We start from the raw sequence: 63,114 nt of genomic DNA on the forward strand, positions 1-63,114 counted from the left end.
CAGAGGATCAAGTAGAACAAATGTATTGTTGCTGAACACTAGGGGTTTGGCCTAGGTGTGGTTGCTCACTACACAGAAAGCCAGTCACTAAGACGAGTATTGCCAGGGAAGAGTTTTATTGTGGATGCTGTCAATCTAACCGTCAAATCTGTCTCTCTCCCAACTAAAATTAGGAGTTTATATAGGCAGGAATTAAGGGGAATAAGGAAGATGATCAACAGGCAGCAGGTGGTTAGATGAGAGGTCTAGCATCTCATTGTAACCACCTGTGGGAAAACAGGAATGAGAGAGAAGGAACAGAAGTTAGTCAACTGGCAACAGTTCTCATTGTCCAGTTGTGGTTCTCTGTAAAGTTTCAGGTCCATGAAACTATGTGGGAGTCCTAACGATTGGTTTATTGAGAAAGAAATTCAGATGACAAATGTTAAACTTCTCAACCTTTAAGACTGGGAGGTCAATCCCATGCTTCGAATATTTTTGCCTGCCTAAATCTGATGTTGAACGTAATTCCCAGTGCTGGAGGTAGGTCCTGGTGGGAGGTGATCATGGGGATGGAACCCTCATATGGCTTAGTGCTGTCTTCCTGATACTGAATTCTCCCAAGATCTGGTCATCTAAAAGTATGTGGCACTTGCCCCAACTCCCTCTCTCTTGCTCCTGTTTTGCCTTCTGCTGTGACTGAAAGCTGAGGCTTCACCAGAAGCCAAGTAGATCCCAGCACCATGCTTCCTGTAAAGCCTGCAGAACCTGAGCCAATTAAACCTCTTCCCTTTATAAGCTCTTTTCTTTATATTACCCAGTCTCAGGTATTTCTTTATAGCAATGCAAGGATGGTCTAACAGTCAATTTCTGTTTATTCCCCAAAAAAGCCCCCATAAACATCAATTGTATAGGAAAACTGAGCTGGTTTCAAGATCAGAAATTTGGCCCATATTAAGAATAGTGGAATTATTGTATTGTGCTCCTACCGAGTGGTGTTGTAAATTGACAGCTACACATTTTATTCTGTTCTGTGGAAAATTATGATCCATTGAGATTTTATGTTTACAATTATTACTTCTGTTCATTTTACCATCTCCTCTCCCTCCATGCAGTAGGGGCATGTTGCAAATCACAAACTCCAAAAAATTAAACACAGGACATTTTAAAAATTAGCATTGGTATTGAACACTCTCCCCCAAATCAGGATAATTTGCCATTCATTTTTCTGTAATGAACTTTCCACACCAATATTTCACCAATTTTCTTATTGGGATTTTTCTTCTATTCTTACCCAAAGCTGTTTTACAGGTATGTTTTTTTAGTCCATAACTCACCTTTCCATTTCCTTAACTGTGTGCTTTGAAGAACACAAGCTTTTGAATTTAACAAAATCTAATTTAGCAAAGTTTAAAATGAGTAAATCATTTGTATTATTTTAAATTAAGTGCATTAAATTTATTTTTGTATGTTCCATATTATTATTGTCCTATATAGAAATCATCATCTAACTCAAACCTACAAAAATTTTCTCATGTTTTCTTCTACAAGTTTTAAGTTTGAGCTCTTATATTTAGATCTATGATGAGTTGAGGCTTTATATATGCTTTGGGGAGTCAAAGGTAACATCACTTTTTGAAGACGTGTCTTTCCCCTTGGATTTCATTGGCATATTTTCTGAAAATCTCCCAAGCACGTAATAGTTTGTGGCTGTGATTCTGGACTCATGTATCCACAATTGTTTTGAATGTCCACATAAATTTATAATCCACTTGTCAAATTTTAGTTCAAGTGATGTTTAATTAATAGAACAATTTGAGGAAAACTGACATCTCGAAAATAGTTTTCTTGCCTATTTTGGCCCTATTTCTGCCATACACATTTTGGAAAACTTTTTCCAGTACTAAGAATAAATATTGGGAGCTTTATTGAAATTGTATTAAATTTACAGAAACACTTAAAGAAAACTGTTATTAACTAATCATTGAAATTTTACTTTAACTTTTGTGGGTACATACCAGGTGTATATATCTATGGGGTATGTGATATATTTTGATATAGGCATGCAATGTCTAATAATCACATCAGGGTAAATGGGGTATCCATAACCTCAAGCATTTATCCTTTGTGTTACAAACAATTCAATTATACCTTTAAAATGCACAGTTATTACTGACTGTAGTAACCTTGTGCTATCAAATACTAGGTCTTAGTCATTCTACATTTTGTGCCTATTAACATTCCCCACTTCCCCCTCACCATCCCCCCACTACCTTTCCCAGCCTCTGGTATCCATCCTTCTACTCTCTATAAGTTCAGTTGTTTTCATCTTTAGCTCCAACAAATACGTCAGAACATATGATGTCTGTCTTGCTGTGCCTGGCTTATTTCACTTAATGATCTCTAGTTCCATCTATAATGTTGCAAATGACAGGATCTCATTCTTTTTTATGGCTGAATAGTACTCCATTGTGTATATGTACCATATTTTATTTATCCATTCATCTGCTGATAGACACTTAGGTTGCTTCCAAATCTTGGCTATTGTGAGTAGTGCTACAGTAAACATGGTGCAGATATATCTTCAATATACCGATTTCCTTTCTTTGGGGTACATAACTACCAGTGGAACTGTGGGATTGTATGGTAGCTCTATTTTTAGTTTTTGAGGTACCTCCAAATTGTTCTCCATAGTGGTTGTACTAATATACATTTCCACAGTGCACGAGGGTTCCCTTTTCCCCACATCCTCTTCAGCATTTATTATCTGTCTTTTGGAGAGAAGACATTTTAACTGGGGTGAGATGATATCTCATTGTAGTTTTGATTTGCATTTCTCTAATGGATCAATGATATTGATTAACTTTTCATATGCCTGTTTGCCATTTGTATGTCTTCTTTTGAGAAATGTCTATTCAGATTTTTGCCCAGTTTTAACTCAGATTAGATTTTTTTCTAAAGAATTGTTATAGCTCCTTATATATTCTGGTTGTGAACACCTTGTCAGATGTTGATACAGTTTGGATATTAGTCCCTGCCCAAATCTCATTTTGAGAGGTAATGCTCAGCGTTAAAGGTGGGTCTTGGTGGAAGGTGTTTTGGTCAAGGGAGAGGATCCCTCATTAATTGATGCTGCCCTCACATCAAGGCCCATATTTCTGCCATATATGTTTTGGAAAACTTTTTCCAGTGTTAAGAATAAATATTGGGAGTTTTATTGAAATATTAAATTTATAGAAACTGCTATTATTTTAATAACAAGTCTTTAAACATTGAAATTAACTTTATTTTTAAATTTTTGTGGGTACAAAGTAGGTATATATGTTTATGGGGTACATGAGATATTTTAATACAGGTATGAAATGTGTATAAACACATCAGGGTAAATGGAGTATCCATGACCTCAGGCACCCCTCACAAAATCTGAGTACTCACAAGATCTGTTTGTGTGGCACTTCCCTTCCCCCCACTCTTTGCCCCTGCTCCTGCCATGTGAGATATTTACTCCCCTTTTGCCTTCCACCATGGTTGGAAACTTCCTGACGCCTCCCTACAAGCTGATCAGATGTTAGCACCATGCTTCCTGTACAGCCTGCAAAACCGTGAGCCAATTAAACCTCTTCTTTATAAATTATTCAGTCTCAAGTATTTCTTTACAGTACTTCAAGAATGGCCTAATACAGATGGATATTTTGCAAATATTCTCTCACATTCTATGGGTTGTCTCTTCACTGTGTTGTTTCCTTTGCAGTGCAGAAGCTTTTTAACTTGATGTGATCCCATTTGTCCACTTTTGCTTTGGTTGCCTGTTTGTCAGGTATTACACAAGAAATCTTTGCCCACTCCAATGTCCTGGAGAGATTCCCCAATGTTTTCTTTTTGCTGTTTCATAGTTTGAGGTCTTAGATTAAACTTTTTAGTTCATTTTGATTTTTGTATATGCTAAGAGATGGGGGTCTAGCTTCATTCTGCATATGGATATCCAGTTTTCCCAGCACCATTTATTAAAGACATTATCTTTTCCCCAATGTATGTTCTTCATTCCTTTGTCAAAAGTGAATTCACCGTAGATGTATGAATTTGTTTCTGGGTTGTCTATTCTGTTCCTATGTGTCTGTTTTTATGCCAGTATCATGCTGTTTTGGTTCCTGTAGCTCTGTTGAATAATTGGAAGTCAGGTAATATGATTCTTCCAGTTTGATTCCTTTTGCTCAGGATAGCTCTATTCTAGGTCTTTTGTGGTTCCCATATAAATTTTAGGATTGTGTTTTCTATTTCTTTGAAGAATGTTAAAGTTTTCTGGATGTTCCACAGTTTATCCATTAACCTGCTGAATGACATCTTTTTTCTTTTCTTTTTTCCTGAGATGGGGTCTCACTCTGTCTTCCAGGCTAGAGTATAGTGGCATGATCACAGCTCAATGCACCTTCAATCTGCCAGGCTCAAGTGATCCTCCCACGTCTCTGCCTCCTGAGTACCTCAGACTACAGGTGCATGCCACCATGCCTGGCTAATTTTTGTATTTTTTGTAGAGACAGTTGTGCCATGTTGCCCAGGCTAGTCTCAAACTCCTGGGCTCAAGCAACCCACCCACCTCGACCTTCTAATATGCTAGAATTACAGGTATGAGCCACTTAGACCAGCCAGAGTATTTTCTTACTGTTAGGTACATGAGATGATCCAGGCTCATCTTCTATTTCTCCCAATCTCTGACTAGGAATCATCCCTGGTCCCCTTTTTTGTGGATAGTATTTAGGAACTAATAACTTGGCAGTTGGTCTGCTTACTATTTCTGAGGTGTCATTGTGTTTAGGTCCTCTCAGTAGAATGAACACAAAATATATGCATATGTGCACACACAACAATTTCTCTATTTGTTCCTATATATTTAAAAGATATGAGTTCTATTCTAATGCCACACTCCAGGTTTTCTAGCTCTCCTCATTCCTATTTTTTTTATTTTTTTATTTTTTATTTTTTTTTATTATACTTTAGGTTTTAGGGTACAGGTGCACAATGTGCAGGTTTGTTACATATGTATCCATGTGCCATGTTGATTTCCTGCACCCATTAACTCATCATTTAGCATTAGGTATATCTCCTAATGCTGTCCCTCCCCCCTCCCCCCACCCCACAACAGTCCCTGGAATGTGATGTTCCCCTTCCTGTGTCCATGAGTTCTCATTGTTCAATTCCCACCTATGAGTGAGAACATGTGGTGTTTGGTTTTTTGTCCTTGCGATAGTTTACTGAGAATGATGTTTTCCAGTTTCATCCATGTCCCTACAAAGGACACGAACTCATCATTTTTTATGGCTGCATAGTATTCCATGGTGTATATGTGCCACCTTTTCTTAATCCAGTCCATCGTTGTTGGACATTTGGGTTGGTTCCAACTCTGCTATTGTGAATAGTGCCGCAATAAACATACGTGTGCATGTGTCTTTATAGCAGCATGATTTATAGTCCTTTGGGTATATACCCAGTAATGGGATGGCTGGGTCAAATGGTATTTCTAGTTCTAGATCCATGAGGAATCGCCACACTGACTTCCACAATGGTTGAACTAGTTTACAGTCCCACCAACAGTGTAAAAGTGTTCCTATTTCTCCACATCCTCTCCAGCACCTGTTGTTTCCTGTTTTTTTAATGATGGCCATTCTAACTGGTGTGAGAGGGTATCTCACTGTGGTTTTGATTTGCATTTCTTTGATGGCTAGTGATGATGAGCATTTCTTCATGTGTTTTTTGGCTGCATAAATGTCTTCTTTTGAGAAGTGTCTGTTCATGTCCTTTGCCCACCTTTTGATGGGGTTGTTTGTTTTTTTCTTGTAAATTTGTTTGAGTTCATTGTAGATTCTGGATATTAGCCCTTTGTCAGATGAGTAGGTTGCAAAAATTTTCTCCCATTCTATAGGTTGCCTGTTCACTCTGATGGTAGTTTCTTTTGCTGTGCAGAAGCTCTTTAGTTTAATTAGATCCCATTTGTCAATTTTGGCTTTTGTTGCCATTGCTTTTGGTGTTTTAGATATGAAGTCCTTGCCCACGCCTATGTCCTGAATGGTATTGCCTAGGTTTTCTTGTAGGATTTTAATGGTTTTAGGTCTAACATTTAAGCCTTTAATCCATTTTGAATTAATTTTTGTATAAGGTGTAAGGAAGGGATCCAGTTTCAGCTTTCTACATATGGCTAGCCAGTTTTCCCAGCACCATTTATTAAATAGGGAATCCTTTCCCCATTTCTTGTTTTTGTCAGGTTTGTCAAAGATCAGATAGTTGTAGATATGCGGCATCATTTCTGAGGGCTCTGTTCTGTTCCATTGATCTATATCTCTGTTGTGGTACCAGTACCATGCTGTTTTGGTTACTGTAGCCTTGTAGTATAGTTTGAAGTCAGGTAGCATGATGCCTCCAGCTTTGTTCTTTTGGCTTAGGATTGACTTGGCGATGTGGGCTCTTTTTTGGTTCCATATGAACTTTAAAGTAGTTTTTTCCAATTCTGTGAAGAAAGTCATTGGTAGCTTGATGGGGATGGCATTGAATCTATAAATTACTTTGGGCAGTATGGCCATTTTCACGATATTGATTCTTCCAACCCATGAGCATGGAATGTTCTTCCATTTGTTTGTATCCTCTTTTATTTCATTGAGCAGTGGTTTGTAGTTCTCCTTGAAGAGGTCCTTCACATCCCTTGTAAGTTGGATTCCTAGGTATTTTATTCTTTGAAGCAATTGTGAATGGGAGTTCACGCATGATTTGGCTGTTTGTCTGTGATTGGTGTACAAGAATGCTTGTGATTTTTGTACACTGATTTTGTATCCTGAGACTTTGCTGAAGTTGCTAATCAGCTTAAGGAGATTTGGGGCTGAGACAATGGGATTTTCTAGATATACAATCATGTCATCTGCAAACAGGGACAGTTTGACTTCCTCTTTTCCTAATTGAATACCCTTTATTTCCTTCTCCTGCCTGATTGCTCTGGCCAGAACTTCCAGCACTGTGTTGAATAGGAGCGGTGAGAGAGGGCATCCCTGTCTTGTGCCAGGTTTCAGAGGGAATGCTTCCAGTTTTTGCACATTCAGCATGATATTGGCTGTGGGTTTGTCATATATAGCTCTTATTATTTTGAGATACGTCCCATCAATACCTAACTTATTGAGAGTTTTTAGCATGAAGGGTTGTTGAATTTTATCAAAGGCCTTTTCTGCATCTATTGAGATAATCATGTGGTTTTTGTCTTTGGTTCTGTTTATATGCTGGATTACATTTATTGATTTGCGTATGTTGAACCAGCCTTGCATCCCAGGGATGAAGCCCACTTGATCATGGTGGATAAGCTTTTTGATGTGCTGCTGGATTCGGTTTGCCAGTATTTTATTGAGGATTTTTGCATCAATGTTCATCAAGGATATTGGTCTGAAATTCTCTTTTTTGGTTGTGTCTCTGCCTGGCTTTGGTATCAGGACCATGCTGGCTTCATAAAATGTGTTAGGGAGGATTCCCTCTTTTTCTACTGATTGGAATAGTTTCAGAAGGAATGGTACCAGTTCCTCCTTGTACCTCTGGTAGAATTCAGCTGTGAATCCATCAGGTCCTGGACTCTTTTTGGTTGGTAAGCTATTGATTATTGCCACAATTTCAGAACCTGTTATTGGTCTATTCAGAGATTCGACTTCTTCCTGATTTAGTCTTGGGAGGGTGTATTTGTCGAGGAATTTATCCATCTCTTCTAGATTTTCTAGTTTATTTGCATAGAGGTGTTTGTAGTATTCTCTGATGGTAGATTGTATTTCTGTGGGATCGGTGGTGATATCCCCTTTTTCATTTTTTATTGCATCTATTTGATTCTTCTCTCTTTTCTTCTTTGTCTTGCTAGCAGTCTATCAATTTTGTTGATCTTCTCAAAAAACCAGCTCCTGGATTCATTAGTTTTTTGAAGGGTTTTTTTGTGTCTCTATTTCCTTCAGTTCTGCTCTGATTTTAGTTATTTCTAACCTTCTGCTAGCTTTTGAATGTGTTTGCTCTTGCTTTTCTAGTTCTTTTAATTGTGATGTTAGGGTGTCAATTTTGGATCTTTCCTGCTTTCTCTTGTGGGCATTTAGTGCTATAAATTTCCCTCTACACACTGCTTTGAATGTGTCCCAGAGATTCTGGTATGTTGTGTCTCTGTTCTTGTTGGTTTCAAAGAACATCTTTATTTCTGCCTTCATTTCATTATGTACCCAATAGTCATTCAGGAGCAGGTTGTTCAGTTTCCATGTAGTTGAGCAGTTTTGAGTGAGTTTTTTAATCCTGAGTTCTAGTTTGATTGCACTGTGGTCTGAGAGACAGTTTGTTATAATTTCTGTTCTTTTACATTTGCTGAGGAGAGCTTTACTTCCAACTATGTGGTCAATTTTGGAATAGGTGTGGTGTGGTGCTGAAAAAAATGTATATTCTGTTGATTTGGGGTGGAGAGTTCTGTAGATGTCTATTAGGTCCACTTTGTTTACAGCTGAGTTCAATTCCTGGATATCCTTGTTAACTTTCTGTCTCGATGATCTGTCTAATGTTGACAGTGGGGTGTTAAAATCTCCCATTATTATTGTGTGGGAGTTTAAGTCCCTTTGTAGGTCACTCAGGACTTGCTTTATGAATCTGGGTGCTCCTGTGTTGGGTGCATATATATTTAGGATAGTTAGCTCTTCTTGTTGAATTGATCCCTTTACCATTATGTAATGGCCTTCTTTGTCTCTTTTGATCTTTGTTGGTTTAAAGTCTATTTTATCAGAGACTAGGATTGCAACCCCTGCCTTTTTTTGTTTTCCATTTGCTTGATAGATCTTCCTCCATCCCTTTATTTTGAGTCTATGTGTGTCTCTGCACGTGAGATGGGTTTCCTGAATACCGCACACTGATGGGTCCTGACTCCTTATCCAGTTTGCCAGTCTGTGTCTTTTAATTGGAGCATTTTGCCCATTTACATTTAACGTTAATATTGTTATGTGTGAATCTGATCCTGTCATTATGATGTTAGTTGGTTATTTTGCTCATTAGTTGATGCAGTTTCCTCCTAGCCTCGATGGTCTTTACAATTTGGCATGTTTTTGCAGTGGCTGGTACCGGTTGTTCCTTTCCATGTTTAGTGCTTCCTTCAGGAGCTCTTTTAGGGCAGGCCTGGTGGTGACAAAATCACTCAGCGTTTGCTTGTCTGTAAAGTATTTTATTTCTCCTTCACTTATGAAGCTTAGTTTGGCTGGATAGGAAATTCTGGGTTGAAAATTCTTTTCTTTAAGAATGTTGAATATCGGCCCCCACTCTCTTCTGGCTTGTAGAGTTTCTGCCGAGAGATCAGCTGTTAGTCTGATGGGCTTCCCTTTGTGGGTAACCCGACCTTTCTCTCTGGCTGCCCTTAACATTTTTTCCTTCATTTCAACTTTGGTGAATCTGACAATTATGTGTCTTGGAGTTGCTCTTCTCGAGGAGTATCTTTGTGGCGTTCTCTGTATTTCCTGAATCTGAATGTTGGCCTGCTTTGCTAGATTGGGGAAGTTCTCCTGGATAATATCTTGCAGAGATATTATTTTCCAACTTGGTTCCATTCTCCCCATCATTTTCAGGTACACCAATCAGACGTAGGTTTGGTCGTTTCACGTAGTCCCAAATTTCTTGGAGGCTTTGTTCATTTCTTTTTATTCTTTTTTCTCTAGACTTCCCTTCTCACTTCATTTCATGCATTTCATCTTCCATCGGCGATACCCTTTCTTCCAGTTGATCGCATCTGCTACTGAGGCTTCTGCAATCTTCATGTAGTTCTCGAAACTTGGCTTTCAGCTCCATCATCTCCTTTAAGCCCTTCTCTCCATTGGTTATTCTAGTTATCCATTCTTCTAATTTTTTTTCAAAGTTTTTAACTTCTTTGCTATTGTTTTGAATTTCCTCCCGTAGCTCATAGTAGTTTGACCGTCTGACGCCTTCTTCTCTCAACTCGTCAAAGTCATCCTCCATCCAGCTTTGTTCCATTGCTGGTGAGGAACTGCGTTCCTTTGGAGGAGGAGAGGTGCTCTGCTTTTTAGAGTTTCCAGTTTTTCTGCTCTGTTTTTTCCCCATCTTTGCGGTTTTATCTACTTTTGGTCTTTGATGATGGTGATGTACAGATGGGTTTTTGGTGTGGATGTCCTTTCTGTTTGTTAGTTTTCCTTCTACCAGACAGGACCCTCAGCTGCAGGTCTGTTGGAGTTTACTAGAGGTCCACTCCAGACCCTGTTTGGCTGGGTGTCAGCAGCGGTGGCTGCAGAACAGCAGATTTTCGTGAGACCACAAATTCAGCTGTCTGATAGTTCCTCTGGAAGTTTTGTCTCAGAGGAGTACCCGGCCGAGTGAGGTGTCAGTCTGTCCCTACTGAGGGGGTGCCTCCCAGTTAGGCTGCTCAGGGGTGAGGGACCCACTTTAGGAGGCAGTCTGTCCGTTCTCAGATCTCCAGCTGCGTGCTGGGAGAACCACTACTCTCTTCAAAGCTGTCAGTCCGACAGGGACATTTAAGTCTCTGGAATTTCCTGCTGACTTTTTGTTTGTCTGTGCCCTGCCCCCAGAGGTGGAGCCTACAGAGGCAGACAGGCCTCCTTGAGCTGTGGTGGGCTCCACCCAGTTCGAGCTTCCTGGCTGCCCTGTTTACCTAAGCAAGCCTGGGCAATGGCGGGCGCCCCTCCCCCAGTCTTGCTGCCGCCTTGCAGCTTGATCTCAGACTGCTGTGCTAGCAATCAGCGAGACTCTATGGGCACAGGACCCTCCAAGCCAGGTGCGGGACACAATCTCCTAGTGTGCCGTTTTCCAGGCCCGTTGGGAAAGCGCAGTATGAGGGTGGGACTGACACGATTATCCAGGTGCCGTCTGTTACCCCTTTCTTTGACTAGGAAAGGGAACTCCCTGACCCCTTGCGCTTCCCGAGTGAGGCAGTGCCTCGCCCTGCTTCGGCTTGCGCACGGTGCGCTTCACCGACTGTCCTGCACTGTTTGGCACTCCCTAGTGAGATGAAACCGGTACCTCAAGCAGAAATGCAGAAATCACCAGTCTTCTGTGTCGCTCGGGCTGGGAGCTGGAGACCGGAGCTGTTCCTATTCGGCCATCTTGGCTCCACTCCTCATTCCTATTTTTATAAATACCTTCTTTAATGGAGAAATCTTGCTGTCATCATTCTCAACGTATTTATTTGCTCAGTGTTACCAATCTCTCAACAATGCTGCCCATCTCCTCCCCGTCCCTTCCACACCTCACCCTCAGCCCTCTTGCTGCCAGCAGACACAAAGCCAAAACTCCTCTCATCCCACGAGGCAAGTCTAACTCCTCCACTCTGGGGGAGGAAGGCAGGAGAGATACATGAAAAGTCAAAGAGGGGAATCAAAAGAAAGAGGAATGGAAGGCCACATTGGTTTTTTTTAAATAATAAATCTTTTGATTGCCCTAATAAACATCTCTTGGTGATGATAATAGTTTATGGATATGGCTAGATGTTTTTTTTTTTTCAATTTTAGGATTTTGCATCTAAATCTATGAGACTTTGGTCTATAGCTTTATAGGTTTTTCGTTCGTTTGTTTGTTTTAGGTTTTGGTATCAAGGTTGTACTGGCCTCAAAAACTGAATTGGAAAAGTTCCATCTTTTTTCTTCTAGAAAAGTTTATAAAAGCCTGGTATTATTTCTTAAATATTTGGAATAACTTCAGTGGAGCCATCTGTTCCTAGAGCTTTCTTTCTAAGCAAGTTTTTGAATATTCCACTCAGGTATTGTTTGCAGTTATGACAAGGCAGAACCAATCTCTAGTATGACCTTGTTTCCAGGGCTTTTACTGATGGCATGTTCACCAACCTGCTGGCACTTCCTAAGTTCTAATAATTTCTCCTTTATACTGCAAAATGCAAAACAGAACAAAAATCCTACTTATTATCTTCTCAAATTAGCTTTTCAGGCTCCTGCCCTATGCAGCATGAGACATCTGGAAATTTCTTGAGAAATTATATGTGTTTGAAGCCCCTAATGTATCCATTTTTTTCATTGCAGTCTTGATTGTTCTCCTGGCTTCTGGTCCCCCCATGCCTTCCCCTGACCCCCAGGTTATGGTCCTCTGCCTGAATTAAGTTCAGTATTCAGGTTCTGCCCTATAGCCAGAAGTAGAAAGGCCCCCAGAGCTGCATTCTGTGCATGTGCTTTCTGAGACTTACCACTCTCTAGAATTTTGCCCCTTTAGTCCTCTTTGCTTCTATAGCAATTAGTTGCATTTAAATATTTTCTGTAATTTTATAGTTATCCTCAATGGGTCCATTCTGCTGCCAACTACTATACCTTACCCAATAGCAAAGTCTATTTTTGTGTTTGTTTCTTTGTTTTAATCTCTCTCTGTCACTCAGGCTGGAGTGCAGTGGCATGATCTCAGCTCACTGAAACTTCCACCTCCCAGGTTCAAGTGATCCTCCCACCTCAGCCTCTCTAGTAGCCAGGACTACAGGTGTGCACCACCATGCCCGGCTAATTTTTGTATTTTTAGTAGAGACAGGGTTTCATCATGTTGGCCAAAGCTGGTCTGGAACTCCTGACCTCAGGTGATTTGCCCACCTCAGCCTCCCAAAGTACTGGGATTATAGGCACAAGCCACCATGCCCAGCCTATTTGTGCTTTTTGAAAGCTCCATATTTAAGTTATATCTACATATACATTTTAAAAAGTTATATCACCTATGAAAGACGTGTTTCAGTATGGAGAAAAATAGAGTTGGGTACAATAAGTCACTCACCGCAGAATGTCCTGGCTTATGTGTTAGACATCTGCAGGGCAGAAACCACCAGAAATCTGTACCCACTCTCTTCTACTAATCCTCATAAGTTGCATACAAGGCAAATTGACTTGCCGCTTTGATCCACCATTTTGAGACGGGTCGTCCGAATTTAGTCTGCCCCAGGATTACTCAAAAATGCTGCTGGTGGGCTCCTGTACTATGGCCCCAGATTGAGGGTCTTTCTCTTTCTTCTGGACATTCAAGAGCACTCTTGTTTGTGGGTCCCTTTGCTAAAAAATCTTCCCTTATTTTTCATATGGCTAAGCAATAAACCTTTGAACTACTTATAGCCATTGGCTCAAGTGGCATCTTTTCAAGTCTCTTAGAAAATAGCAGTCTTGACAATGAACTAAACTGGATATTAACAAAGTAAAATGCTATTTCTCAATAAAAATCTTTTTTCCACATTTTCTTAAATTGCTAGATATCCTGCAATTCAACCTGTTCTATGTTAAATTTAGATTTTAACTTAAAACGTCCACACATTCGATACAATTAAAAATACTTTCTCTACTATCTGATATCCACTGAGAAGCTACTTCTTATTACATATACTTCATAAAATATAACCTCATAGTAAATGCTTTCCTATAGTTTCCTACAGTTTGTGCATTTTCTCCGGCCTCTTGACTTCACACAGAATGATTTTCCACATTCATTACATCCATAGGGTTTCTGTCTTATATGAGTTCTGTGGTGAACAATTAGGGCTGACTTCTGATGAAAGGTTTTCCCACATTCATTACACCCAAAAGGTTTCTCCCCTGTGTGTCTTCTCAGATATTCTGTGAAACTGTAGTAGTAGCAGAAAAATGCATCCTCTCTCAACCTAGGGATGCTGACCCAGGTTTCACGCTATGTGAATTCTCTGATGTTTAATGAGGAGTGGCATTGGGCAAAATGTTTCCTATATTCATTCACTAATAAGTTTTTTCCACTTTTAGTTTTGTAACATAGTGTATGGTCCAAATTCCAGAATAATGTTTTCCTGCATTCCCTATCTTCATATTGTTTTTTTCCCTCTTTAAGTTCTCTTCTATACTGTGAGAACTGACTTCACAGCAAAGGCTATCATTATATTAACAGATTTCTCTCACCCTTTGTTCTGTGTTCTACAAAGTTCTGACTTCACCCAGAGTAATTTCCCTCATTTACTACATTTATAGGGTTTCTCCTCAAGTGTGTTCTCTGATGTACAGTTAGTTTTGACTTAACATAGAATGATTTTCCACAAACATTACATTCATAGGGTTTCTCCCCTGTGTGTGTTCTATGATGTGCAATGAGTTTTGACTTCACACAGAATGACTTTCCACATTCATTACATCCATAGGGTTTCTGTCTTATATGAGTTCTCTGGTGAACAATTAGGGCCGACTTCTGACGGAAGGTTTTCCCACATTCATTACATCCAAAAGGTTTCTCCCCTGTGTGTCTTCTCAGATGTTCTGTGAAACCGGAGTAGTAGCAGAAAAATTTTCCACACTGAATACATTCATAAGGTTTCTCACCTGTGTGAGTTCTTAGATGTTTAGTAAGGGTTGACTTCTCAGAGAATGACTTCCCACATTCATTACATTCATACGGTTTTTCACCTGTGTGAATTCTCTGATGTTTAATGAGATCTGATTTTCTGAGAAAGGCTTTCCCACATGCATAGCATTCATAGGGCTTCTCCCCTGTGTGTGTTTTCTGATGCACAGTAAGGACTGACTTAAATGAGAAGGTTTTCCCACATTCATGACATTCATATGGTTTCTCCCCTGTGTGTGTTCTTTGATGTTGAGTAAGGGTTGACTTTTCACTGAAGGATTTCCCACATTCATGACATCCATAAGGCCTCTCCCCTGTGTGAATTCTTTGATGTTTAATGAGGTCTGAATTCTTATAGAAGGTCTTCCCACATTCGTGACATTCATAGGGTTTTCCACCTGTGTGTGTTCTCTGATGTCTTGTGTGGGCTGACTTCTGGGTGAAGGTTTTTCCACATTCATGACATTCATAAGGTTTTTCCCCTGTATGTGTTCTGCGTTGTAAATGAAGGACTAATTTTTCACTGAAAAAGGTTCCACATTCATTATATTCAATAATATTGTTAATTGAGTGGGTTCTCTGAATTGGAGTGAGATTTAACTTCTGGCTGAATGGGTAAACACTCTGATGTTCAAGGAGAATGGATTCCTCAAAGATATTTTCTCCACATTCCTTACCATAGTGGTTCTCTCTTGGATGTGTTTGCTGATGAGTGATGAAAAATGACATATCACGGGTTTTCCCATGTTCAGTATATTTGCAGGTTTTCTGTCCTATGTAACCTCTCTTATGTACAAGGAAGAGTGAATTCTCAGGGAAAGCTTTCCCACATTCACTGTATTCAAAAGGTTGCTCCCAATTTTTAATTTTCTGATGCCAAACAAGGTCTTCATTCAGCCAGAAGCCGTTCCCATTTTTATTATATTCAGAAGGTTCCTCTTCAGAATGAATTATTTCATGCTTTTCATCACAGAAACATTTTCCACCTTTGTTAAACTCATTGAACTTCATTCTTGAATAGTTTCTACTGGTATTAATTAATTCTGAAATACAGAATGACAGGAAAGGTTAGTTGACAAGGATATGTAAGAGAAATGAAGTTAGCATTATATTTGAAGGCATGGCTCAGTTTAGGCCATTATCTCCTCATACCTACGTTATGACAATGTGCACACTTCCAGTCTTATACCTCTTTTCAATTCAACACAGCAGCAGCAAATTAAATTTCTAAAAGTTCTAATTCATAGATAGTCCTATAATTCAGGCTCCAATTCTATGTGGTTTTGTTGTTCTTGGTTGTTGTTGGTGGTGGTGGTGGTGTTTTTGAGACAGAGTCTTGCTCTGCCACCCAGGCTGGAGTGTAGTGACATGATCTCGGCTCACTGCAACCTCCGCTTCCTGGGTTCAAGCGAATCTCATGCCTCAACCTCCCAAGTAGCTGGGACTACAGGCATACACAGCCATGCTCGGCTAGTTTTTATGTTTTTAGTAGAGACGGGATTTTGCCATGTTAGCCAGGCTGGTCTCGAACTCCTAGCCTCAAGCAATTCATCCACATTGGCCTTCCAAAGTGCAGGGATTACAGGCATGAGCCACTGCACCTGGCTAAATTGTTTTTCTAGCTCTGATTCACTAGGAATAAAAGTATGCAACAATAAGAGTGAAATCAATGAGTGAACAAGCCATCTTGCCATAGGATCAGGTTTATGGTTCTATTCCAGCTATGGGATTTGCCCTTTATTCCATCAACTGTACTATACTATACCGAGTCCAATGTACCAAGAACAAACGCTTTTTTTTTTTAACAAGGCATCACTGAAGTAAACATATCTTTACATTTAGATTCAGATTAGAACCAAGCCATTCTTTTACAAGTCTAGAGTGAATATATTTCACTCTAGGTAAGTTCAGCTGTTTGTCCCTCATAAATTGCTCATTCCCATCATAATCTCATACTGATTGTTTTTCCATTGTCAGTTTGCAGTCTAACAGTGTTTTTAAAAAGTTGCCTTCCCAAATTTTCCAAGTTCATTTACTAAAAAACATGAAAGGACTGTTTGTATAATTCATTTAAGCACAAATACCAGCTGGATTGCTATAACAATATTCTTTGTTAAACACTGATTTTAAAATATTTCATGCAGTTCTGTTCTTGTTCACCAACTATGTTCCTGGCAGCCATTACTTTACCTATGATTTTCTCTCAGAGCCCTACATAAATATTTAAATCAACAGTACTTAACAAATAATGTTTATCAGTATTATCCGGAGAGCTTTTTCAAACACAAATTTTTTCAGGCTTCACACTGAAATCGTTACTGGTTGAATGTTTAATTTTAATTTTAATTGCTTTTTATTTTTTAGAGACAGAATCTTGCTCTGTCACCCAGGCTGCAGTGGATTGGCACAAACAAGAGCTAACCACAGCCTCTTCCCAGGCTAAAGCAAGACTCTCACCTCAGCTCCCTAGTAGGTGAGATCACAAAAATTAGCCAGGCATGGGACCACAGGTGTGTGCCACCATGCCTGGCTAATTTTTTAAGTTTTCATAGAGATGGGGTCTTCCTATTTTGCCCAAAGTGGTCTCAAATTCCTGGGCTGAAGCAATCCTCCCACCTCAGCCTCCCAAAGTCCTAGGATTACAGGCATGAACCACTGGGCCCAGGCTATTTTAAAATAATTCTGTAAAAAATGGTAAATATGGTAAAAAGCTAATGAATGAGCAACTCAAAAAAGCATGTATAGAAAAATATATTTAATCTTATAGAAGGAGGGATGCTTTTTACTGGGAAGAGTATACCAGGGAGCTTTCTGGGGGTGTTGAAAAATCACTCTGTATATTCATCTCAATGATGGGTACATGAGTGTTATATATATATATATATATAAAATTTTATTAATCTCTGGCTTAACTATATAGTTTATACCACAATTAAAAAAAAAAACAAGATGTGTGTATGGAAGTGATACTGGGAGATGCTGGGTGATTCGGAGTCACTGCATATTTGGGTCATGTCAACATGTTACTTCCAAAGGTCTGGAGCCTCTAAAACATGATTCCTAAAGAACATTTCAATGGTCTTATTAACCGAACTTACCCTTTGTGATCTACCTTCCTTTAAATTCCATCTGGCACATACTAACTCACCCAGATGACTCTGGCTTGGAAATTTTTCCTCTAATATCCATGGCTCCTCGCCTTTCTCCAACTTGAGAATCACTTCTGGTTTAGGAATGCAATACCCTGTGAATGAGAATTGTATTACTTGGGACAAACTGGGTAGGTTTTCCTGAAGGAGGAAGACAGTATACCCCAAACAGTACACACACATACACACACACACACACACACACACACACACACACACACACTTCATTTAATCCTGTCATGGGGGCAGAGGAAAACATTCTTTCTGGTATCCAAAAGGGATAAATTGTCCTTGACCTCTGAATCTCAAATCTAAATATTATTATATTGTACAAAAGTTCCACAAGTTTCTATTGATAAGAAAGGACATGCATTCTGGCCTTCTACATGGGAAACAATTCCTACCTACCTACTGAGACAAGGTGGCTGTAGTTCTCCAGCATCACATCCCTGTACAGGGTCCTCTGAGCAGGGTCCAGATGCTGCCACTCCTCTTGAGTGAAGCCCACAGTCACATCCCTAAATGACACTGATCCCTGGAAAATCACAGTTCTGCTCAGTCTGAAGTGATAAGAATCAGTTGACGTGAAAAAAGATGTTTAGGGACAAATTCTTACCATTTTTATTGTTGAAAATTAAATAGAAACTGTTACAAAGGGCCTCTATGATATATGTTGTTTTATATTACACATTGTGGGTAAAGATCGTAGTAGAAATATCCTGTTGGTGCATTAATTTATTACTTAATACAAAAATATTTATTGCCTACATGTGCCTAGAGCTTTCTTAGTTTCTGAGTATTCCAATTTGAACACAAGAGTCTTCCTTACAAGAGAGGAACATATCTTCTCATAAGGAAACATACATACAGAGACATACCTACCACAGGACTTAAAGGACTCACACTACAGATATGTGTAACACATATGGATCATAAACGTGTTCTGTGCAAATTCATGTGAGAGTGTGTCAACATATTAGATTTCACTAAAGTGATAAAACTTTAGTTCCTTTGCAAACATGTAACAAAAACTTAAGAAAAGGTTAAAAACCTGAAAAAATATGTGGCAAGTCAGTGGAACTGCTTAACAGGATAAGAGCATGTCTTACCTGTGAAGAGGTAAAGGTTGCAGAGGCATGGAAGATGAGGGAGACTAGGAAATACTTTTGGCTTTAATCCTGTTAGTGTTCTCCAAATATTTATCACTCATCTAATCCGTAAAAATTTTTAGCAACTACTAGTTTTATTTATATTTATTCATAAAGTAAATAAAATACAATCAATCCATATATAAGGAAAGCTTAATTTTCTTCTTATTTTTTAGATAAAAATATAAATAGGCATGCTGATATTTTCCTCCCACGCCCTAAAGGACCGGCAGTATATGACATAAACACAATTATCTTGCATACTTCCTTTAGGCCATAGGCTCCCTGCTCCCCCCACCCCAGGTCATTGATGCGAATAGCAGAAGTTGATGGTGAACTGGAAATACACACCTGAATCTCTGTAACATAATTCAGTTTTCACTGAGGAAGCAATGCCACCAAAGTAGAGACTGCTGGAGAGCAGCATTAGAAGAGATTGTCTATACTAAGGGACAGCAGTGGAGATTTGGAAGAGGGAATGCACTAAGCAAAGGAAGAGAGGAAGGGCTACTTCCAGAGGGCCTGCATAGAGGCCTTAGAAGGTCTGGAAATCAGAACCAGGAGGGTGGGTGTTGGGGGAGGGGAGAGTGCAGAGTGACAATAAGACACATGCAGGCCATGCTGCTCTTAGAACGTCTTCATGTCATGGAAGTGAGCATGTCCAGTGGAAGGCTACAGAGATGATTCTGAAGCTTGGGAGAGACCTAAGGTTTGGAGTTCAAGACCAGCCTGGCCAACATGGTAAAACCCCATCTTTACTAAAAATACAAAGAATAGCCATGCATGGTTGTGGATGCCTGTAATCCCAGCTACTTGGGAGGTTGAGGGAGGATAATCGCTTGCACCCAGGAGGCAGAGATTGCAGTGAGCCAAGATTGTGCCACTGCATTCCAGCCTGGGTGACACAGTGAGACTCCGTCTCAAAAAAAAAAAAAAAAAAAAAAATCACAGATTAAAAAAAGAGCATTCCAAAATTAAATGTTAATATTTGCCTAACTGTGCAAACAAAACAAATACTCTCTGAACACTACTAGAAAACAAAATGGGCCAGGTGCGGTGGCTCATGCCTGTAATCCCAGCACTTTGGTAGGCCAAGGCAGGAGGATCACAAGGTCAGGAGTTCAAGACCAGCATGGCTAACATGGTGAAACCCTGTCTATACTAAAAATACAAAAATTAGCCAGGCATGGTGGCAGGTGCCTGTAATCCCAGCTACTCAGGAGGCTGAGACAGGAGAATCACTTGAACCTGGGAGGCGGAAGTTGCAGTGAGCCAAGATCACACCACTGTACTGCAGCCTGGGCAAAAAGAGTGAAACTCTGTCTCAAAAAAATGAAAGAAAGAAAGAAAACAAAATGGATGTAAAATACAGAATTGTACAAATCTAAGTATATAAAATTGCACAAATTATAACAAAATAAAAACTAGAAAAAGAGATAATAAAAGAATAGCTTGTAAAATATACACAAATCCAGGAGATAAATACCATTCTAAAATGAATTCCGAAAGAAAAAAAAGCTAAGAAGAGACTTTTTTGGGGGGAAATGAGGGCAATCAAGAGCACTGTGTACATTATAGCCCATTTATGCCTGAGGTTGCAATTTTTTTTAATTTTTGCAATCAGACCTTGAAATGACCCTGAGCAGTAGGATATAAATAACTCCCACATGCTTAGCGTTCCAATAATGGAACACTAGGCATACATGGTTTAGGGAATTCAGAACGCCAAGCACATACCCAGGACAGGAGAAGCTTGGCAAAGACCTCAAAAGACCTTAAGGTTTTACTTCTGGCTAATCTCTGTGCTCAGTGCAAGCAAGCAGTGAAGACTAAGATGAAGTTCTAAATGGACCAGGCTAAGTACTTAAAAAGTGCCCCAGGACAGAGCCAATTTGCAAATAATAGGAAAGGGGTTTTGCTGTTGTTCTTTTTAGTTTTTTTTTTTTGGTTGTTGTTGCTTGAATCTTGGCCTTCCAGGAAAAATGCCTGTTAAAACAGTACCTGAACACAAGCTAAAGAGAGAGAATCCAGTGACCACACATGACTAGAAATTAAAATAGAGACTGCAAAAACCTGTTTGAAAAATTCATAAAAACAAATGGATGACTGAAGACTTCAATAATGAAGAACAGCAAAGTCTAGAGAAGAATGAGAAAGTGATTTCTAAAGTTACCAAATTATGATATTAAAATGCCCAGTTTCAACAGGAACAAGAAAATCACAAAGCATACAAAGAAACTGGAAGTGTTGTCCAATCACAGGAAAAATATAAATTGACATATATCCCTGAGGCAAACCAAACATAACACTTCTTAAACAAAGACTTTAAATCAACAGTCTTAAATATACTCAAAAGCTAAAAGAAAACATACAACAACTTACAAACCAAATATCAAAAAAGAGATTGAAATTATAATAAAGAACCAAATAGATATTCTAAAACTAAAAAGTACCATAATTGAAATAATGAATTCACCACAGGAGTTCAACAGCAGATTTGGGAATGCCAAAAAGAATCTGTGAATTTAAGTATAAGACTATTGAAATTAACAAGTTTGAGAATCAGAGCAAAAAAAGAATTAAGAAAAATAAACAGAACCCAAAGGACCTATGGGACACCATCAAGCTGACCAACACAAACATTATGGGAAATGTAGAAGAATAAAAGAGAGGCAAGGAAATAGAGTATTTGCAGAAAAGCCAAAACTTCCTAAATTTGGTGGAAGACACAAATCTATACATGCAGGAAGCACAACAAATTCAAAATAAACTCAAATACATCCACCAAGACATGTTATAACCAAACAGTCAGGAAAAAAAAATGACAGAGAATCTTGAAGCAGCAAAGGAGAAGCAATTTTCACATACAAAAGAACCTCAAAAAGATCATCAGCAGGCCGGGCGTGGTGGGTCACGCTTGGAATCCCAGCACTTTGGGAGGCCAAGGCAGGCTGATCATGAGGTCAGGAGATCGAGACCATCCTGGCTAACACAGTGAAACCCCGTCTCTACTAAAACTACAAAAAATTAGCCGGATGAAGTGGCGGGCACCTGTAGTCCCAGCTACTCGGGGGGCGGAGGCAGGAGAATGGCATGAACCCAGGAGGTGGAGCTTGCAGTGAGCCGAGATCGCGCCACTGCACTCTAGCCTGGGTGGCAGAGTGAGACTCCGTCTCAAAAAAAAAAAAAAAAAACCATCAGCAGAAACTTTGGAGGTTAGAAGGCACTGGATTGATATATTAAAAGTGCTGAAAGAAAAAGCTGTAGCTGAGGATTCTATGCCTGGCAAACATGCCTGTCAATAATGAGGACATTCCCAGATGAACACCAGCTAAGGGAGTATGTTTTTACTAGATCTACTCTGCAAGGAATGCTAAAGGGAATCCTTTGGGTTGAAATGTGATTCACAACAAACGAGGGAACTGTTATAAGATTATAAGCCAAGTTTTCATCTGGATTTGGTCTTAAGAGAGAAATTAGGATTAAATAAATAAGAAAAATAGGAGACTGGCAAAGTGGATAAATTTCTTCAAATAATGCATACAAAAATGTAATTAGAATGAATAAGATTGAGTATTTGATAGTAAAACAGGGTGACTACAGTCAACAGGTTTTTTTTATTATTATACTCTAAGTTGTGGGGTACATGTGCAGAATATGCAGGTTTGATACATAGGTATACATGTGCCATGGTGGTTTGCTGCACCCATCAACCAATCATGTACATAAGGTATTTCTCCTAATGCTATCTCTCCCCTAGCCCCCCACACCCTGACAGGCCCCAGTATGAGATGTTCCCCTCCTGTGTCCATGTGTTCTCATTGTCCAACTCCCACTTATGAGTGAGAACATGCAGTGTTTGGTTTTCTGTTCTTGTGTTAGTTTGCTGAGAATGATGGTTTCCAGCTTCATCCATGTCCCTGCAAAGGACATGAACTCATCCTTTTTTATGGCTGCATAGTATTCCATGGTGTATATGTGGCACATTTTCTTTATCCAGTCTATTACTGATGGGTATTTGGGTTGGTTCCAAGTCTTTGCTATTGTGAATAGTACCATAAAAAAACGTACATATGCATGTGTCCTTATAGTAGAATGATTTATAATCCTTTGGGTATATACCCAGTAATGGGATTCCTGGGTCAAATGGTATCTGGTTCTAGATCCTTCAGGAATCGCCACACTGTCTTCTACAATGGTTGAACTAATTTACACTCCCACCAACAGTATAAAATCGTTCCTATTTCTCCATATCCTCTCCAGCATCTGTTGTTTCCTGACTTTTTAATGATTGCCATTTTAACTGGCACGAGATGGTATCTCATTGTGGTTTTGATTTGCATTTCTCTAATGACCAGTGATGATGAGCTTTTTTCATGTTTCTTGGCCGCATAAATATCTTCTTTTGAGAAGTGTCTGTTCATATCCTTCACTCACTTTTTGATGGGGTTGTTTTTTTCTTCTAAATTTTGTGTAAGTTCTTTGTAGATTCTGGATATTAGCCCTACGTCAGATGGATAGATTGCAAAAATTTTCTCCCGTTCTGTAGATTGCCTGTTCACTCTGATGACAGTTTCTTTTGCTGTGCAGAAGCTCTTTAGTTTAATTAGATCCCATTTGTCAATTTCGGCATTTGTTGCCATTGTTTTCGGTGTTTTAGTCATGAAGTCTTTGCCCATGCCTGTGTACTGAATGATATTGCCTAGGTTTTCTTCTAGGGTTTGTATGGTTTTAGGTCTTAGGTTTAAGTCTTTAATCCATCTTGAGATAATTTTTGTATAAGGTGTAAGGAAGAGGTCCAGTTTCAGTTTTCTGCATATGGCTAGCCAGTTTTCCCAACACCATTTATTAAATAGGGACTCCTTTCCCCATTGCTTTTGTCAGGTTTGTCTAAGATCAGATGGTTGTAGACGTGTGGTGTTATTTCTGAGGCCTCTGTTCTGTTCCATTGATCTATATATCTGCTTTGGTTACTGTAGCCTTGTAGTATAGTTTGAAGTCAAGTAGTGTGATGCCTCCAGCTTTGTTCTTTTGGCTTAGAATTATCTTGGCTATCTGGGCTCTTTTTTGGTTCCATATAAAATTTAAAGTAGTTTTTTTCTAATTCTGTGCAGAATGTTAATGGCAACTTGATGGAGATAGCTTGAATCTATAAATTACTTTGGGCAATATGCCCATTTTCATGATACTGATTCTTCATATCCATAAGCATGGCATGTTTTTCCATTTGTTTGTGTCCTCTCTTACTTCCTTGAGCAGTGGTTTGTAGTTCTTCTTGAAGAGATCCTTCACATCCCATGTAAGTTGTATTCCTAGGTATTTTATTCTGTTTGTAGAAATTGTGAATGGGAATTAACTCATGATTTGGCTCTCTGTTTGTCTATTATTGGTGTATAGGACTGGTTGTCATTTTTGCACATTGATTTTGTGTCCTGAGACTTTCCTTAAGTTGCTTATCAGCTTTAGGAAATTTTGGGCTGAGATGATGGGGTTTTCTAAATACAGAATCATATCATCTGCAAACAGACAAATTTGACTTCCTCTTTTCCTATGTGAATACCCTTTATTTCTTTCTCTTGCCTGAATGCCCTAGCCAGAACTTCCAATACTATGTTGAATAGGAGTGGTGAGAGGGGGCATCCGTGTCTTGTGGTGGTTTTCAAAGGGAATGTTTCCAGTTTTTGCCCATTCAGTATTATATTGGCTGTGGGTTTGTCATAAATAGCTCTTATTATTATTTTGAGATATGTTACATCAATACCTAGTTTTTTGAGAGTTTTTAGCATGAAGGGGTGTTGAATTTTCTCAAAGGCCTTTTCTGCACCTACTGAGATAATAATGTGGTTTTTGTCATTGGTTCTGTTTATGTGATGAATTACGTTTATTAATTTGCCTATGTTGCACCAGCCTTGCATCCCAGGGATGAAGCTGACTTGAGCATGGTGGATAAGCTTTTTGAAGTGCTGCTAGATTCGGTTTGCCAGTATTTTATTGAAGATTTTTGTGTCAATGTTCATCAGGGATATTGGCCTGAAGTTTTCTCTTTTTGTTGTGTCCCTGCAATGTTTCGGTATCAGGATGATGCTGGCCTCATAAAATGAGTTAGGGAGGATTCTGTCTTTTTCTGTTGCTTGGAATAGTTTCAGAGGGAGTGGTATCAGCTCCTCTTTGTACCTCTGGTAGTATTCAGCTGTGTATCCGTCTGGTCCTAGACTTTTTTTGGTTGGTAGGCTATTATTTACTGCCTCAATTTCAGAACTTGTTATTGGTCTATTCAGGGATTCAACTTCTTCCTGCTTTAGACTTGGGAGGGTGTATGTGTCCAGGAATTTATCCATTTCTTCTAGATTTTCTAGTTTATTTGCATAGAGGTGTTTACAGTATTCTCTGATGGTAGTTTGTATTTCTGTGGAATCAGTGGTGATATCCCCTTTATCTTTTTTTATTGCATCTGTTTGATTCTTCTCTCTTTTCTTCTTTATTCTTCTGGCTATTCTATTTTGTTGATCTTTTCAAAAAACCAGTTCCTGGATTCATTAATTTTTTTCAAGGGTTTTTCGTATCTCTATCTCTGTCAGTTCTGCTCTGATCTTAGTTATTTCTTGCCTTCTGCTAGCTTTTGAATGTATTTGCTCTTGCTTCTCTAGTTCTTTTGTGATGTTAGGGTGTCTATTTTAGATCTTTCCTGCTTTCTGTTGTGGGCATTTAGTGCTACAAATTTCCCTCTAGACACTGCTTTAAATGTGTCCCAGAGATTCTGGTACATTGTGTCTTTGTTCTCATTGGTTTCAAATAACTTCTTTATTTCTGCCTTAATTTCATTATTTACCCAGTAGTCACTCAGGACCAGGTTGTTCAGTTTTCATGTAATTGTGCAGTTTTGAGTGAGTTTCTTAATCCTGATTTCTAATTTGATTGCACTGTGGTCTGAGAGACTGTTATGATTTTCATTCTTTTGCATTTGCTGAGGAGTGTTTTACTTCCATTTATGTGGTCAATTTTAGAATAAATGTGATGTGGTGCTGAGAAGAATGTATATTCTGTTGATTTGGGTGGGGAGAGTTCTGTAGATGTCTATTAGGTCTGCTTGGTCCAGAGCTGAGTTAAAGTTCTGAATATCCTTGTTAATTTTCTGTCTCGATGATCTGTGTAATACTGACAGTGGGTTGTTAAAGTCTCCCACTATTATTGTGTGGGAGACTAAGTGTCTTTGTAGGTCTCTAAAAATTTGCTTTATGAATCTGGGTGCTCCTGTATTGGGTGCATATATATTTAGGGTCGTTAGCTCTTCTTGTTGCATTGATCCCTTTACCACTATGTAATGCCCTTTGTCTCTTTTGATCTTCATTGGTTTAAAATCTGTTTTATCAGAGACTAAGATTGTAACACCTGCTTCTTTTGCTTTCCAATTGCTTGGTAAATATTCCTCCATCCCTTTATTTTGAGCCTATATGTGTCTTTGCACATGAGATGGGTCTCCTGAATACAGCACACTAAGGGGTGTTGACTTTTTATCCAATTTGCCAGTCTGTGTCTTTAAACTGAGGCATTTAGCCCATTTACATTTAAGGTTAACATGGTTATGTGTGAAGTTGATCCTGTCGTTATGATGCTAGCTGGTTATTTTGCCCATTAGTTGATGCAGTTTTTTCATAGTATCATTGGTCTTTACAATTTGGTATGCTGTTGCAGTGCCTGGTACTGGTTGTTCCTTTCCATGTTTAGTGCTTCCTTCAGGAACTCTTGTAAGGCAGGCCTGGTGGTGACAAAATCTCTCAGCATTTGCTTGTCTGTAAAGGATTTTATTTCTCCTTCACTTATGAAGCTTAGTTTGGCTGGATATGAAATTCTGGGTTGAAAATTCTTTTCTTTAACAATGTTGAATATTGGCCCCCACTCTCTTCTGGCTTGTAGGGTTTCTGTAGAAAGATCTGCTGTTGGTCTGATGGAGTTCCCTTTGTCCTGACCTTTCTCTCTGGCTGCCCTTAAAATGTTTTCCTTCATTTCAACCTTGCTGAATCTGACAATTATGTGTCCTTGGGTTGCTCTTCTTTAGGAATATCTTTGTGGTGTTATCTGTATTTCCTGAATTTGAATGTTGGCCTCTCTTGCTAGGTTGGGTAAGTTCTCCTGGATAATATCCTGAAGAGTATTTTCCAGCTTGGTTCCATTGTCCCCGTCACTTTAAGGTACACCAATCAAACACAGATTTGGTCTTTTCACATAGTCCCATATTTCTTGGAGGCTTTGTTCGTTCCTTTTCATTCTTTTTTCTCTAATCTTGTCTTCTCACTTTATTTCATTAAGTTGATCTTAAATCTCTTATATCCTTTCTTCCACTTGATCGATTCAGCTATTGATACTTATGTATGCTTCACGAAGTTCTCGTGCTGTGTTTTTCACCTCCATCAGGTGATTTATGTTCTTCTCTAACCTGGTTATTCTAGTTAGCAATTTGTCTACCCTTTTTTCAAGGTTCTTAGCTTCCTTGCATTGGGTAGAACATGCTCCTTTAGCTCGGAGGAGTTAGTTATTACCCACCTTCTGAAGCCTACTTCTGTTAATTTGTTAAACTCATTCTCTGTCCAGTTTTGTTCTCTTGCTGGCAAGGAGTTGTGAGGAGTGTGTTGGAGGAGAAGAGGTGTACTGGTTTTTGGAATTTTCAGCCTTTTGCGCTGGTTTCTCCCCATCTTCGTGGATTTATTTACCTTTGGTGTTTGATGTTGGTGACCTTCGGATGGGTCTCTGAGTGGATGTCCTCTTTGTTGATGTTGATGTTGATGTTATTCTTTTCTCTTTGTTAGTTTTCCTTCTAACAGTCAGGCCCCTCTGCTGCAGGTCTGCTGGAGTTTGCCAGAGGTCCACTCCAGACCCTGTTTGCCTCGGTGTCACCAGTGGAGGCTCCCAAACAGCAAAGATTGCTGCCTGTTCCTCCACATAATAAAGTGCATATGTGAAAAAGTCATAGGTAACATACTCCATAGTGAAAGACTGAAAGATCCCCCCCTAAGATCACGAACAGGCAAAGGATAGTGCTTTCACCACTGCAATTCAACACTGTATTAAAAGTTCTAGCCAGAGCAAATAGGCAAGAAAAAGAAATAAAAGACATTCAAATTGAAAGGCAGAAGTAAAACTACTCTATTTGCAGATAACATTATTTAGCAAATAATCCACAAAACATCTACGAGCTAACAAATGGTTTTGGCATAGTTGCAAAGTGCAAAATCAACACACAACAATTAGGTTTTTTAAAAAAAAAAATACTCCAACAATGAACAATCCAAAAGGAAATTCAGAAAATAATTCCATTTATGGTAGTATTCAGTAGAATAAAATACTTAGTGCTATGGTCTGAATGTGTGTCCCCTTCACAACTTCATATGTTTAAATCTCATACTACTGCAATAGTATGAAGAGGCATGGCCTTTAGGAGGTGATTAGGAAGCTTTGCCTTCATGAATGGGATAAGTGTCCTTATAACTTAATAGACAAAGTAGAGGCTTGACAACCTGTAGAGACAGGTTTAGATACTGTGTTGCCAATAATCAGAAATTTTATTTTTGATAAGCTTACATAAACTAATGATGTTTTTCCAAAAATAAGGAGACTTAGTCAAATGGCCCCTTTTAACTTCTAAAATGTTTTAATACATCAAATCTAATTTGAATATTTAATATGGCAACTATGGATAATTCCAGGAATGGTGATCTAAGGGATCAAACCAGAGCTGAGGAGACACGTAGCACTGGCAGGTTTAAGAGATTAGATACAGGCCAGGCATGGTGGCTTACACCTGTAATCCCAACACTTTGTTAGGCCAAGGTGGGCAGATCACCTGAGGTCAGGAGTTTGAGACCAGCCTGACCAACATGGAGAAACCCTGTCTCTACTAAAAATACAAAATTAGCCAGGCGTGGTGGCGCATGCCTGTAATCCCAGCTACTTGGGAGGCTGAGGTAGGAGAATCACTTGAACCCAGAAGGCAGAGGTTGTGGTGAGCTGAGATCATGCCATTGCATTCCAGCCTGGGCACCGAGAGCGAAACTCCATCTCAAAAAAAAAAAAAAAAAAGAAAGAAACAAAGAAAGATTGGATACAAACAGGGAGAAGGAGCAAATATTGTGGATAATGATATAGCCTGGTTTCTCACTGTTGAAGAAAGAAGTTACAAAGATGGAAAACAGAAAGGCTATGGGGTTAAGATTGAAACTGGGAAAGGTCTATGTAAACTCATTGTTTAAAAAATATGTATAGACAGACCAATACAAAAATAGGTGTACACATGTGTATTTCTATGTGTGTGTGTATGTATACATACACACATGTATTTCCTAACTCTGTCAATTGAGATGGTCTCAGGCAGTGACAGCCTTTAGCAATGAGCATCCAGATCTTGGTTTTTAAATTCCATCCTCCACTAGAAAAGAACAATGTCCTTTGGAGAAATGGCTAATGGCAGAGGTAGTGCAGGAAAAGGACAAGATGGGCCAGGCACATCTATTGTTCCACAGAGTAATTACTCAAAAACTGATGTGGGAGGCAGGCTGAAAATGGAAAAGGTAATTCCAAAACTCCATCCCAAACTAAAGCAACAATTAAGCTGGAAAAAAAAAAAAAAAAACACCTCTCAGCTTCAAGCTTTTCAGAATTCTCCAATCTAATTAAAAACCTAGTACACCCAGAATATCCCTGGTATGGCTTGCTGATGCCTGTGCCAAAGTGGACAGTATGCATCTTGTTTTCAGAGAACCGCACTTGTGTATTTTGATCTGTCTATGCGGGCTCTCTGAAGAAGTGGCTCACAGGCTTGTCTTTGTTTTGCCTGCCTTGAAACTTTCTCAGGGCTAGTCTTCCAGGAAGTGCTTGTTGAAAGCATTTGAAGGCAATTATCTGGCCACAGCAGCCAGATGAGAAAAGCAGCAGATGGACTGAAAAACTGGGAATGTAAAAACTGGGAAGGAAACACATGGGGCCAGGGGTGGGGATAAGGGGTTTGAAAAGCTCCTGCATAAAGCAGGGAATTGAGGTCATGTGTAAGTCCAAGGCAATATGCATGCTCAGAAAAAACCTGAGAGGAACCTAAGCTTTCACGTCTGGTTGACCTTCATGCTCTGTGTAAGCAGGAAGTAAAGGTTAATGCAGAGATGTAAATGGCCTGGCAAACCATTACAGGAGCACCCTAAAACAGGGCCAATATGCACAGACCAGAAGAGTTTTTTGTTTCCTTTTGGCTCTGGGCATTTAAAGAAATCTCTGTCAAATCACAGACTGACCACTAAACTAACAGAACAGAGGTTTCAGTGACCATGTACAACAAAGAACACTGACTTTACAAAAATAGTTTATAAAAGTCACAAAATAAGCAAACAATACAAATAAACAGCAACAACAAATTCTGAGGAAAAGAATCTGATTTCTAGAGTTAGCACATTTTAATATTCCAAATGTTCAGTTTTCAATAAAAAATTATGAGGAATGCAAAGAAGATAGTATGACCCACAGACACACAGAACAAAGAACTAAAACCTGTCCTCAAAGACACATTTGATATTGGTCTTACTAGATGAAGAATTTAAACCATCTGTTCTAAATGTGCTCAAAGAGCTAAATCAAACAAAGAACTAACAGAAACCAGGAGAATGATGCCATGCCAAATATAAAATATTAATGTAGAGTAGAAAATTATAAAAATGTAATTAGGACTGTCTGGAGCTGACAAGTACAACCACTAAAATTTTTTAAAATCAGTGACAGGATTTAATAACAGATCGGAGCTCAAAGAGAACAAAGAATCAGCAAAATTGAAGACACTAATGGAGATTACTCATTCTGTGGAGCAGAGAAAAAGAATGGTGAAAAATGGACAGTGCCTAAGAGATCCAGGAGACAACATCAAGCACACCCACAAGTTAATAACAAGAGTTACTGACGAAGAGGAGAAAAGGGAACCAAAAAATATCTGAAGAAATAATGTCTCAAGAACTTCCAAATTGATGAAAGATATGAATCTCTATGTCCAAGACTCTCAAGAAACTACGATTATGATAACATCAAAGAACTTCAAACTGAGAGAAATAATAAACTGTCAAAAGACAAAGCATCTTGAAAGTAGCAAGAGATAAGGGACTAACCATGTACAAAGGATCTGAAATAAGATTAACAGCCAGTCTTTCATTAGAAACCATGAAGGCCAGAGGCAGTAGGATAATGGCACCTTTAAAGTGCCAAAAGAAAAAAAAATAACAAAAATTCTACATTAGGCAAAACTACCTTTCAAAAAGGAAGGAGAAATTAAAACATTCCTAGATCAACAGAATCTGAGAGAATGTGTTAGTACTAGACCTGTCCTACAAGAAATGAAAAAAGGAAGTCCCTCAGGTTGAAACAAAAGGACACTAGACAGTAACTCCAATCCAAACAAACAAAAAATTCAAATGGTAAAAGTAACCACTGTAAGTAAATGCAAAAGCCAGTCTTATTGTATTCTTGGCTTTTATGTTCTCTCTTTTTTCTACGTGATTTAAAAGACAGATACATAAAACAATAATTATGCATCTATGTAATGTGCACACAATTTATGAAGGCATAATATGTGATAATAAGAAGAAGACAAAGGACAGGGACAAAGCTGTATAGGAGCAGAGTTTTTATATAATATTAAGGCTTAGTTGGTATTAATGCAAGCTAGATTGTTATAAATTCAAGATGTTAATTGCAATTCCAAGTATTAACACTAGGTAAATAATGAATACAAAGAAATACAAAAGGAATTAAAATGGCACATTAGAAAAAAACACAAAAGAAGGCATACACAGAAAAACTGAAAACAAAAAAGATGTAATACATATGGAAAATAAACGGCAAAATGGCATAAGTCCTTTATCAGTTTATCATTTACTCTAAATGTAAATAAACTAAACTCCCAACTAAAAGACAGAAATTGGCAAAATAGGCTGGGCATGGTGGCTCACACCTGAAATCCCAGCACTTTGGGGGGCCAAGGCGGGCAGATCATGAGGTCAGGAGTTTGAGACCAGCCTGGCCAATACGGTGAAACCCCGTCTCTACTAAAAAAAAAAAAAAAAAAAAAAAAAAAAAATTAGCCAGGTGTCATGGTGTGCACCAGTAATCCCAGCTACTTGGGAGGCTGAGGCAGAAGAATTGTTTGAACCCTGGAGGCAGAGGTTGCAGAGAGTCAAGGTCACACCACTGCACTCCAGCCTGGGTGACAGAGTGAGATTCTGTCTCAAAAAAAAAAAAAAGAAAAGAAAAGGAAAAACAAATTGGCAAAATAAATACAAATATATGATCCAACTATACATAGTCTATAAGACACTCTCTTTAGATACAAACACACAATGCAATAGGTTGAAATTGAAATGACAGAAGAGGATAGTAACCTAAAGAATGCCACAGTGGCTATACTGAGACAAAAGAGACTTTAAGTCAAAAACTGTTACAAGAGCAAAACATTACATATTGATTTAAAAAAAAAAAAAGGTCAGTCTACAAAGGAGACATAGTAACAGAAATGGAAATAAATCATCCTGAAGTTTACATGGAATTTCAAGGGATCTCAACTAGCCAAAATAATCTTGAAAACCCATGCGTGTATAGTAAAATGATTTTCAACAAAGTTGTCAAGAACAGTCAATAAGGAAAGGATAATTTTTCTAACAAATAGCGTTGGAAAAACTGGATAGCCACATGAAAAACAAAACTAAAAAAAACAAAAAAACTAACTCAAAATGTATCAAACACCTAAATCTAAGAATTAAAATTAAAGTTACAAAACTCATGGCAGAACACATCAGAGAATGGATTCTTGACATTATATGTGACAATGTTTTCTTGGATATAATACCAAAAACCACAGGCAACAGTAGTAAAAATAAATTGGATATTTCGAACTTAAAAATTTTGCATCAAAGGGCATGGTTAACTGAATGAAGAGGCAACCAACACAACAGGAGGAAATATTTGCAATTCATGTATCTGATGAGGAATTAATATAAAAAAAAAGAACCCCTACAACTCAAAGCAAACAAAATAATCTGATTCAAAGATGGACAAAGGACTTGAACAGACATTTTGTTGCGGGAAGTCAGTGACCCCAAACGGAGGGACCGGCTGAAGCCAAGGCAGAAGAACATGGATTGTGAAGATTTCATGGACATTTATTAGTTCCCCAAATTAATACTTTTATAATTTCTTATACCTGTCTTTACTGCAATCTCTAAACATAAATTGTGAAGATTTCATGGACACTTAACACTTCCCCAATCAATACCCTTGTGATTTCCTAGGCCTGTCTTTACTTTAATGTCTTAATCCTGTCAGCTGAGGAAGATGTATGTCACCTGAGGACCATGTGATAATTGCATTAACTGCACAAATCGTAGAGCATGTGTGTTTGAACAAATATGAAATCTGGGCACCTTGAAAAAAGAACAGGATAACAGCAATTCTTCAGGGAATAAGAGAGAGAACCTTAAACTATGACCACTGGTGAGCCAGGCAGAACACAGCCAAATTTCTCTTCTTTCAAAAGCAAATGAGAGAAATATTGCTGAATTCTTTTTCTCAGCAAGGAACATCCCTGGGAAAGAGAATACATGCCTGGGGGAATAGGCCTATAGACAGCCCCCCAGGTGTGGCCATCTCCTATGGTCTGTAGGAGTGAAATAGACCCCGGTCTCCCATAGTGCTCAGGCTTATTAGGAAGAGGAAATTCCTGCCTAATTAATTTTGGTCAGACCGGTTGCTCTCAAAACCCTGTCTCCTAATAAGATGTTATCAATGACAATGGTGCCCGAAACTTCATTAGCAATTTTAATTTCACCCTGGTCCTGTGGTCCTGTGATCTCACCCCACCTCCACTTGCCTTGTGATATTCTATTACCTTGTAAAGTACTTGATGTCTGTGACCCACATCTATTCGCATACTCCTTCCCCTTTTGAAGCTCCCTAATAAAAACTTGCTGGTTTTATGGCTTGTGGGGCATCACGGAACCTACCAACATGTGATGTCTCCCCCAGACGCCCAGCTTTAACATTTATCTCTTTTGTACTCTGTCCCTTTATTTCTCAAACCAGCCAATGCTTAGGGAAAATAGAAAAGAACCTATGTGACTATCAGAGCAGGTTCCCCAATACATTCCACCATAAAAGATATATAAATGGTCCACAAGCTTATGAAAATATGCTCAACATCACTTATCATTAGGGAAATACAAATCAAAACCACGATGAAAAATTACCATACACCCATTACAATGGCTGCTATCAAAACAACAAAAGAAAATACGAGTGTTGGCAAGGACATGGAGAAATCAGAATCCTGTACAACTGAGGATGGGACTGTAAAATGGTGCACCTTCTGTAGAAAACAGGCTGGTGTTTCCTCAAGAAATTAAAAATAGAATTACCATAGATTCCAGCCATACCACTTTTGACTATATAACCAAAAGAACTGAAAGAAAGATCTCAAAGAGATAGTTGTACACCCATGTTCACAGTAACATTATTCACAACAGTTAAAAGGAGGAAGGAACCCAAATGTCCACTGACAGATGAATTAATAAACAAAACATGGGTACAATGAAATATCATTCAACGTTGAAAAGGAGATAAATTCTGACACATACTACAACACTGAGGAAGCTTGAGGACATTATGTTAGGTGAAATAAGCCAGTCACAATAAGACAAATACTGTATGATATCACTTAAATGAGATATAGCAAAAGTAGTGAAACTCAGAACAGAAAGTAGGATGGTGGTTGCCACAGGCAAGGAGGAAGGGAAAATGGGGAGTTACTGTTTAATGGGTAAAGAATTTCAATTTCCCAAGATGAAAAAGTTCTGGAGATTAGATGAACAGTATGAATATACATAACACTGCTTCTGAATTGTACATCCCAAAATGGTTATTGCTAAAACAAAAAACTAACAATAAATAAAGATTCCTGCTTTGGCCACATATATTCAACATTGTACTAAAAGTTCCAGCCAGAGCAATTAGGCTAAATAAATACACACACCCAAATTGGAAAGAAAGAAATAAAATATTTTCGTTTGCAGATGACATGATCTTATATGCAGAAAATACTAAAGAATCCACAAAGAAACTACTACAAGTAGGAAACAAATTCAGCAAAATTACAGGATACAAGATCAACACTCAAAAATTAGTTGTGTACTCATTACAATGCACAGTCAAAAAGCAAATTAACAATTCCACTTACAATACCATTTAAACAAAAAATTTTAGGCTTATGGGCCATTACAGTCTCTACTGCAACCAGTCAATTCTGCCCTCATAGTGTGAAAGTACCCACAGACTATACATAAATACATGAGTATAGCTGAGTCTCAATAAAACTTTATAGACACTGAAGTCTGAATTTCATATAATTTACAATAGCATTTAAATGAAAAACTAATAAATTTAAGCAAGGATATGCAACACTTGTACACCGAAAACTATAAAACATTAATGAAGGAAAGAACACCTAGGGGAAAAAAATCTTACATTCATGGATTATAAGATTTAATATTAAGATGATAACACTCCCCAAAGTGTTATTACCCACTCCAATACTTACCCAATGCAATACTTATCAAAAACTCAACACACTTTTTTGCAGAAATAGAAAAGCTAACTAAAAATTCCTATGGATTGCAAAGCACCCTGCTGTGGAAAACTGTCAGTTTCACAATAAATTAAATGTAAAATTACCATATCACCCAACAATTTCACTTGTAGGTATATATCCAGAACAATTGAAAGCATGTATTCTAACAAATATTTGTACATGAATGCTCATAGGAGCACCATTCACAATAGCGAAACACAGGATGACCCCCAATGTCCATCAACAGATGAATGGATAAACAAAAGTTGGTATACCCATATAATAGAATATTGTTCAGTCATAAAAGGGACAAAGTACTGATATACAACTACAACATAAATGGGTCTTGAAAACATTATTCTAAGTGAGAGATCAGACACAAAAGGCTACAAATTGTATGATTCCATTTCTATGCCATATCTAAAACAGGCATATCTATAAAGACAGAAAGGAGATTATTGGTCGCTAGGGGCTGGAGCAGAGGGGAAAAAGGGAGCAACTGCTTTTTAAGTTACAACACTGCTTATTAAGGGTACCATGTTTCTTTTTGGTGTGATGAAAATATTCCAGAAGTAAATGGTGGTTATGGTGTTACAACATTGTGAATGTACTAAAGTCATTGAATTCTATACTTTAAAATGGCTTAATTGTGAATTTCATGTGATGTGTATTTTACCGTAATTTTTTTTTTTAGGTAGAATCCCTTGAAAGTTATTGCAAATATTCCAGTTCTGCCCAGTCTCTAGGGCTGTCACAAAGCCTGCCACATCCTAACAACCCATGATCACTAGCCTACCAGGACTATTTCTTTAAACAACCATAAGTCCTAATGCTACACAATTCATGTGAATTTTTTGGTTTTTTTTTTTGAGACAGAGTCTCACTCTGACGCCCAGGCTGGAGTGCAGCAGTGCAATCTTGGCTCATTGCACCCTCCACCTCTTGGGTTCAAGCGATTCTCCTGCCTCAGCCTCCTGTCTCTCTGGGATTACAGGTGCACACCACCATGCCAAGCTAATTTTTGTATTTTTAGTAGAGACGGGGTTTTACCATGTTGGTCAGGCTGGCCTCAGACTCCTGACCTCGTGATCCACCCACCTCGCCCTCCCAAAGTGTTGGGATTACAGGCGTGAGCCACCTAGCCCGGCCTATTTGAATTTTTTAATCACATACTTTCTCTTGATATCTCTTAAGTTTTCCCCTGGACTGCACATGAATTATTCACTTTGTTGTACTATTTTTTCGTGTAACTGCAAGACTGTTATCGGAAGTTTCACAGTGTCACGTAATAAAGCCCATTGACAAACTGTTTTATGTTCCAGTTTCATAACTCTGTGAGATCACAAGATCTGAATTCACTTACATGACATTTTTGTCTTGCTCTTCATCAACTCTTTATCAGAAATCCGAAAACATTTTCTATAAAGGGTCTCACAGTAAATATTTTAGGCTTCTGGGCCATTACAGTCTCTGCTGCAACCAGTCAACTCTGCCCTCGTAGTATGAAAGTACCAACAGACAATACATAAATACATGAGCATAGCTGAGTCACAATAAAACTTTACAGATAATGAAATCTGAATTTCATATAATTCTTTTTTTCCCTCAGCCACCTAAAAATATAAAAACCATCCTTCGTTTGTGGACCATAAAAAAACATGAGGCAGGCTGCATTTGACCCCTGAACTGTAATGTGACCTCTCCTCTGTATTTTCCCTGAGGTTATTTCTAGAATGTATAGACATTTTTTAAACCTCAATAATTACTTTTAAACAAAACTGTGAAAAAATAAACAACTTACCTGGGATGTGATCATCTTCCACTGGTGTTGGAAAAGCAGAGCAAACTGTGAGGGTGTAGCTGAGAAATAAGAAAACATCATGAGTGATGTCACTTGCCTTAAAAGGTCCACTTCGCAGCTGGCAAAACATCTCTGAAAGGGAGATACTCACATGCCCATGCATGACTCTGGCATGATTATGTACTGCTTGGACTCATTAGTTTTCCAATGTAAAAACGTTTGTTTTCTACTGACTTAAAAACAACTTACGTTGTATTCTAACAGAGTATGCAAACCGATATATTAAACTAATTAAGCAAGTTAGGAAAAGCCAAAGAGTGGAACATAATACTTTCATTAAAACTGATGCTAAACAAAAATACTCAGGTTTTAATCTTTATTACAAACCAGAGAATCCCAACAAGGTTTTGAAAAAAGTGATGTGGTATTTTTCAGCCCAGTTTTTTTTGGTTGTTTGCTTTTTTGAGACAGAGTCCTGCCCTGTCGCCCAGGCTGGAGTGCAATGGCATGATCTCGACTCACTGCAACCTCCTGCCTCAGCCTCCCAAGTCGTTGGGACTACAGGTGCGCACCACCACTCCCGGCTAATTTTTTTTATTTTTAGTAGAGACGGTGTTTCACCATGTTGGCCAGGCTGGTCTCGAACTCCTGACCTCGTGATCCACCCACCTCAGCCTCCCAAAGTGCTGGGATTACTGGCGTGAGCCACCGCGCCCGGCCCAGCTCAGTCTTTTTGGAAGGAAAACGAACTTGCTCTAACTTGGTTTCAGGTTCTCAAAACCATCTTTGGATTTAAAAAAGCAAACTGATTTTTACTTACTCTGTTGTCAACGCAGCAAACACCCTCCTGAGTCCTCAAGCGACTCAGTGTCTGTTCTTGACTCTGCCACAACAAAATGTGTCAATGTCATCAGTCACTTAACACGTTAAGCTCGTTTCCTGTCCGCCCCACCCCACCCCATCTTTTAAATAAAGCGTAAATAGATAACTTACAGACCTTTCTCACAGCTGCACCTCTGATTTTGTGAGATCAAGATGGGGGCATCCGTACATCTCTAGTTGTGCTGCAGTGCGCCAACAGCTCAGCATCTAGAACGAGCGAGTAACGAATCCAGGCATGGAGGGTGCTGTCCTCCACTTGCCTGCTAAACTCGTCCCTCCACATGATGCCTTCACAACTCCCCAAGAAGCATTGCTGTCTGCTCCTTCGGCCTTGCCCTCCTCTGCCCCCACAACTGAATGGGCACAAAGCTCCCACCATCACCCAGCCTGTGGGGGTCTGGACAGGACACAAATCGAGCCTCTGCCCCTCCCACCCGTGCTCTAGATCTCTAGTGAGGTCTCAGCCCAACTGATTGGGTGTCCTCCTAGGAGGGCCCCTGGGCCCTCGCCCCCCACCCTTCCCTTCTTACCCGACAACAGCTGCTTTGCTCCAAGGCAGCTGGGCCTAAGCCCTTCAGTTCGAATCCTCATCCAAGACTGAAAGCTCCCTACCTCTTCCTGTCACTTGAGCCACGAGCTGGACCCTCTAGAAATGCCCACTGGTGCTACTGGGGACACAGGCGAGGCTGGACAGTGCTGGAGGGCCTGGGGTGCCTCCCTCCACGTGCGCAGCCTCACAGGTCAGTGGAAACAAATTTCTCAATCCACAGCCACGATGACTTCAAAATACTTCCCGAAGGCATCAGGCCATGAAGCTGCGACCTGCGAGGACACAGCAAGCCAAGTGACGCTGGCCAGAGGCTGGGTGTGGAGTCCGCGCCTGCTGGGTCCCTCCCCACCTCGCGGGCGCTTCCCGCCACCCCGCTCGCCTCGGCATCGCAGTGACACCGCGGCGACGCTGACCACAGGTGGTTGTGAGGTGACAGTGGATTCTGAGGGGAAAGAATAAGGAGAGAAGCGCGCATCTATTGGGCTGAAGGCCCGTTTCTGCGCCGTCCTGCGGGGGCCTCCGGGCGTCCTTCACCTCAAGGAAGAGAAAATCCAACCTCACTTGTCACAGGTGCAGGACCTGCGCGTTCCCTCCGGGAGCGCAAGAACCAAGGCAGGATTCGGACCCAGGCCAGGCGGCAAAGCCGCTCCCTCTCTCCCACCCCCAGGCCGCGCGGAACCCCCAGTCCACCCTCGCCCCTGACCTCCCTTACTCACCCTCCGCGTCCTCTACCCCGACGCCAGGAGATGCCGGGAGCCCTCCCCCTCAGACTGCCGGGGAGAAAAACAAACCTGGAGCCATATGGCTGACATGCGCAGAAGGCCCGAAGCGGCTCCCGCGACGGGGACCGGAAAGTGCACTACATTTCCCAAAAATCCTCGCGCCGCTCCCTTAAAAAAATGCACGCTACATTTCCCACAAGCCCTCGCGCTGCTCCCTTAGAAAGTGCAGACTACATTTCCCACAAGCCCTCGTGCCGCTCCTTTAGAAAGGATAGTTAGTTCCCAGATGCAGCAAGTGCAGTACTGCAGTTTTATTCGTTAGCTGAAAATAAATTATGAGTATTTAAATTACACAGCTTTCTCATGAATTACATCTCCCTGATGATTTGGCTGTCCTCAACACTTCCTCATTTGGCAAAATTCACGAGTGGAATTTCTCCAGACGCGGTCGGTTCCTGTGGCCCCGCGGCGCCACTGCAGCACCACCTCCACTTGCGCCCGTGTGGCTCCACTTGCTCACTTCTGGTCCATTGGACGCTCACCGTAAGAAAACACGCTGGACGTGAGCATTACCAACCTGTAAACTGTCGTAAAGATAACTCGGAATTGCTCTTCAAATTTTGTTAAACCATGTAATACCATCTTTCATGGCAAACATGCATTTTCCATTCTTCAGGAGTATGCTGGATCTCTTGATCACGATAACTTTTTAAAATGTTCACTGACAGAGGTAATCCAGGAGTGGAAAACCAAAAACCGTAGGTTCTCACTTATAAGTGGGAGCTAAGCTATGAGTACGCAGAGGCATACAGAGTGACACAATGGACTTTAGAGACTCAGAAGGGGCTGGTAGGAAGGAGGCCGGAGATTAAAAAAACTATACATGGCCAGGCGCGGTGGCTCACGCCTGTAGTCTCAGCACTTTGGGAGGCTGAGGCGGGTGGATCAGGAAGTCAGGAATTCAAGACCAGCCTAGCTAACACGGTGAAATCCTGTCTCTACTAAAAATACAAAATTAGCTGGGCGTGGTGGCACACACCTGCAGTCCCAGCTATTTGGGAGGCTGAGGCAGGGGAATCCCTTGAACTCGAGAGGTGGAGGTTGCAGTGAGCTGAAATCGCGCCATTGCACTCCAGCTTGGGCAACAAGAGCAAAACTCCATCTGAAAAAAGAAAAAAAAAACTACACATTAGGTACAGTGTACACTACTCAGGTGACAGGTGCACTAAAATCTCAGAATCCACCACTTTATAATTAATCCATAACCAAAAACCACTTGTACTCCAAAAGCTATCGAAGTTTAAGTTAAAAATAAAAATAAAAAGTAAATGTCCACTGACCAAAAAAGAAGCATTTTTCTCCATTTCTATTCCCTTCTTTGCCACCATTGATGATAATCCCACTTGTTCCCATGCTGGAAAAGCATTTAGTACCATCCACATAAAAGAATCAAATTAGTCAAGGGTTGAGATGCATTTCAGAAGACAGTCACGGTAAGTACAATAATGATTATCACTTCAAGATACAATTTATTTTCCTGCTCATAATGTTTTCTTTCCTTTTTCTTTTTTATTTTTTCTTTTTGTTTTTGAGACGGAGTCTGGCTCTGTAACCCAGGCTGGAGTGCAGTGACATGATCTAGGCTCACCACAACCTCTGCCTCCTGGGTTCAAGTGATTCTCCTGCCTCAGCATCCCAAGTAGCTGGGACTACAGGCTTGTGCCACCACACCCGGCTAATTTTTGTAATTTTAATACAGACGGGGTTTCACTATGTTGGCCAGGCTTGTCTCGAACTCCTGACCTCGTGATCCACCCACCTCGGCCTCCCAAAGTGCTGGGATTACAGGCATGAGCCACTGCACCCAGCCTAATATTTTTCCATTTTAAGAACAGTCTTGACACTTGTGAATACTCCATTATTTCTTTTTTTTTTTTTTAGACCGGTTCTCATTCTGTTGCCCAGGCTGGAGTGCAGTGGCGAGACCTCGGATCACTGCAACCTCCGCCTCCCAGATTCAAGTGATTCTCCTGCCTCAGCCTCCCCAGTAGCTGGGATTACAGGCACATGCCACCACGCCTGGCTAATTTTTCATATTTTTAGTAGAGACTAGTTTTCACCATATTGACCAGGCTGGTCTCAAACTCCTGACCTCAAGTGATCCATCGGCCTCGGCCTCCCAAAGTGCTGGGATTACAGGTGTGAGCCACGTCGCCTGGCCTCCATTGTTTCTTTAATGCATTCAGGTTCCATTATGCCATGGATTATTTCAGTAACATTGTTTGCTCTTCTTTCAATTTGCATAATCCTATCCCTAAAGAGATTGAAAACTAGGAACATGCCACTCCCAGGCTCCTTGGGACTCGACACATCCTCCTGGGATCATATCAGGAAGGGGACTGGCTGTGCAGGCACCATGGAGGTGGGGCTGATCTTTCTATGCAGCCTGTTGGCCCTCATTGTCCTGGCCAGTGCAGCTGAGAAGGAAAAGGAAATTGACCCTTTTCATTATGACTACCAGATCCTGAGGATTAGGGGGTTGGTATGTGCTGTGTTCCTCTTCTCCACTGGGATCCTCCTTATCCTAGGTTGCAGATGCAAGTGCAGTTTCAATCAGAAGCCCGGGACCCCCAGGAGAGGAGGAAGCCCAGGTGGAGAACCTCATCACTGCAAATGCAACAAAGCTCCAGAAAGCAGAGAGCTGAATGAAGTGCAGCCTTCCAGTGGGAAGCCTCTGGAACCTGAAGGCAGCTGCTTGAACTTTTAGATGCAAATGTTGGTGCTTAAGAAAACAGCCACTTCAGCAACAAATCTTTCCCCAAGAGAAGCCAATAACTTGTGTGTCCTCCCATGCCCTTCCCTGTCCCTTCTAACACCATTCCTCCACCTGATAATCCAACTAATCTCTTGACTCACCACTGCAGCCTGCAGGCTCCTCCAACTCCTGTGATGTGTCTGTGTGTGTGTTTGCTGACTGCAGTGTTCATGGCTACTTGTTCATGGTTATTACTGTTAGTGAACTGTGGACTCGCTTTCCTAGGCAGAGGCTGAGCCATGTGGCCATTTGCTCCTCTCTGCCCCCCATCACCTCTCACTCCTGGGAGTCTGCTTTTTTCCCTGGAGAGTCTAGCTCCTTCCCTTTAGAGCATGGGCAGGAGTCTCCAGTTGTCTTGGGACCTGGGAAGGTTTTCACCACTTTCGTCATCTTTCTTCATGGAGTCTCTTCACTCCTCTTACAAGAACCTCACTTCCTTATACCACTCCACCCCCAGTCTGTTCTGACGATCAGCAATTAGAGATCCAAAGCAAAGCAAGGAGTTTGTGAGCCCAGCATTGCCTTCAGGAGGCTACTATACACTTCCATGGTTATTTTTCTCCCTGGGGAAGCCCCAGGGAGCACCATCTGCCCTGCCTTTCACATAGCACCCAGAGATTCCAGGCCCAGGGCTGCTGCTTTTTTTCTTTTCTTTTCAGAGTCCCACTCTGTCACCCAAACCGGAATGCAGTAGCATGATCTCAGCTCACTGCAACCTGGGTTCAAGGGATTCTCGTGCCTGGGCCTCTCGAGTAGCTGGGATTATAGGCACACAGCACCACACCCAACTAATTTTTGTATTTTTAATAGAGATGGGGTTTTCCCTGGCCTCAAGCAATCCACCTGCCTTGGCCTCCCAAAATTCTGGGATTACAGGTGTCAGCCACCATGCCCAGCCCAGGCCCAGGGCTTCTAATCTGCCCTTGGGGAATGTAGCCCTTACATATCTTATGAGCAATAACCACAGGGGCTCTGGTACCCCACCCGTCTCCAACCTTCCTGCTTCTGAGACTTCAATCTACAGCCCAGTTTTTGTGGACACAGGCTCCCATCCCTGAAGCTGAGTCTCCAGCAGGTGATGACTGAAGGATTCCCATTCTGTTGTGGCCAGCACACTGGAATAGACAGAGGGAGAGTAAGGGGCCTTTGCTTCTCTGTCCATGTCCCCTTGGTCAGCAGAGAACTCCTGCATCCTTTGTGCTGCCTGTCAGTGGTCAGAGAGGTGAGGTAGGTAGGTTAGAGACCCAGTAGGCTCCATGCAGCACTGCTGCAGGTGGTACAGGAAGAGGTCAAAGGTCATAATGACAGCAGGAGCTCAAATGAGATCCTGCCTTTCCTGTCCTCCATGTGCCTGTGGAAATCAACCAACCGAGCCTCTGTGGCCAGACTGCTGTTTTCTGTATCACAATCTGTCTGAACAACAGAAAAAAAAGGAATAAAATATTTGTTTCCTAGTGAAAAAAAAAACTTTGAACAAAAAACAAGTAAACTTCAATCAATGGATTATTTTTAAAGTAAACAAAAATTTTGGAATCTTTTCTTGAGAATTAAAATATTATTTCAAGACTTTACATAAACTAACAACTTTCTCAACTGTGTTAGCTACAGGAGCCAATGAGTTTCCAACTACAAAGGAAACGAAGAATATCGAATGCCAAAAAAAATCAAACAATCCTTTAATCACTCAATTCTAATAGTGTAAATGCTGAAGTAAGAGAACAATTTTATGACAGTTACTTCAATGAAAATGGAAAGAACATCAGATGCTATTTGGACCTCATGATGTGGAATGTGGGCAGGATGGCCCACAACTTGGAATCATCCATGCTTTACTTCAGCTTGGACCAAGCATGTCTGTGCCTTTATGCAAACATCAACCACAATTTGTATTTGTGTTATCGCCACCAAAAGCAGTTCAGAAACAAAGGGAAAATATCTTCTGCCTTGTGATTACTTGTATCCATGGCTCTGCTGAAAATAGGTGAGGCATTTAGATCATTGATCATCTCTGTGATCATAGTGAAGCTATTACTTTTGTTGTTGTTGCAGTAGATTTCATCCTGGCTCTTCAAAATTTGATTGCATCTTTGGAATCAGAAAATACTTCTAGCAGTAGTACTTTCAAATTGTCATTTGAGCTGAAAGACTGCTGCTGTTATATAGTGTGGCAGATGTTTACAACTTCCACTGCAATTACTATATCTCAATCTGAATTCTTTTTATTTTTTATTTCTTTTGAGACAGTCTTGCCCTGTCGCCCAGGTGACACTGTTGTACAGTTGTGCAATCTCAGCTCACTGCAACCTCCACCTCCCAGGTTCAAGCAATTCTTTTGCCTCAGCCTCCCGAGTAGCTGGAATTACAGGTGCTCACCACCACGCCCTGCTAATTTTTTGTAATTTTAGTAGAGACAAGGTTTCACCATGTTGCCTAGGCTGGTCTTGAACCACTGAGCTCAGGCAATCTGCCCACCTAGGCCTCCCAAAGTGCAGGGATTACAAGTGTGAGTCACTGCACTCGGCTTGAATTCTTTTTAATAAAAAAATTTGTTTACCACTTTATACAGTATTAGTTGAGGAAATCATACATCTTCCATGTTTAGCTGTTACTATGTGCTGGTGCCTTCCTCTATTTTTGCATACTGCACGAAAAGCTTCAAAAGGAATCTTTTCTCATGTAATAAATCTCCGCTTTTCAAACAATTCATCACAGAGTTTATGCTTGAATTTTGGTATTTGGCATTCAAATATTCACAAATAAAAATAGATAATAGCAACCATCACAAAAATTGAGCTGAGTGAATTTGATAATCTCGCAGCTGCCTTAGTGTGTCTGTCACTCACAAGTCTGAACTCAGAACTAACATCAAACAGGGGTTGAACCATTGAAAGCATTACAAACTTGCAAACTAATAATCAATTGAAGTGGCTGGGCATGGTGGCTCATGCCTGTAATCCCAGCACTTTGGAAGGCTGAGGCTGGCAGATCACAAGGTCAGGAGATTGAGACCATCCTGGCCAACATGGTGACACTCTGTCTGTACTAAAAAAAATACAAAAATTAGCCAGAAGTGGTGGCACGTGCTTGTAACCCCAGCTACTCCGGAGGCTGAGGCAGGATAATCACTTGAACCCGAGAGTTGGAGGTTGTAGTGAGCCAAAATTGCACCACTGCACTCCAGCCTGGCTACAGAGTGAGATTCCATCTCAAAAAAAAAAAAGAAAAAATCAATTGAAGTAGAGCTGCCATTGAAGTGGCCTGAGATGGCTATCCTATCCTTGGCTGGTATCTGGGAATGTGAATTTTGGGAAGGTTTGGGAACCTGGATTTCAGAAGGGTTCCCTCCACCCTCACTGATCAAATGGCTCACTGTACCTAAACAATATGGTTTCTGTGGAACACCTGCTTTTTTTCTGGGAATCTGGAATTTTGATTTGTGCACAATAGACAATGTCTACATGAGCAGCCCCCCAATAAAAAGCTCAGGCACCGAGTCTCTAAGGAGCTTCTGTGAAAACATTTTGCATTTGTTATCACAGCGTGTTGCTGCAGGAATTCAGCACATCCTATGTGACTCCACTAGGAGAGGATGCCTGGAAGCTGGTGCCAGGTTTCCTCTGCACATGGCCCTGTGACCTCTCCCCTTTGCTGACCTTGCTGTAATAAGTCATAGCTATAGTGTGACTATATGCCAAGTCCTGTCAGTCCTCCTAGCAATTTGTTTAGCCCAGAAGTGTTCTTGGGAATTCGCAATACAGTTGGCATCAGAAGCAAATTTTTTTTACTTCTGACTCTGTCACCCAGGCTGGAGTGCTGTGGCACAATCATAGCTCACTGCAGCCTTGAGCTCCTGGGCACAAGTAATCCTCCTGCCTCAGCTGGGACTACAGGTATGTATCCTCCCGAATAGCTGGGACTACAAGCACTTGCCACCATCCTGGGCTCTTTTTTTTTTTCTGTAAAGATAGGGTCTTGCTATGTTGCCCAGGTTTATCTTGAACTCCTGGCCTCAAGTGATCCTCCTGCCTCAGCTTCTCTAAGTGCTGAGATTACAGGTATGAGTCATTGCACCTGGCCCAGAAGTGGAATTTGCTAGAACAACCCTGACTCACTAAGATTTGGCTCCATCACTGTTTGGGAAAAGGAAGAATGAAAGGGAACGGTGATAAGCCTTTGATAACTGGGTGTCTATGGAGCCCTCCATGGTTTGAGAGCAGCAGCTGAACTGCCACCTGCTGTTAGAAGCCACACTGACCTTTGGGGTTAGAAATGGATCCAACCCTGGCTTCTTTGAGCTGTGCTGGATGAAGTGAGGGGGAAAATATACATCTGGGGATTGGCTTTGTTTTTTGTTCTCTTCTCCAGGTGGGAGGAAAAAAAAAACAACGTGACAAATTATAACGGTGAGTCTTAGGTGGCCCCAAAAATGTTAGTTCTCAGGGCTGGAGCAAAGCTGGGGTGGGAGGGTGTGGAGGGCGCCAAGACTCCATCCAGCCTCTTCTTCAGCCCAGCTGCTGCCGTGTTGCAAGAGCTGCCTCCTTTTTTGCCACCCCCTGTACCCTCCCCCATCTGCTTTCCAATCTGAATCTTTCCCACAGCAGTAATGCTAACCTAACTGCAAATGCTGGATTTACTGCTATGGGTTTAGTTTGCAACAGAAAAAAAAATGTTTAATGGCTTTGTGTTTTGTGGCTATTACATCTAGATGTATTAATATGATAAAATTGATATAAAATGTTAAATGCTTTCAATTTCATAAATTCTAGAGGGAACACACTTATCTGGAAAAGCTGCAGAGGAAAGTGAGTGTGACACAACTTCCTTGCTTTTTGCAGCTAGTGGGCAGCTTGGAATTTAAATTCTCAATACTGGAAACAGAACAAGTCTCCAAAATTAACAATTTTTGCTATAGTTTTTGCCTATTGGAGCCACTGGAGAAAAGGAGACAATATTAAGAGAGGCAATCTTGAGCTAGAGATATGCTTTGGAATTTACAAAGCAGTTTTTCATCTCTAATGAGCTCTTGTAAGATCATATAGCTGACCCTCAGAGGCTGATGATTTTCTGGCCCCATGTGTATAGTTTTGAGTTGGTCAGCTTGGACTCTAAGGTGAATAATGTAAAAAGAGCCCAACAAAGCCTTGCTTGTCATTCGGCTAAGAACACAACTGTGTGACCCTGCAGCATCTCAGTCTCCAGTTACTGGAAGAACATATATTAGATGTTGGGGAAACTATAAGGCTACAGGGTGATGCTGAATGTTGGCAGGGAGAATTGTTCAAGGTAGAAACTGTGGGGAACAAAGAGAGAGATTCTCATCTGTGTAGCTGCTGCTACATACTTTTTTGGGGGTAAGAAAACTGTTAAGGAATAAAAAAGCCAAGACCTCTGTCCTCACAGGGCTTTCAGGCTAGAAGGGAAACTGGCCACCATACAAATTGCATACAACTCCATTAGTACTTAAGAGGTCCGATTTATTGCTTTGAAACACAAGTGCAGGATGTTTAAGGTTTATCAGCAGCCTTTCCCTTTGCGGAAATTGTAAACTAAAAATGAAATTCTAAGCCCCCACCAACTGAAGGACACTCCCCTTAGCAAAGGGGACCCCAGAAAAATCTTACAACGGAGTTCCTGGCCATGATGAGATGGGAGGTCAGACATGTCTCATTATACCCTCTCATGTTTGTGGTTTAGACACAGCAACTGACCAGCATTAATGTTAAAATAGAGATCATAAGATTGGCAGAAGGGACTTTTTGTGGCAATGAGATACCAAATTATAAACAAGACCTAAGACCATGCCAGGCAAGGGTTAGGTTAAGCACTCTAAACTTAAAGATTAACAATGGTCTAACCACCACAAGGTTTTTCTTTTTTCTCTAGCAGCTAAATAAACACTTGCCTTGACATAAGCAAAATAAAAACAATTGTAGCTCATCACCAGACACTAATTGGCTCCCAACTCCTGTCCCAATCACCGTAACTACAGCTTTAATTAGACAAGAGACTGATTTCAGTAACTTTCTCCTGATAAGAAGACCACTCACCATGAATTGGTTCTGGCTGGGTTTACAGAGGTTGCACACTTGAGTGCCTTCGTGTCCTGTAAAGACATTTTGACTGATGGGGTCTAATTATAATACATTCAAATGTTAGGTCTCCATTCCAAAGTGAACATGGGTCATATGTTACATGTATATTGGTTCAATACACATGTGTCAGGATCACCTTCATGCATATTCATAGCCCCTCTTGTAACCTGTTGAAGATGTATGTTTAGCTAACTTGTCCAGCATAATGCTCCTACCCCAACCTATCTCCTTCAAAGTGCCTGTCTCTGGTCCCTGGTCTTAGCCAGAGGCATTCTTCTCAGCCTGTTGCTGGCCGTAACCACTTATAAAAAATAAAGCCTTCTCTCCATTCCAAATAGTTAAATCTTGTGAATTTTTTTTTTGTTGTTGTTTTGTTTTTTTTTGAGATGGAGTTTCACTCATCATCCAGGCTAGAATGCAATGGCACGATCTTGTGTCACTGCAACCCGTGCCTCCCAGGTTCAAGCGATTCTCTTGCCTCAGCCTCCTGAGTAGCTGGGACTACAGGCACCTGCCACTACGCCCAGCTAATTTTTATATTTTTAGTAGAGGTGGGGTTTCACCATGTTGGCCAGGCTGGTCTCGAAATCCTGACTTTGGGTGATCCACCTGTCTCCGCCTCCCAAAGTGCTGGGATTACAGCTGTGAGCCACTGCATCTGACCTAAATCTTCTGATTTTTAAATCCAACAGAGTCAATTAAATGGTTCCTTGACAGAGAAACATTTAAGGCAGACATTAGCTTTTATTGTCCCATAACGCTTCAGTAAGTTTCCCTGAATATTTGCATTTACTTATCAATCAACTCACAGGGACTGAGGCAGAAGTAAAACCCACAATTACCTTACCCCTGGCCTATGTGATAAAGTAACAAATCTTTTATCACATATTTGAGAGGCATCTCTGCTACTGAGAACTTTTTTTTTAACCTTTTATTTTAGGTTCAGGGGGATATGTGCAGGTTTGTTATGTAGGTAAACTTGTATCACAGGGGTTTGTTGTACAGATTATTTCATCACCCAGGTACTAGGCCTAGTACCCAATAATTATTTTTTCTGATCCTCTCCCTCCTCCTACCCCACCCTCATGTAGGCCCAGTGTCTGCTGTTCCCCTTTGTGTCCATGAGTTCTCATTATTTAGCTCCCACTTATAAGTGAGACTGGGCGATTGCTGACCTGCATCTCTCTTGGGTGGATCTCCCAGGACATAAGCAAAAGACCCTTGGCCACAACCACTACCAAAGTCCCTTTTTCTGCTGCCTCCAAGTTGGGGAGGAAACATAAGCCCTAAGATCACCCCAGAGCTGTGGTGGGAAGCCCAAAAGAGAAAAAAAACCTGAGTAGTTTTAAACTAGAATATGCATGTGGCTTTTTAAAGATGTTTGCAATTTTTTTGCTATTCTCCCCTTGAGATTTGGGGGTCTATACCCACCCTTACCAGACTGGACACTAGTGCTCACTTGTCACTGACACATTACATGAAAGTGATGCTGTGTAACTTCCAAAGTTATGTTTAAAAAGGCCATGAGCATCTGCCTTGTTCACTCAGGTCACTCACCTATGGTGCCCTTGATCACCAAGTCAAAGCTCTGAATGTCCTGAGACTGCTCTGCTACCTGGAAGCCCAGGGTACCTGGGAGATCTCCTATAGGTCCTGCAGCCAAGCCCCATGTCCTCTGCAGACATGTGAGTGAAGTCACCTCCAGATGATGCCATCCCTTTGCTGTGGATTCAACTCCAGCCAGTGAGTCTTCTCTGCAGTCCCCAAACACCAATAAGCAGCAATAAGCCATCTTTTCTGTGTCTTTCTAGCCTTGTGAACCATGAACAAAATAAAGTGGTTGTTTTACACGTTATTTTGGTGGTGATGGTTCTTTCTTAAAAAAAAATTCACAGTAAAAGCACCAAGAATAACACACTTGTAGGACATTCATAAGGTACAAAATAACATACACTGAAATCTAGGTTTCCTTCTTTCCCTCTTCCACAGCCTATCAGGTTCTGCCTCTGGAAGTAACAATGGTTAAGTTTCTGCACATCTTTCCAGATTTATTAATTAAACAATCATATAGCACTGACACTGTGAGGAAGCTTTTTAAGGGCTTTGCTTATATTTACTCATTTACTCTTCCTTCACTGTGGACACTCAGGTGGCAGCAGGAAGGAAAGTACTTTGCTCAACCAAATGAAAGTTTGATCTGCTCTTTGAATGCTGTTCCTTCAATCAGATGTTCTATTTTCTTGATATATTCCCAAATCTTTTTTACTTTCTCCCCTAATTGAGCATTCAGAGATGTAACACTGTTTTCTAGTTTTTCTTATGTTTCACCACTAAATCTTAAATTTCATATGAGACAGGCAGTGATGAAATTCCTGAGTCATTGGACATGTATATGTATGTTTGTGATGGTGACACACACACACACATTTTTCTATCTAGCTATTAACCATTAAAATGCTATACTCAAGAGTGAGGAAATATTACACGTTTCTTCCCAAACTCTGTCAACTACCCCCTCAATTAAATAATCCCTGAAAAAATGGCAACATCTATATTAATGCAGTTTTTATCTCATCAATGACCCATTTGATAAAATAGTTCTAGAAACTTGTAATGAATCAGCAGTGATGGAAATTTGTACTGAACCATTTCATATCTAAAATGGTATCTACTTTGTTTTAGACATGACAACTCTCTCATGTTTATTTTAGAATTTTCCATTGTTGTGTGTTTAAAGCGCTTGTCAATTCCCTTCCCTTTCCTAACTCTCACGAGCAGATTATAAGAATGTGTGTGATCAGGGTGACTGATGTGCCATGACACATATTTAATCCTGGAATTTAGGGTTATCAGAAGTCTCCATTTAGGGTACATGTGCACAACGTGCAGATTTGTTACATATGTATACATGTGCCATGTTGGTGTGCTGCACCCATTAACCCGTCATTTACATTAGGTATATCTGCTAATGCTATCCCTCCCCCCTCCCCCCACCCCATAACAGGCTCTGGTGCGTGATGTTCCCCTTCCTGTGTCCAGGTGTTCTCATTGTTCAGTTCCCGCCTATGAGTGAGAACATGCGGTGTTTGGTTTTTTGTCCTTGCGATAGTTTCTGAGAATGATGGTTTCCAGCTTCATCCATGTCTCCCTACAAAGGACATGAACTCATATTTTTTATGGCTGCATAGTATTCCATGGTGTATATGTGCCACATTTTCTTAATCCAGTCTATCATTGTTGGACATTTGGGTTGGTTCCAAGTCTTTGCTATTGTGAGTAGTGCCACAATAAACATACGTGTGCATGTGTCATTTTTTCTGCTTATTATTACGGTTATCTGGAGACATCAGTAAATAGGCTGCATTATAAATAATGTTTCCCATGTATCTTAGCTTGTTTTGTGTTGCTATAACAGACTATCACAGACTGGTTAATTAATAAAGAATTTATTTCTCACAAAAAAAAGTCTCCATTTAAAAAAGCATTAATTATATGTTTTCATACAACTGACTGGTGAATATATAGTGCTTCATTTTTCTTGATGTTTCAGTGAATAGCCAGCCTTTTATGTATACATTAATAGAGGATCTCTCAATAAATTCAGAGATTCAGAAATAAGTACATAAACTTGGTTGGATAGAGAGAAAAAGTAGGTACTATATATAAGTGATAAAAGAAGGTTTTATATAATTACTTTTTAAAACTAAATCTGGAACAAATTTTAAATTATTTAATATAGAAATGTCCAGTGATTCAGAAATAGTAGAAATGGGTGGGGAGGGCATTTCAACTCAAGCATGGAACTCCTTTTATTCTCAACATGTTAGCTTTTTCCCTCTTTACTCTGAAATGTTCACTATCAAATATATTTGAAAGACAGGACTTTTTTCCTCATTTAACATTTATTTCATACACAGAGAATAATACTGTGGGTCTGGGATTCAGTTTTTGAAACGCAACATATCCTCTAAGTGACCCTTTTACCCATGTCAAAATAGCAGCAGTTGGACCCCATAATGTGGCATGTATTCATTTGAAAATTATATGGCGACCTATCACTGTGATCATGTGATGAGGCATATCTTGCTTTCCATTCTAACTATCACTCTATGAGCTTCGAGGTTCAAGTTTGACAGCATTTGTCAATTTCGGAACGTCATACAAAGAATGCTCAAATATGCGGAATTTTGTGTACTGTTGCTGAGGCATGTTCACTTTTTCATCTTCTGATTGTGGTTTCTTCAAATAAGCCAGTTCACTTGTACTCAAAATGTCTTCCTCATTTTTTTGTTTCCCCCACTCTAATTCATCTATGGATTTATGAACATGTTTTATAGTATTATTACTGATTTGTACTTTTGATTCTTCCACCAAGTTTTTTGTCTTAAATATTTTCCTATTTTTAGAAAAATGTACTGTTTCCACACACCACTTTTGTACACAGTCTTTCATAGAATAGATACAGAAAAAACACAACTACACTGCCTTCATCAGATGAGGAGAATCTTGATACCAAATACAGTATGAGACATTCCATGAAAGGGAAATTATAGACCAAAGTCTTCTGGGTATAAATGTCAAAATCTGAAACCAAATATTAAAGTGGCCTAAATCTGGAGATTTTTAGGAAAAAAACAAATTTCATGGTGGGAAACATAATTTTGCCTAGTTTAGAAGTTTTGAGAGATTGTTTTAAAGAAAAATTTAAAAGATAAATAACATTAAATGGATATAAAAGGTTATAAAATAAAATATTATAAAAGGTTATAAAAATGTTTATGAAATTCTTTTGCAGTCAAGATTGGGATTAGATTTGTTTATAAGGTCTTATTAAAATTAGCCATAATATTAAAATACATTAATACCCAAATAAAATTTTTTTTTAAATTAAGCTTAAGATTTGTTCTCCATCGAACTTAACAAAGAGTATGTATTCCCGTGTGCCAGAGTGCCAGCTCACCACATACTATTATGTTGGGTTTGCATATTTGATGATGTGTTGCTACCAGGATGCCATCCGGGTCTTTGCCAACATCCTCCTCTACATCCAGAGGACCAAGAACATGTTCCAGAGGACCACATACAAGTATGAGATGATTAACAAGCAGAATGAGCACATGCATGCTCTGCTGGCCATTGCCCTCATGATGCACCCCATGAGTATCGATGAGAGCATTCACCTCCAGCTGCAGGAGAAATACGGGGACAAGATGCTGCACATGCAGAAAGGTGTCCCACAAGTCTATGAAGAACTTTTCAGTTACTCCTGCCCCAAGTTCCTGTCGCCTGTAGTGCCCAACTATGATAATGTGCACCCCAACTACCATAAAGAGCCCTTCCTGCAGCAGCTGAAGGTGTTTTCCGATGAAGTACAGCAGCAGGCCCAGCTTTCAACCATCTGCAGCTTCCTCAAGCTCTACACCACGCCTGTGGCCAAGCTGGCTGGCTTCCTGGACCTTGCAGAGCAGTTCAGGATCCGGCTTCCTGCACCTCGCAGAGCAGTTCAGGATCCAGCTTCCTGTCTTCAAACACAAGATGAAGAACCTGGTGTGGACCAGTGGCATCACAACTCTGGATGATGAATTTCAGTCAGCCTCAGAGGTTGACTTCTACATTGATAAGGACATGATCCACATCACGGACACCAAGGTCGCCAGGTGCTATGGGAATTTCTTTACCTGTCAGATCCACAAATTCGAGGAGCTTAATCGAACCCTGAAGAAGATGGGACACAGACCCTGACGACATTCACACACATTATTCAGGAACCTGTTTTGATATATTATAGGCTACCGTGAAACCTTTACCTAGATCAGCCATCAGCCTGTCAACTCAGTTAACAAGTTAAGGACCAAAGTGTTTCAAGGGGATCTCAGTAAAGGATCTTTGGAGCCAGAAAAAAAAAAAAAAAATCTGTTCTCAATGAGATTACACGTGGTAATAATTTTTAATTCTCAAATCTGTTTCTTTTTAAAACTTCTGGGATTTATATCTCAGAAGTTCAACCTTTACTATTGTTTTACACATTATTTACAGATCACACAACATTGCCCTCTGTTTCTTTTCCCCTTCAAAAGGTGTATATTTTTACTTCACTAGAATGGTAATTTTGTCCTTCAACTTTTCCATCAGCTCTTTTAACTTTTCCCTCATATTCTATTTCTGCTGTTATAATACTAAAATATTGATCTCAAAGGTTAAAAAAAATTTTCACAGATGTAACATGATTTTATACTCTTAACTTTTTGATATGTCTGAATTGTTGCAAGTAATCAGGAAACTTCCCATTCTATTATTAGGTTGGTGCACAAGTAATTGTGGTTTTTGCCATTACTTTCAATGGCAAAAACCGCAATTACTGCACCAACCTAATACTAGGAGCCATATATCCACCTGCTTAAGGTGCTAGTTTTCATGTTTACATTCCTCTATAATACAATGTTCACTCATGACCTTGAATACATTGTGCCTGTGTCTAATTAAATTCAAGTATCCATTTCATCAGGTTTGACTTCCAAGTTATTTAAATAGACTTTATTTAGGCACTCCCCATTCTCAAATATGCCTTACTCCAGGTTGCTCAGATAGTTGCTCAGATTAAGTTAGTGAGACAGTTGGGGTCACAGATTTAATTCATTAAACCACTAAAGCATCAGCCCAGATAGGCATATTTTCAGTTAATTTCAATTAGCTGCTCATGAAGGGTTGGCCAGTTGAATGGAAGTTGGTTCTTGGCACAGCCATCAAGTGGCAATTGGTTTAAAATGTCCTGAGTTCTGAGCCAGATTGGGGACTGATATAGTTTAGATATGTGTCCCTGCCCAAATCTTATGGTGAATTGTAATCCTCAGTATTGGAGATGACTGAGTGAGAGGTGACTGGGTCACGGGAGTGTATACCTCATAAATGGTTTAGCATCATCCCCTTGCTGCTCTTGCAATAGTGCGATCTGTTTTAAAAGTGTGTGACATCTCCTCCTACCTTGCTCCTGCTCTGGCCATGTGATGTGCATGCTCCCACTTAGCCTTCTGTTATGATTCTAAGTTTCCTGAGGCCTCCCCAGAAACCATGCAGATGTCAGTATCATGCTTCCTGTAAAGCTTTCAGAACCCTGAGCCAATTAAATCTCTTTTCTGTATAAATCATCCAGTCTCAGGAATTTGGTTTTTGGTTGTTGTTGTTGTTGTTTGTTTGTTTGTTTGTTTTGGGGAGTTTTTTGTTTGTTTTCAGACAGAGTCTCGCTCTGTCGCCCAGGCTGGAGTGCAGTGGTGTGATCTCGGCTCACTGCAACCTCCTCCTCCGGGGTTCAAGCAATTCTCCTCCCTCAGCCTCCTGAGTAGCTGGGATTACAGGCGCATGCCACCACGCCTGGCTAATTTGTATATTTTTAGTAGAGACAGGGTTCCACCATGTTGGTCAGGCTGGTCTCGAACGTTTGACCTCGTGATCTGCCCACCTCCCGAATTGCTGGGATTACAGGCATGAGCCACTGCACCTGGCCAGGAACTTCTTTATAGCAATGCGAGAATGGCCCAATACAGAAAATTGGTACCAAGGAGTGGGGCATTACTATAAAGGTACCTGAAAATGTGGAAGCAGCTTTGGAACTGGGTAATGGACAGAGGTTGAAAGAGTTTGGAGAACTTGGAAGAAGACAGGAAGATGAGGGAAAGGTTAGAACTTCTTAGAAACTGGTTAAATGATTGTGACCAAAATGCTGATAGTGATATGGAAAGTGAAGTCCAGGCTGATGAGGTCTCAGATGGAAATGAGGAACTTATTGGAAACTAGAGCAAAAGTCACACATGTTATGCCTTAGCAAAGAGCTTGGATGGATTTCATCCATGTCCTAGGGATCTATGGAAGTTTGAAATTGAGAGTGATATTGTAGACTATCTGGCAAAAAAAAAAAAAAAAATTCTAAGCAGCAAAGTGTTCAAGTGGCATGGGCCAGGTATGGTGGCTCACACCAGTAATCCTAGCACTTTGAGAGGCCAAGGCAGACAGATAACTTGAGCCCACATGGCAAAATCCCATCTCTAAAAATATAAAAATAGCTGGCATGGTGGCATGAGCCCATAGTCCCAGCTACTCAGGAGGCTGAGATGGGACAATTACCTAAACCTGGGAAGTCTAGGGTGCAGTGAGCCATGTTCATGCCACAGCCCTTCAGCCTGGGTGACAGAGTGAGACCTTATCTCAAAAAAAAAAAAAAAAAAAAAAAAAAAAAAAACAAAAAACTGATGTGACTGCTTCTAACAGCCTATGCTTTGATGTGGAAGCAAAGAAATAAGTTGGAACTTCTATTTAAAAGGTAACCAGAACATAAAAGTTGGGAAAATTTGCATCCTGCAGCCTGGCCATGTGCCAGAAAAAAAAAAAAAAAAAAAAGCCTATCTTCAGAAGAATTCAAGTGGGCTGCTGAGTAACCAAAAGCTAGAGAAATTTGTATAACTAAAAAGAAGGCAAGTGCTGATAGCCCAGACAATAAAAAGCCTTGAAGGCATTTTAGAGATCTCAGAGGCAGCCCATCCAAACACAGGATCAGAGGCCCAGGGAAGAACGGTTTTGGAGGCCAGGCCCAGGCCTGCACTGCCCTGCACATCCTCAGGACACTGCTCCCTGCCTCTTGGCAACTCCATATCCAGCTGCGGCTTAAAGGGGCTCAGGTGTATCTTGGGCTGCTGCTCTGATAAATGTAAGTCATAAGCCTTGGTGGCTTCCATATGGTGTTAAGTCTGCTGGTATAAAGAATGCAAGAGTAAATGAGGCTTGGCACCCTCCACCTAGATTTCAGAGGATGTATGGAAAAGCTTGGGTGTCCAGGCAGAAGCCTGCTGCAGGGGTGGAGCCCTCACAGAGGCCCTCTACTAGGGTGGTGTGAAGGAAAAATGTGGGGTTGGAGCCCCCACACAGAGTCCATACTGGGGCATTTGCTAGTGGAGCCACCATCCTCCAGACCCCAGAATGGTAGATCTATTGGCAGTTTGCACCCTGCACATGGAAAAACTGCAAGCACTAAACTACAGCCCATGAGCTTTGGGAGCTGAACCTTGCAAAGCCACAGAGGCAGAGCTGCCCAATACCTCAGGAGCCCATTGCTTGCACCAATGCCCTGGATGTGGGACATGGAGTCAAAGGAGATTATTATGGAGCTTTAAGATTTAATGATTGCATTGCTGGGTTTTGAATATGCATGGAGCCTTTAGCCCCTTTCTTTTGGCCTATTTATCTCTTTTGGAATGGGGTTTGTTACCCAATGCTTGTAGTCCCACTGTATTTTGGAAGCAAGTCTAACTTGTTTTTTATTTTACAGGTGGAAGAAATTTACCTTGTCTCAGATGAGACTTTGGACTTCAGACTTTTGAGATAATGCTGGAATGGGCTAAGACTTTGGGAGACTGTTGGGAAGACATAACTGTATTCTGAAATGTGAGAAGGACATGAGATTTGGGAGTGGCAAGGGGTAGAATAATATAGTTTAGATATGTGTCCCTTCCCAAATCTCATGTTGAATTGTCTTCCCCAGTATTGGAGGTGGGGCCTGGTGTGAAGTGATTGGCTGAGGGGGGTAGTTTTCTCATGAATGGTTTAGCACCATCCCCTTGGTGCTGTCCTTGCAAAAGAGAGTTCTCATGAGATCCGGTTGCATAAACCTGTGGGGCATCTTGTTCTCACTCTCTCTTACTTCTTCTCCTGCCATGTGGGATGCCTACTTCCCCTTCACATCCCACCATGATTAGAAGATTCTAGAAGTCTCCCAAGAAACAGATGCCACTATGCTTCCTCTACTGCCTGCAGAACCATGAATCAATTAAACCTCTTTTCTTTATGGATTACCCAGTCTCAAGTATTTCTTTATGTCAATGCAAGGATGGACTAATACGAGGCCAAGCAGACCATGGTCCCTGAGGATGTTCAACTGATTAAGCTGGTTTATACTTCAAGGTGAGGTCAGGGATTAAAACCTAGAGGTTGAAGGATTCTTTTATTATTGTTTCAGCTCTTCTTTTGACCTAGCCACATCTTCCAGGGCATTATCCTTTCTGAAGAAACTTTGGGGTAGGAGCAGTTGAGAAAGCAAGTGAAAATAGCTATTTGTTCAGGGTTCAGGGTATTATTTCAAGGTCTCAGGTCTTCAGAGACCTCAGTCCACAGAAAACCAATTAGTTTCTTGTGCCAGATCCATCACTCATCAGTGCTGTGATTCTGGGCAGACCACTTCAAATCTCTCCATTTCACTTCCCTGATTGTAGTCCCTGCTCTGCCCATTCCTCCAGGCTGGTGTAAGCATCAGCAGAAATAACAGATATTCTCCATGAGCTGTAAAGCATCATACCCATGGAAATAAAGAAGAAAATTCCATCCTCCACTCCCCTGGAGCCACCCACGTTTCTTCTCTGTATTCAACCACTACCAAGGTTCTGGCGTATTCTTCTAGACATATAATGATCGAACACTTTAGGGAACTTATGAATCACCAGTCTTCTAAAAGCTTCACCTCCATTTCACCATTTTTAGCCTTATAACATAACATAGGCCATATCAACATTTCAATACCTCAGAACAGGGAACTGAGGCACAGAGAGGTCTCTATAACTTTTTCAGGTTTGTGCATCTTCTAACTAGGACTTGAACCCATACCTTTATGCACCAGGCCCAGTGCTCTTGGTCACTCCAATAGTTCTGTATTGTTTCATCTCAATACAGGTATTTGCCTACACAGTCAGTCTGCTGGTTATGAGTGCAGCCCGCACTGCAGGTTCTTGTTAAAATCCAACCAAGATTCAGGGGGTTTCACTATGCAGATGGTGAACAATGGGTCCAACATTTAAGCTGTAAATAAATGATTACTCATTTATCTGTGGCCTCTGGCAGGAAGATGTCAAAAGCTGTCTTTTTCATAGTACATTTCCCAGCATCTTGCCTCCAGGATATGACAGTAGATCTTGAGGGATCAAGAGAATCTACTGTCCACACCAAGCTGAGGAAGAGAATAATCTGCCACTGGCCTCATAACTAGGTGCACCCTGGAAAGCAGTCAACTGAAAGTACTGTGGAAATTAAATTGTTAAGTTCATTCAAGGATAACAATTCTAGATTATTCAGCGTCCCATATTTCAGACAACTCTAAAATTGCTATGCTATATTCTTTATTTCACGTGTGCTAATTTAAGTTTATTAAGTCAATCACTAGTGCTACAACTACAGAAGATATATTTACAACTTCAAAATTGTTTCAGCTTTAATAGCATAGAATATCTCAATGTAGTATTTAGATATTTAGCTGCTTGTTAAACATTAACTAAAATGAAACACTTCCTGAACAATGCTGCCATATTTTTTAAATTAATGGACATTATGTGAAACTGTTTTGAATTAACATAAAAACTGAAGAAGTAGTACAGAAAGTTCTCATATACCCTTCCCCCACCTCAGCATCCTTTTGGTAATCACATCTTACATGACTGTGGTAAATGTTACAATGACTGAACCAGTATTGTTTGATACATTCTTATTAATTAAAGTCTAGAGTTTGGCACAGAGGTAGAGATGGACAATCTTGATGTCCAGTTTTTTCCTAATTGTATGTATCCAGTGATTAATTTCCCATTTGGTAAGAGGGCAAGTTTTATCTTCATCAATATTTGTATTGTATGTTAGTGTACGTGACATTACTTCTCCATTAGATGCTGGCTTCATTTCTTGTTTTACCTGAAATTAGACCAGCAAGGGGCCTGCAAACATTCACAGACTACTCAGGGTTGCCATGGTTATGCTGGCCCTACAGGAGCTTGACAAACTGTAGGTGGTCTTCTTATCAGGAAAAGTTACTGAAATCAGTCTCTTCTCCAATCAAAGCTACAGTTATGGCTTGTGGAACCGGGGTTGGAAGTTAGTCAGTATCTGGTGTTGAGCTACAATTATTTTAATATTGCTTATCTTGAGGTCAGTGCTTGTTTAGCTGCTAAAGAAAAATTAACCTGTGGCAGTTAGAACACAGTTTATTCTTTAAGTTTAGGGTGCATGACTTAACCCTTGCCTGTTGTGGCCTTGAGTCCTGTTTATAATTTGGTATCTCACTGCCGCAAAGAGTCCATTATTTCTTTTTTTTTGAGACGGAGTCTCGCTCTGTCACCCAGGCTGGAGTGCAGTGGCACAATCTCGGCTCACTGTAAGCTCCGCCTCCTGGGTTCATGCCATTCTCCTGCCTCAGCCTCCAAAGTAGCTGGGACTGCAGGCGCCTGCCACCGTGCCCAGCTAATTTTTTGTATTTTAGTAGAGGCGGGGTTTCACTGTGTTAGCCAGGATGGTCTCGATCTCCTGACTTTGTGATCTGCCCGCCTCAGCCTCCCAAAGTGCTGGGATTACAGGCGTGAGCCACCACGCCCAGCTATGTCAGTCTTCTTATCTCTATTTTCACACTAATGCTGGGCAGTTCTGTCTAAACCATAAACATGAGGGGATATAATGAGATGTGTCTGAACCTCCTCCCATCTCATCATGGCCAGAAACTCAGTTTTAAGGTTTTCTTGGGGTCTCTTTGACTAAGGGAGGTCCTGTTCAGTCAGTGGTGGGTTATAATTTTATTTTTAGTTTACAACTCCCACAAAGGCAAAGGCTGCTGATAAACGTCTGCATTTGTGTTTCAAAGCAACACACACATTTGTTTTTTTTTTTGAGATGGAGTCAAAAGACGGGGCACACAGAAAAGTCATGCAACATGGTGGTCGTACCATTACCTACAGCCTCTCCTCCTCATTAAAGTGGCCTGTGGAGGGCTTAGCCCAGCAGGCTTAGAGCTTCTGCAGAATGGGTATCTGCTCCCTGGGAAGATGTTCTCCGGACATCCTTCATTTGCCTGCAGGGATTTTGGGGGTTGTTTTCAAAGCGCAAGTGTCCCAGCTAAGAGCAGCCTCATCAGCACTCTCCTCAGATGTGTTGGTCTCCTTGATGGGCCAAAAGAAAGTGAGAAGCCACTGAGAACACATATACTTATTTGCCTTCCCTTTTTTATGTTACCCACTCCACCATCACATTTCCTCTTCCTCTTTCTCTCCATCCTTCATATCCCCCTTATCTTCTCCGAGATGGAGGACAAGAAGTCAGCAAGTTTGTGCCTCAGTGAGTTATTTCAAGGTACATACCACTCTCCCCTAAGGCCGATGACATCTGCAATCATATTTTAAAAGCACTGTGAGGATTATATTATGCTGTGCACTTCACACAGGTCTGTTTTTTCTCTTGATGACTTTAGAAACCCAGAAGGGGTACAGTGGTTAAGTCAAAAATCAAAGTTCCCCAAAACTAGCACAGAGGATACCTGTGGAAAAGATAAGACATTTTCCTGCCACATTTATCTTTCAAGTTGATTTAGATTAGCTGTGGCAGAGTCCTTAATTCAAAGGGGAAAACTAGTGCCTCTACATTACAGTTTATAATGGAAACTGTCAGTTGGTAAGAGATGCCCACCTAATACCACCTCAACCAATGGTATTTTACGTCTCCCATAATGTACATTGTCCGATTTTTATCTCTAAATTTGATTGGAAAAGAAATAAACCAGGAAAGCAAAATTTCTGTATAAGAAAGAAGCATGGTCTTACATTGACAAGGTCTTCTTTACTTGGAGATGACTTGTCCAAAAGTTTCTCCAAAAGCTGGGAGGACACAGAGTGACTGTCAGTGCCCTGGAGGTCGATGATTATGTATCACTCAGGGAGCTGTGCTTAATGTGGTGCATGGAGGTGGTGGGTTCACATGCACGCACTGAGTTGATGCAGGGCCATCCTGCTGGGTGGAGGAAGGATGGCAAAGAGGAGGAGCAGGAAAGAAATAAGAAACCACCAGGAGCCAGGAAGAAGGACAGGTTTCCCCTAGAAGCATCAGAGGGAACCTGGCCCTGCCTATGGATTTTGCACTACTAGCTCCGAGAACTGAGACATTTCTGTTGTTTTAACCTGCCCAGTTTGTGGTCCATGTGATTTCAGGCCTAGGAAGCTGATACACCAAGACAAATCAGTATACCTATATTTTGAATTTGCATGCATTTCTTTCATGTATACCCCTAATATTTCCACAATTTTATTTTTCTGTTTATCTTTCTATATTTTATATACCACTAGTGTCATTTTAGGTAAATTTAAATAATTTCCCTGGTCATGAAGATACACCAAATATATATATATATATATATATATATATTTTAGATGGAGCCTCACTGTGCAGCCCAAGCTGGAGTGCAGTGGCGCAATCTCGGCTCACTGCAACATCTGCCTCCAGGGCTCAAGCGATGCTCGTGCTTCAGTCTCCCCAGTAGCTGGGACTACAGGCACATGCCACCATGCCTGGCTAATTTTTTTTTTTTTTTTTGAGACGAAGTCTTGCTCTTTTCCCCCAGGCTGGAGTGCAATGGTGTGATCTCAGCTTATGCAACCTCCGCCTCCGGGTTCAAGCAATTCTCCTGCCTCAGCCTTCTGAGTAGCTGGGATTACAGGCACCTGCCACCATGCCCAGCTGATTTTTGTATTTTTAGTAGAGACAGAGTTTCACCATGTTGGCCAGCCTGGTCTCGAACTCCTGACCTCAGGTGATCTGTCCGCCTCAGCCCCCCAATAATTTTTCATATTTTAGTAAAGACAGGGTTTCACCATGTTTCCCAGGGTGGTCTCGAACTTCTGAGCTCAGGCAATCTGCCTGCCTCAGCCTCCCAAAGTGCTGGGATTACAGGTGTGAGCCACTGGGCCCGGCCACAATATTATTTTTATCATAGGTACTAATACATATTGATTTTTAGCTAATTGTAACTGCTTATTAATATCAATAAAAATGTGCAGATAATCTTGTTATTGAAGCTCTATGGATCTGTGAGCTCAGGGGAGATGCCTCCGTGTGCAGTGGGAAGCCTCAAGTGCAGCATGCCTGGCATCTCCTGCTCAACACAGAGTGCAGGCAGGGAGCTTGCTGGGCATGTTTGCAGGAGGGAGACTAGACTGA

At 40.6% G+C, this 63,114-nt stretch overlaps 2 protein-coding genes and 1 pseudogene across 2 annotated transcripts; 2 read left to right on the forward strand and 1 right to left on the reverse strand.

Annotated features, from left to right (window-relative positions):
* Positions 1–11,534: 11,534 nt before the first annotated feature.
* On the reverse strand, positions 11,535–38,640 carry LOC100598990 (zinc finger protein 37A). The gene is given in 8 exon segments (XM_030798427.1): positions 11,535–13,962; positions 13,965–15,362; positions 17,468–17,563; positions 17,877–18,003; positions 37,057–37,101; positions 37,877–37,939; positions 38,054–38,145; positions 38,551–38,640. Coding segments are annotated over 5 exon segments (1,665 nt in total). The 5' UTR covers positions 37,072–37,101; positions 37,877–37,939; positions 38,054–38,145; positions 38,551–38,640; the 3' UTR covers positions 11,535–13,933.
* Positions 38,641–41,626: 2,986 nt separating this feature from the next.
* Positions 41,627–42,060, forward strand: LOC101179559 (annotated as a pseudogene).
* A 1,043-nt stretch (positions 42,061–43,103) lies between these two features.
* Positions 43,104–53,859, forward strand: LOC100600232 (eukaryotic translation initiation factor 3 subunit L-like). Its single transcript, XM_030797769.1, has 3 exons — positions 43,104–43,160; positions 53,043–53,583; positions 53,615–53,859. The coding sequence occupies exons 1-3, from the start codon at positions 43,104–43,106 to the stop codon at positions 53,857–53,859; spliced, it is 843 nt and encodes a 280-aa protein (XP_030653629.1).
* The last annotated feature ends 9,255 nt before the right edge of the window (positions 53,860–63,114 follow it).

This window comes from Nomascus leucogenys, chromosome 18, assembly GCF_006542625.1.
Source record: "Nomascus leucogenys isolate Asia chromosome 18, Asia_NLE_v1, whole genome shotgun sequence".
In the NCBI taxonomy this organism is placed as follows: domain Eukaryota; kingdom Metazoa; phylum Chordata; class Mammalia; order Primates; family Hylobatidae; genus Nomascus; species Nomascus leucogenys.

Coding starts and splice junctions, on each gene's coding strand:
- LOC100600232 (XM_030797769.1), top strand. CDS start 43,104: ATGACTGAAGGATTCCCATTCTGTTGTGGCCAGCACACTGGAATAGAC. Junction 43,161..53,042: donor CTGGAATAGACAGAGGGAGA/GTAAGGGGCCTT, acceptor AACTTAACAAAG/AGTATGTATTCCCGTGTGCC. Junction 53,584..53,614: donor CTTCCTGGACCTTGCAGAGC/AGTTCAGGATCC, acceptor TGCACCTCGCAG/AGCAGTTCAGGATCCAGCTT.